Source organism: Phyllobates terribilis, unplaced genomic scaffold (genome assembly GCF_046119375.1).
Source record: "Phyllobates terribilis strain yellow unplaced genomic scaffold, ASM4611937v1 Scaffold_2__4_contigs__length_985480577, whole genome shotgun sequence".
In the NCBI taxonomy this organism is placed as follows: domain Eukaryota; kingdom Metazoa; phylum Chordata; class Amphibia; order Anura; family Dendrobatidae; genus Phyllobates; species Phyllobates terribilis.
The window spans coordinates 813,328,944-813,395,938 of NW_027362762.1; the positions used below are offsets into that span (position 1 = coordinate 813,328,944).

General features: G+C 44.5%; 3 protein-coding genes across 4 annotated transcripts in view; 1 reads left to right on the forward strand and 2 right to left on the reverse strand.

The window, feature by feature from the left end:
* The window catches only part of BUD23 (BUD23 rRNA methyltransferase and ribosome maturation factor), a 17,485-nt gene extending 16,376 nt beyond the window's left edge, over positions 1-1,109 (reverse strand). Inside the window, exon 1 of one of the 2 annotated variants that reach the window (XM_073670750.1) lies at positions 942-1,102. In XM_073670750.1, the coding sequence (XP_073526851.1) occupies positions 942-989 (48 nt within the window). In that variant the 5' untranslated portion in view covers positions 990-1,102. Of the gene's footprint in view, positions 1-941 lie in introns of both variants that reach the window. The other variant, XM_073670749.1, reaches the window with a different exon arrangement.
* Positions 1,110-1,337: 228 nt separating this feature from the next.
* On the forward strand, positions 1,338-6,486 carry DNAJC30 (DnaJ heat shock protein family (Hsp40) member C30). The gene has a single exon (XM_073667613.1). The coding sequence runs from the start codon at positions 1,377-1,379 to the stop codon at positions 2,238-2,240; it is 864 nt and encodes a 287-aa protein (XP_073523714.1). The 5' UTR covers positions 1,338-1,376; the 3' UTR covers positions 2,241-6,486.
* A 26,767-nt stretch (positions 6,487-33,253) lies between these two features.
* Positions 33,254-54,080, reverse strand: VPS37D (VPS37D subunit of ESCRT-I). Its single transcript, XM_073667614.1, has 4 exons — positions 53,671-54,080; positions 47,299-47,470; positions 37,595-37,677; positions 33,254-34,639 (listed from the first exon to the last, which is right to left on the reverse strand). The coding sequence occupies exons 1-4, from the start codon at positions 53,914-53,916 to the stop codon at positions 33,842-33,844; spliced, it is 1,299 nt and encodes a 432-aa protein (XP_073523715.1). The 5' UTR covers positions 53,917-54,080; the 3' UTR covers positions 33,254-33,841.
* Positions 54,081-66,995: the final 12,915 nt, after the last annotated feature.

Here is a 66,995-nt window from a genome sequence, read left to right on the forward strand (position 1 = left end):
AACACCTAGGAGATGGAAATGGGACCTTTCAATAGTTATTTTGAACCATAACAATCTGCCATTAGATCTTCAGCTAGAAATGTCAGTAATTGTTAAGGCCTTCAAGACTTCTGTAGGAAGTCCGAAACTTCCCGGGCTCCGCCATAGCCGAACGAGGAGTCATCGCTGAGGGCAGCCGGGGCACACTGAGGGCAGCCGGGGCACGCTGGGGGCAGCCGGGGCACGCTGAGGGCACGCTGGGGGGGGAGGGGCACGCTGAGGGCACGCTGGGGGGGGGAGGGGCACGCTGAGGGCACGCTGGGGGGGGAGGGGCACGCTGAGGGCACGCTGGGGGGGGAGGGGCACGCTGAGGGCACGCTGGGGGGGGAGGGGCACGCTGAGGGCACGCTGGGGGGGGAGGGGCACGCTGAGGGCACGCTGGGGGGAGGGGCACGCTGAGGGCACGCTGGGGGGGAGGGGCACGCTGAGGGCACGCTGGGGGGGAGGGGCACGCTGAGGGCACGCTGGGGGGGGCACGCTGAGGGCACGCTGGGGGGGGGAGGGGCACGCTGAGGGCAGCCGGGGCACGCTGAGGGCACGCTGGGGGGGGAGGGGCACGCTGAGGGCACGCTGGGGGGGGAGGGGCACGCTGAGGGCACGCTGGGGGGGGAGGGGCACGCTGAGGGCACGCTGAGGGCACGCTGGGGGGGGGAGGGGCACGCTGAGGGCAGCCAGGGGTTGTCCAGTAGAAAGAGCAGAGCAGCCCATAGGGGTGTGCTGAGGTCAGCCATACGTGCCATTTGTGATGCCATTGGGCGAGGGGTGGCATTAAAAAAATAAATAAATTAAAAAAAAACGTTCAAAAAGTTGAGTAATACATAGGCAAACAGCACACAGAATGACTGCAGCCACACTCTCTATCCTAAATAACCACAACATGGCAGCGCAGTACTTCCTCCTACCAGTTCTGCGGGTCCGGTCTGCTCCGGTCTCCTCACACTCTTAGCCATGCTCTCAGCCGCTCTAACACTCTCCGGTAGACGCTGGACTCTACACGTGAGAGCTGGCGCGCACAAACTACGTCATGCTGAGGCTTCCTGACCTCCTCTCACAAGAGGCCGATGTGAACCCTCAGCAGTCTCCTCAGATGGAGCCATTCTATTGCAGCAATGTGAGCTTGTCTTCAAGAAAATGGCAGCGACAACCTCCACCACTTGTTTTCCAGAACCTTCAAGCCTCGTTTTACGTTTCTTCCGACAATTAACACTATTGGCTATAAATTGTGATTGACAGAGTAGCTAGCCAATCATATTAGCTGCTACAGTTCTAGTACGGGCACGCCTTAGAAATGCGTCTTGTGATTGGTTGATACCGTACCGGCCGTCGCGCCGGTAAATATGGCGGAGGTCAGGCTGAGGTTGTTACGGAGTAGATCGCGGCCGCTTTTACTTGAAGAGAGGACTGTGTTTGGCAGGAAACATGGCGATTCGTTGGTCCTGTCTTGTGAGGCATCCAGTGAGTCCACTGCAGTTGCTGGAGCTAGCTATAGACTACGGTTATATACATTGTGGCCCTCAGGACCCCACAGGGGCTGGAGCAGAAGGCAACTGAATCCAAGCCAGGTGGTTCGTGTTTATTCTCAATGGACTGGATCAAGAACCTCCTATCACCAAGACAACAACCACAGAAATGGCCCAGACAGGGCTCAGGACTGGGGGTCTCCGCTGTATAAGAGCCGCACGGCCTACTATGACATACTGGACGTGACGAGAAACGCCACCCAGGCCCAGATCAAGACCGCCTACTACAAGCAGTCCTTCCGCTTCCACCCCGACCGCAATGCTGGAAACGAGGACGCCACCAGGCATTTTGGGCTGGTGACAGAGGCCTATTATATATTGGGCAGCGCCAGCCTGAGGAAGAAGTATGACCGTGGCATCCTGAGCCTGGAAGATGTCCGCTCCGCAAAGAAACCAAGCGGGAAAAGTGTCAGCCCTTCCCGAAAGGAGACTGGAGCTCCGAGAGCGGCGTCCTCGTCCTCTTCTACAACTCCCGCCAAGCCCATGTTTGATTTCGATGCTTTCTACCAGGCCCATTACGGGGAGCAGCTGGCCCGGGAGCAGCTCTGGAAGGCCAGGCGGGAGAACCTAGAGAAGAAGAAGCTGGAGGAGGCCAGGACCACCCGGATTAGTAAACTGGTCGATCTGTCAGCCATGGTGATATTATTGTCTACCACCATCGTACTCCTGACGCTGCGATGAGACCATCACTCCATAGTAATATGTACATCTTATGGAAATAATTTATCCCATCACTCAGGACCTTCCACACAACTCTTGACGTCCAATGAATGCGGGATTCTCCCATTCATTAAACTGGAGTGTGACTGCGCTTACATGGCCACCTTACTGCTGGTAACAGCGGACTGGGCGCTACCGGTATCAGCCAATCGGACGTTGGATATGTAATCCATGCACTATAAATGGCTGATATGTAGACCCACCTAAGAAAAAAGTTACATCTGTGTTTAACTCCACTTGATGATTGGTAGGTTTCTCTATACATTTATCCAGGATTCTACAAAAGGAAATGAGCAGAATACTTAACGTGTACTTTTATACCAACAACGTAATGCTCCTTCTAGGACTTGCTGCTGAATGTTGGGGTCGTTTACCTTTGGCTGCTGTAAACCACATGTCCTTATAAACTATTTGTCCTAGGATATGTTCTGTACAATTAGAGAGGTTGTCCACTACTTTATCAATGACCTCTCCTTAGTATCGGTCATCAGTGTCTGATCGGTGGGGGTGTGTTTTAGGTGCCGGAAGCCCTCAGTTACGCAGCTGCTCCATCTAGTGAAATTGGCCGCAGCTGGGTACTGGAATATCAGTAGAAGGAGTAGCTCTGTAACTGAGAACAGCTGATCGGCGGGATGCCGGGTGTCGGCCCCCAACCGATCAGATATTGATGACCTATCCTAAGGATAGTTCATCATTGTTAAAGTAGTGGACAACCTAAAGACTCCATATAGATTAGATGACATTTCTTGGGGTTTTTTTGTTTTTTTTTATGGGTCTAGACGACTACCTAATGTGTATAGGGGCCTCTCTACAATCCCCCAACAGATGAGGTTTGGACAGTTAGAATTTTAATGGTCTTTTTTTTTTTTTTTTTTTTTTTTTTTTTAGGGAAGGTGAGCTGTCTCCAGAGGTGTCTGGCAGTGACCTTCTCTATCCTAGGAAACGCATGAATGCTTGGTCGAGCTGAGTGTTTGTGTATAGAGTATTTGGAAGAGACAGCTAACCCCTCTGTCCCTCCACTACTCCGTCTCACACAGCTGCACAGTCAAAAGACTATGTTTGTGGTTAGAGGGGAGTATTCCAGTGCCAAGAGGGTCTTTCCTCCTGTGAGGACAAAAGATTGCCCATGTCAAAATCCACATGCCATCAGGATAGTAAGGACACCCTATATATATATATATATATATATATATATATATATATATATATATATATTAGATGGTTATCCTGTCCTGCTGAAATACATCTGGCCAACACTCCTCTGATGTGAATGGTCACCTTTACATCTGTACCAGCTACAGAGCATCGCAGGGGGGAAGACTTATAAGTAAAAATAGTAATGTATCCTACTTCAACCAGCTATTTTACCTTTGTGTGAGTGATGACTATGCCCCTCGTCGACCTAGGCTACTAAGCGTAACATGTAGGTGGTTATAGAGGAGCTCCATGTGAGGCATCTGCCAAAAGTAACAGCTGACTGCAATTGTTCTGAGATTGAGGCCCCACACGTCAGCGCTGTGTGCACAGAACCGGACAGGTTTATGTGCTGAGTATCGTTCTGTCTAAGGTGACATGTATGGAGATATTCAAGGGAAGAATAACTGCATACATATTACATATGTAGAGGCTCCATGCACTGGTATAGAAGCTTTATTATGGCTCCATGTGTTCTGTGCATGAGCCTAAATGTAGGGACCTACAGAAACTTTGTGTCTGTCGTGGTACTGCAATGTTTTCTGAAAGTGGAGAAAGTTGTAACCTGCAAATGTCATGCAGGTTAAGGAAACATTGAGATAATTTCATTGCAGCCAGAAATCTCTAACTTTATACTTTGTAGTATAATCTGTCCCAAACTCCATTAATCTCTGTGTGAAGAGAGTCGTCACAGAACTGTAGCTGCGCAGCCCTGCGGCCTTATGTCAGTGATTCCTATCTGGCCAAAGTACAGAGGTGGACACATATATATGGTGCTGTCACATTGTGTCGTGGCAATGAATGTTTACAAAGTCTATATAATCCTGACGTATGATACAAGCCAAATGACTTTGTCGCCACTTTTAATTTAATGCCAATTCTTATAAGGAACATGAATGTGTATCGGAGGTGCAAGACTGTGATGATGAGACCAGTGCCTTCCTTACTTCTCCTGAGCACAGGACCACCGCACTTTATAATATTTATTGTAATTGTCCAGATTGTGTATATAAAAGAGGTGATGGAGGACCGGAGTTGTTGTTTTCTTTGATTTTACATTGGGTGTCCTTATTTCACCTGCACTGGCTCACAGATTCATGTTACACAATGCAATGTCTCAGAATGGAGACAATCTGGCTGATCCAGCTTCTCTGATTCTCTCCAATGATAACAACTTGAAGCTACGTGTGTCCATTATTGTTGGTGCAAGGAAAATCTGATTCTGATCTGGTGCCACAGAGTACCTGATCCTCCACAGTTCATGTGTGCAAGTGTTCCCTTTTCTAGCAGCCTTCTTCCTAGGTTATAGACCTCTTGTCCGTTGCTTAAGATACAACTTTGTTACAGGGGATGATCAGTCCTGGACAACCACTTATTAATGAGCCCAATGAGGTGGAAGAAAAACCAATACCTCCTTGACCAGCGTCAACACCCTACACCAGTTCACTTGCATCAACATCTGGGGAGGGGGAAGGTGTTTCCTGTTGTCACTTGTGTTAAGCAGCTAATCAGCATTCTCAGATTGGCTGCAGCGATCAAACTTCATCCAAGTTGGAAGAAACTGATTGATCCACTCTTGTGAAATGTGAGCACTGCAGGCAGTCAGCAGCTGTTGAAATTAGTTTTTGGGATTTAAGTTTTGGTTTTACATATTTATTAACCTGCATCCATGTATACTGACTTCTCTCCACCATTCCTGTTCAGCCTATGGTTGTAGAAAGGCCCACCTAATGAGCATCCAGGGGCCTAAACTCTGCAAATTGTTTTCTATTGTCACATTTTTATGCCGCATTCACTTGAAAAAAATCAAGAAATTAAAAACTACGGAAGAATCTGATCATTAGGGTGATTTTGGCAACAAGCTCATGGATTTCTACGAATTACATTGAAGTTAATAGGATTGTCACAGAAATTTTTGCAATATGTGAATTCACCCCTAGATATTTCTGCTGATCAACGAGTCAGTCTGTAAGAAAACCGCTATACCATAGTCCTAAAGGGACTCTGTTGGCACAGAATGATTGTTCAAGGCACTCTGTGAATCACGGGAGGGACAAACGTTTAAATACACCTTCCCACCTGCTTGTTTTACATATATCTCTTCCCTTCTCTGGCACTATGAAACCAGAGCTGTCAATCAAAGAGTGGGGTGGAGATAGAGGGAAAACAAGCTGGTGGGAAGGTGTATTCAAATGATTGGCCCTGCCATGAAGAACAGTGAAGTTACTTTTCCGAACCAATACTACCCACTGACCAGCCAAGTGATGCTGACTAGCTAATTGTTACTGCGGAAATTTTCACGTGCTCCAAGCGCTGTGCTGCTCACTGCGTTCGCCGCTCTGCTCCTCTCAGTGTCAGGTCGCTGCACTGAGTTACCTCATGCAGCACTTCCAACTCTGCTGCATATTCCTGTTGTCCCCATGTGTTCGTAGGGAAGCGAGGCCAGATCCTGCAGTATCCTGCCTGGTTTGTCTTCCCAGCCTATCCTCTGCCAGTATGGGATATATTGGGCTGCTCCTCCTCCTGTTCCCTGCCTAAACTTAGGTTCCCTTTCTTGTCTGACTCGTGCACGTGTGTTTAGTCTAGTGTTTTGTCTCATCTCTCCTGTTATTGACCCAGCTGGTTTACTCATTCTGTCCGACTTCTCCACTCCTGACCTTGGCTTTGTTTTGTGAACCTGTGCTGCCTGCTCCGACCTTGGACCGCTCTGACTACGCTTCTGTCTTCGCCCCTCTGTGCTCCGCTTTCCTGCTTTGTCCTGTGGGTCAGCTCCTGCAGGTCTGGGGACTGTCCTGGAGTGGCACCTAGTGACTACCTGCGACCAAGCCTATCCTCACCACCAGAAGCTCTAGCGAAAACAAGGTAGTCACTTAGTTATGCCCAGCCCGTGGCGCAGAGGGTCCACACCCCCGCACTAATACAGTGAATTATTTGTAGGTGTTTGTTTTTTTTACTATGTATCTGACAACACACTGATACATGCAACAAATAAAAAAAATTATGTAAGCGTAAAGCATAACCTTTTTGCCTTTTTATTTAAAACAAGGATCTACGTTCTGAACGCCCTATTTATAAGCACCGAATTCTCTCAGAAAGTACACACAAATTTTATAATTGTCAGAAAAAGGTATACATGGGTCCAGTGTATTTCAGGAGCTGCATCAGAATTTCAAACCAATTTTCAGAAACGAAAAAACATTTTGTAGAATTTAAAGGCAAGTTTACATGAGAAGATTTTTATCTATGAAATATGCTGGTCTGCAATATAACAAGTCAATCGGCGCTCGTTTATGTCTGCTCCACATGGGCCAATGTACACTGAATGGGAATGAACAATCATTAATACAAGGAGACATGTGCTGCCGAGAACTAATAATCAGAGTGATCAGCCAATGAAAGAGTGTTTTCAATGAACGATGGTTCTTACGATTGTTTGGGCCATTTAAAGGGGTTGCTCCATAAACAATAGTTCTCTCCAACCCACATGATAGATGGTAAATGTGTGATTGCTCGCAGTCTTCCTGCTGAAAACACCACTAATCTTGAGAATGGGCATCCTGAAGACCCCTTTATAAATAGAGAGGTAATAAATGTGTGCGCCCTGTGTTCCATCCACTATCTGTAGAGTGGTGGTCGCACATGCTCACTACCACTTCATTCACACAGAAATCTAAGGGATTCCCGTTCTAGTGATGGGGTTGGGTTCCCAGCTGTTGAGCCCCAGCAATGATACTGTTATTGATATTTTTTTTGTGGATAGATAATATAGGTGGTTTACAGGCTCCTGTAAATCCAGTTCTGGTTATAGGCAGTGCAGAGGGCTGTTTTCTCTTTTCCCTACTTTAACCAAGATGAGATCCTGGCCTTTTGATCAAAAGCCGAATCAGATAGTGCCACAAGGGAAATGATAATATTTCCATAAGGAAAGTGTTCCCTCGCCCTTGTGCAGAGATCCAATCATCCTTTTGATCAAGGAAGATCTCCGCTATGTGCTGTAGAAGGAGCCTTAACTACACAGAAAATCGGAGCCTATTGCACCTTGTAACTTGTGGTCAGTCTACAGCTTCTGTCACAATACGACAGGATAATAGCTGTTTGCAGCAACCTTTCCAAAAGTGCACAGATCATTAACCACACTAATTAGTTAATGAGTGAAAAGCGTAACTGAAAACGGCGGGACAGCAATTAGAAGAAATGGGAGAGGGCCAGACTCTCCTGCTGAGAGGGGAAGCATTGCTCTACACCGAACAGAATGAAACAGAATTGGAAACCTAAGTGAGAAAGAAACAGGATTTATTTGTGTATATCAGAGAATAATAAAGAGTTGGATCAACCAAACTACTGCGCAGACATAGCGACACACAGCACAAGAGATCCACATACACTGGCTGACACTTGAGTGGTGCCACCACTACTGCCGCACATTCACAGATATCGCTGTGTACACACACCCAGGAAATCACTATATTGCCCCATATCACCAAGAGCAGCTAAACCACTCACACTTAGAAATCAAAGAAGATCAACATCATGGAGGTCTACCCACTCAACTAGTATACAAATAATTTTCGCGTATGTGTTGGGGCTATGGGCGCTAACCAGGTCCCTAGAACTAGGGGCACCCTAGTCTATCCCTGTCCCCCGGATTACTCCTGAAGGTGGAGACGCCGGGGTCACGTGCCCCGCTATGCTCCTATATCAACCCTGATCTGTTTCCTCCCCCACCCAGGGAAGCTGAAGTGCATAGGGATACACTAGACAAACAAATGAAGACGGACAGGGATAAATGAAAATACTAACCATACAAAATACACACACCAAACAACAGAGTGGAACACAGGGGAGTTATAGGAAGGAAAAACCAAATAGGAGAGAATGAGGATGTGCACACAGACAAAACACCAAGCTACAGTCTCCGGATTAAATCTCCAAACGCCAATAACAACTACAACTCCAGAACCAGGCAGTAAGCACTAACACTGGCAATCGCTAAGTTTCAGAGAAGAGCATATATAGCAGAGGGGAGTTGTCACAGAACGACAAGGAGATGTCCGGCAGGCGGCACAACACATGGATGCAATGGGAAGGTATAGGGGGAAGGAGAGCCCCAGCGGTAGGGAACGAAAGAAGGGACACCTTCTGACACCAACCTGTGTCTGTTCCTAAGCTCCCCTATCGTCCCTAGACGGGTCCTTCCCCCCTAAGCCCTCGCTAGCCGTGGACTTAACCTGGTAGTGAGTAGGCCAGCGAGACAATAGTCTTACTACAATAGGACAACACGAGCAAGGTAAGACAAACAATGGAAATATAACAACACAAAATACACTTAGCTTTCCAACAGGAAACTTCACCGCTGCAACTGCAACAAACACCACAGCTTCTCCAGAGACTGGCTCCTTCAAAGAGGTCAGCATAGAATGAACTATAACCGGCGGTCAACTGATGGATCATGTGGCTATTTAAAGGGAGATAGGAGTGGCACCAACCAACATCAGCTGACCATCCTCAAAAGGCTGCCAGCAAGAGACTAACATAAACCCTTGCAGGACAAAGAGGAAAAATTACAGCATACCCACAGCTGCCACAAATCCCCAAATTATTTGTGACAGGAGTGGCCAACACTGAACAGCTGAGACAATCCAAGTAGGAAAGCTCTAGGAGTAACAACTGAACAGATTAACCCTTGCACTGCTAGCAAAGAAAAAAACCTGCACTGATTAATAAGATGGTGAAGTACTTCTAACCAATGCAGGAGTTTGTGAAACCAGACGCTGTGGTCTTCTGGCCCCTCTCTGTCGCGGTATCTCTGTGACAATAATGTAACATCATGCTCCAATGGCAAAGTATTTGTATGCACTTCCATTTATGTCTCCCTATCACTGGATCTATCTGTAGTGTACACATGTGCTACCATGACACACATGATTCCTTCTTGTAATTATACACCGCACCAGACACATTGCTGCATACGCAAAAGTACATTCAGTGGCAACACTGCTCAGCCAAAGTTACAGATGGCTCTGACTGTTTTGCAAAATGTTTAGCTACATCATTCCTACTAAACCTTCTACCGTGTAACATGTAGAGGGGTCTTGTGGATGGTGTTGCTATAGAAAGAGCAGTGCAACAGGTGGGAGGGGGATTTTACAGTGTTCGGAAAGATGTTGGACACTTTGATGATCAGAATTGTGATAATCTCTATGGAGTTCTGAGAGTCTTTTCATCAAATAATATAAATGGCTCTTTTAAAGCAACACATCATGCAGAAATTGTATACTGTAATTCTTGCTAGGTGTTCTGCCTAGTGCCAGGTCAGAATTCACGGGACATCACATTGTGGATAGTCATGTAGCTCTTCTTCGCACTAGGCCCAGCTCAGGGCATAACACAGTGTATCAGTTCTACTTGGAGAGTTCATTTAACAAAATGACAAAGACCCCTTCATCTGGAAAGTTTACGAATTAATAACAGAAAGAGCAAGATTTAATGCCCCCATATCCAATAGATATAAATCGTCTGAACCCCCTAATTTCGTTGGTATCAGTGGTCCATCTGAGTAAGAGGGGCTTCCCGACAGATGATGTCTAGGAAAATAAGAATAAGGATAGATTCCAAAGACCTGATCATTTTGTCTCCCTGGAGTTAAGCAAAGACCAGAGGAGTCTGGTAACAGCTCTCCCTCAGAAAGCACAGGAGAGCTCAGTGGAGCCGAGCCTACTGGAGGAAGTTAGGGAAGATAGCTGTTGGTTATAAGATTGTTCGGCTGACAGCTATCTGATGTGTATGGCCAGATCTTCATCAAGACTTTGTATGTAAAGTTATACATCATCAAGAGAAACCAAAGCAATAAAATTGAGGCTTTGGTTACAGATGGCGAGACAGTAGAGGTGATGACCATGAAGTTCAGAGATCTGGAGTCGGTCTGGTACAATAGTGTGAAGTGTGTCCTTTTTATGGAAAAGCTTTTATTAGTCTGAATCCTCATCATTTCTTTTCCCTTTCATCTGACAATGACGGTCTGCGATTGGTTGGCTGAAACGACTGTTTGTTGTTAAATTTCATCTGACAAATGTTCATTATGGGTGAAACTGGCCATTTTCATCAAATCTAGTCCAATGTGTATGGCACCTTAAAGAAGCACTAAACTTTTTTTATTTATATTTTGTATTTTCTATACCCGTGTAAATGTGTATGTAGTATACTCCCCAATTGCTGTCTTCCCTGTTTTCCAGCACCGCACTAGTCCCCTTCTGGGTCACTTGACTTCTATTCCAACTCACCAGATCAGGTTATATAGAAAACATTTATAAATAATCAAATCTCCAGTATGACATAATTGTGCAATGAAGATAATGAATAGAGCCAAATAAAGGCTCAGTGGTTAACACTGTGGCTTTGGCGCATTGGGGTCCTGGGTGCAAATCTCACCAAGGACAATATCTGCAAGGAGTTTGTATGTTCTCCACATGTTGGCATGAGTTTCCTCCAGGTTCTCCAGTTTCCTCCAAAGATTTACCGATAGGGAATTTAGATTGTGAGCCCCAATGGGGACACGATGATAATGTCTGTAAAGCGCTGCAGAAAATGATGGTGCTATATATGCAAAGCATAATAATAATTAAAAAATAAAAGGAATAACAGATCTGTCAACAGCAGCATGTTGATAGTTTCCAAGTCGCAAAGCAGTTTGTTCACGTTCTCCTGCAAAATCAAACTGAAAAGAATTAAAAATAAGTGGTAAAGAACGTATTTTACAAAGTGCATGACTTTTCTTTAATGTTTGACTTATAGTCTGCTAATGAAAAGTGGAGCTTCACGTTAAAGCTGTTTGTCCCATCAGACCAACACATTCTGAAGTGTCAGATCCACTGGTGAACAGATGATGGACATGGGTCTGACTGCTGCAACCAGAGAAGCAGCTGAAGACGAGCATACATTTCCATCGCAGAAGGAATATTATATTACACAGAGGCCAATCAAATAAAGAAGTGACCATGGTGGGAACATATCTTTTCAGCAGCTCTCCACTCCAGTTAAGGGCTCTTTCACACGTAAGTGTCTCCGGTACAAGTGGTGACAGTTTCCATACATACCGGAGACACTGACACATGCAGACCCATTAAAATCTATGGGTCTGTGCACATGTCAGTGTGTTTCCACGGACCGTGTGTCCGTGTGCTCCACACGCTAATGTAGCACCCTGAGGATTCGGCTGCTACAGGGGTATTGCACCTCAACCCAGAGGTGTGATATTCCACTCCCGGGTAAGGATGGAGTGTGGAACTGAGCTCAGATAGACTGCATGCACTACATACATCCCATTTCAGAGGAGCAGGCCGACGGTACTCCCACTTAGAAATGTGCAGGTACAACCGAGCCTGTTCCTGGCTGGAGTGGGAGGGGGGTGGTACATCCCATGTAGTGTAGGGGCAGATAGGGGGAGCAGTCTGGGTAGTGCTAGGAGCTCATTGGGTGCTGGTCACCTGAGCTCACACATAGAGGGATATATAAGGAGGGCACCAACTTAGATCAGGGTCAGACGCTGAGAACAAGTCAGTTGGAGAGAGAAAAGGAAACAGCAGCCCTGGAGAGAGAGAGAGGAGAAAGAAAGAGAAAGACCCAGAGGGGGAAGACTGAAGGGACCCAAGAACCCAAATTAGAGCACCGGGTGAGGAGTCAGCACAAGGGTACCGGAACCCAAGCTGGTGGGGGCAAAAACATCCCTAGCCAGAGACCGGAGGCTGTGGGCAGCATCTGCCACGGCCACCCACTACATCCACCCTGAAGGCATACCACATGGAGGGTCAGGGAACCTAAGGCCAAGGGTTGCCCAGCAGAAGGCCCGAGGGAGCTGGACCTAGGTGGATCACTGGTGGGGACGGCTGAAGAAAGGACAGAGGGAGAGCTCAGGGCCACGCTCCGGACTTGTTTGGGGGTTGGCCGGATCCAGGACCTGGTGGACGCAGCACGGCTCGGGTGGTCACTAACAGCTGGAGTGACCGAAACATCCGCAGTAAGTAAACTCCCTTAACTGCACAACCTGAGTCTGTCTTCATTGCCGGCTGCACCGCACCACCACAACCCCCATCCTCTGCGCCTGTCCCCTCTGAGGCTATACCCCTCCCGTTGGGGGTTATCCCACCAAGCTGCACATCCACCATCAGCCTCAGCGGACCCTGCTGCAGCGGCGGCCACAGTGACCGCATTACAACGGGTGGCGTAGTCGACACAAAAGAACTCTTATAACATCAGTAAGGACTGCCACATAACACTTAGCTTGACGCCCTGGGCACGGGACCGGGTCACAGCCGCTCGGAGACTACAACCCCCCATCTGATCCGGTGCCGGGTATTCCCCTCAAAAAGGAATATGTCCCAGGGGGCGCGTCAACTTTGGCGTAGTCGGCAGGATAGAACTCTTATAACATCAGTAAGGACTGCCACATAACACTTAGCTTGACGCCCTGGGCACGGGACCGGGTCACAGCCGCTCGGAGACTACAACCCCCCATCTGATCCGGTGCCGGGTATTCCCCTCAAAAAGGAATATGTCCCAGGGGGCGCGTCACTAACATGTCCGTTTTTTTGCGGATGCACGGTCCACAAAACGTCCCGCACGTGTGACACGTACCAGCGCCTGAGTATCAGCGGTACAGTTAGCGCTGTTCCCAAGCGCTGGTGCTGAACGCTGCCCTCATCATGGATCCCTGCCGCTGCAGCAATCAGCATCAGCAGGGACAATGATGAGGGTAGTAGTGTCTGCTCCCGCAGTGTCCCCCCTCTGTAAAATTAAGAAAATAATAAAATCCATATACTTACCTCTCCTAGTTGTTGTCATGGGTGTGTCGCCACGAAGATCGTCGCGACTACACAGCCTGACTTCTCGCAGCTGAGTTTTTGGTGCTTTGTGTTTTTTGGTTGTGAGGGAGTTAATTCTCTCTCTCTGTGCTTGACGAGGCTCAGCCTCGCCCAGCTGCAGTTAATGCTGCAGTATCGGGATTCCTTCAAATACCTGCTGGTCTGTTAGGGAAGTTGTCGGTGAAAGCATTTCTTGCAGACCTTCAGAGTGGATCGCTGTTTGGTGGAGTTCGGAGTGAGGAGTATACGGTGTGGTTTGTTCCCTTCCTCCCTTTATCATTTATCTCCTAACCTGTTGTTGTTCCCTCTGTAATTGTGGTGTTAGTTTTTGTATGCAAGGTGGTTTTTGGTTTTCCCCTTGTACTGTCTCGTTTGTCTAGTACTGTGTTTTGGGCATTTTCTATCTATTGTTGTGATCGGGGTCCTTCTCAGGACTAGATTACTTAGGTTCAGGGATATTCAGGAGTTTAGGGTTACGCTGGCGGCCTGGACCTCTGTACCATTAACAGTACCTCCAGGTTGAGGGATTAGTCAGGGCCCCCGTCTAGGGTCAGCTCAGGCCCCTGACCCCCCTTGTACGCTGAGACAGCGTGACATTTTCACCGACCGACACAAAAAAAAAAAATTTCCAACCACCATGGATCCAGTAGCCAGTCTAGCTCGGCAGCTGCAGAGTTTGTCCATGGAGTTGGCGGACGTTAAGTCCAAGATTTTGTGTCCTCTGGAGCAAGCCGGACCAGAACCTAAAGTAGCTCTCCCTGACAGGTTCACTGGGGGGCGGGACAAGTTTTTTGTTTTCCGGGAGGCATGCAAGTTGTACTTTCAGCTGCGGCCTCGGTCATCGGGGAGTGAGGAGCAAAGGGTGGGAATTGTCATCTCGCTCCTACAAGGGGACCCACAATCTTGGGCGTTCTCCCTTCCCCCGGGCTCCCCGGCTCTCCAGTCAGTGGATAGGTTTTTCGCTGCCCTGGGACTCGTATATGATGACCCAGATCGGATCTCCCTTGCTGAATCTAAGTTACGTAGGATGCACCAGAGAGATCGTCCGGCGGAGAAATTCTGTTCGGAGTTCCGTAGGTGGGCCACGGACACCCAGTGGAATGACCCGGCTCTTAGAAGCCAGTTTTGTCAAGGGTTATCTGACAAATTAAAGGATGTGTTGGCACAGTATGACCCTCCCGCTTCACTGGAAGCCGCTATGGCCCTTGCTATTGGCACTGACAGACGGCTTCGGGAGAGGTGCGGGATAACTCCGCCCCCTGTGATGACTCCACCTCCTACAAGGTCCCCTCATATGGAGGTTCCCCTGGTCAGTCCAGAGGAGCCTATGCAGTTAGGAGGGCCATCTTTCCGGGGGAGGGGACCGGCGGTGCACCACAAGACTGGAAGGTGCTTCTTCTGCGGGAGAAAGGGACATTTTATTGGGGGGTGTCCATCCCGTCCTTTGCAGAGTAAAGAGTCGTCGGAAAACTACTGATCCCAGGTTGTGTGGTGGACGGCAATCTGGGAGTAGGTATTTCGTCCCTAGGTTCGTCTCAGTTTCTCGTACCGGCGGAGGTGGTGGTGGGTACGAGAACTGAGAGGATATCTGTTCTTCTAGATAGTGGGGCCGGGGCTAATCTTGTGGACGCTCGGTTTGCCCGGGTTCAAGGTATGCTATTGAATATGTTGGCTAAACCCATCCCCATATTTTCGATTGACGCCAGGACTCTCGGTCAGGGAAGTTTTTCGCAAGTGGTGCATAACGTAAATCTTCAAGTGGGGGCGATACATAAAGAACTGTTGTCTTGTTACGTGTTGGAGGGTCTTCCCACTCCTATTGTGTTGGGCCTTCCTTGGTTAACTAAGCATAATCCGGTTATTAATTGGCAATCCAGGGAGATAAGCCAATGGAGTGAATTCTGTAATAAAAACTGCATGAATACGGTCATCGGTGCTGTCACTCCTAGGGTCTTACCTCCATTTCTGGCGGACTTTGAGGATGTATTCTCGGAGAAAGGGTGTCAGGAACTACCTCCTCATCGCGTGTATGACTGTTCTGTAAAATTGCTCCCTGGGACCAAGTTACCTAAATCTAGGTTGTATAACCTATCTGGTCCGGAGAGGCAGGCCATGAAGGATTATATTTCTGAGAGTCTGGCTAAGGGGCATATTAGACCTTCATCTTCCCCGGTGGCCGCGGGGTTCTTCTTTGTGAAGAAGAAAGATGGAGGCCTACGCCCTTGCCTGGATTTCCGTGAACTTAATCGGATTACGGTCCGAGATCCGTATCCACTCCCACTTATCCCCGATCTCTTTAATCAGATCGTGGGCGCCAAATGGTTCTCTAAGTTGGATCTCAGGGGGGCGTACAATCTGATTAGGATAAAGGAGGGGGATGAGTGGAAGACAGCATTTAACACTCCGGAGGGGCATTATGAGAACCTTGTCATGCCATTCGGTCAGACTAATGCCCCAGCAGTTTTCCAACACTTTGTTAATGACATTTTTCGCCGCCTGGTGGGTCAGTTTGTGGTCATATATCTGGATGACATCTTAATTTACTCGCCTGATCTTTTGTCTCATCAGGAGCATGTTAGGCAGTTGTTACAGATCTTGCGGGATAATAAACTGTATGCCAAATGGGAGAAATGTGTGTTCGCCGTACAGGAACTCCAGTTTTTAGGTTTCCTGGTGTCAGCGTCCGGTTTTCGTATGGACCCAGGGAAAGTGCGGGCAGTTCTTGAGTGGGATCTGCCAGAGAATCTTAAGGCACTACAACGTTTCCTGGGGTTTGCTAATTATTACCAGAAATTCATTCGTAATTTCTCATCCATGGTTAAACCTCTCACAGACATGACAAAAAAGGGGACGGATTTTTCTAGGTGGTCTGACAAGGTTTGTCAAGCATTCTCCTCCTTGAAAAAATGTTTTGCCTCAGCACCCATACTCATTCAACCTGATGCGTCACAGCCGTTCATTGTAGAGGTAGACGCTTCTGAGGTAGGGGTGGGAGCAGTTTTGTCACAAGGTTCGTCCCCTGGTAAGTGGCGTCCGTGCGCTTTTTTCTCCAAAAAATTGTCGTCCGCTGAGAGGAATTACGATATCGGCAATAAGGAACTCTTGGCTATTAAGTTAGCTTTTGAGGAGTGGCGCCATTTTTTGGAGGGGGCAGTCCATCCGGTCACCGTCATCACTGATCACAAGAACCTGCTTTATCTGGAGTCCGCAAAACGTCTGAATCCCAGACAAGCCAGGTGGTCGTTGTTTTTTACCAGATTTAATTTTGTCGTTACATATCGTCCTGGGTCAAAAAATGTGAAGGCGGATGCCTTATCTCGTAGTTTCTCTGGGGCCGGGAATACGGATGATCCGGTTCCTATCCTTCAAGAGGGGGTGGTGGTGTCGGCAGTATGCTCTGAGCTTGAGGAGGAGGTATTGGAGGCTCAGGGGGACGCCCCTGTTGGACCTCCAGGGAGACTGTTTGTTCCAGATCAGCTACGACAAAAGGTGATCGAGGCACACCATAACTCAGCTTTGGCAGGACACCTAGGGAGTAAAGCAACTGTGGATCTCCTCTCGCGTCGGTTTTGGTGGCTAACTTACATAAGGAGGTGGTAACTTTTGTTGCGTCCTGTGGGGTTTGTGCGCACTCTAAGACCCCACATACCCGTCCGTCTGGGGCCCTCTTACCTTTGAAGATCCCGGAGCGTCCTTGGACTCATCTGTCTATGGACTTTATTACGGACCTCCCGCCGTCCTCGGGTAAAACGGTCATACTCGTTGTAGTAGACAGGTTCAGCAAGATGGCACATTTTATCGCTCTTCCTGCTCTTCCTAATGCTAAAACTCTTGCGCAGGTGTTCATTGGAGAGATTGTGAGGCTTCACGGGGTACCCTCCGATGTGGTGTCGGATCGGGGGTCTCAGTTTGTGTCCAAATTCTGGAAGGCTTTTTGTACTCGGCGGGGGATGCATTTATCGTTCTCATCGGCTTTTCATCCTCAGACCAATGGTCAGACGGAACGTCTGAACCAGAGTTTGGAGACATATCTCCGGTGTTTTGTGTCAGAGAACCAGGAGGACTGGGCTTCTTTCTTACCTCTGGCGGAGTTTGCTCTTAATAATAGGCGGAGCGAATCCACTGGTAAGTCCCCGTTTTTTGGGGCATATGGTTTTCACCCCCAGTTTTGTACTTTCAGTAGAGGGGGCTCTTCGGGGGTTCCTGAGTAGGAACGATTTTCGTCATCACTCGCTTCAGTATGGAGAGGGGTACTGAATAATCTGAGTACTATGGGGAACCGATACAAACGTATGGCTGATAGGAGGAGAGTGTCTGGTCCGGACCTAAGTGTGAACGATCAGGTATGGTTGTCTACCAAGAATATAAAACTCAAGGTTCCCTCCTGGAAACTGGGTCCCAGGTTCATCGGGCCGTACAGGATCAGTTCTATAATTAATCCGGTGGCATTCCGTCTTGACCTCCCCCCTACGTTTAAAATTCATAACGTGTTCCACAGATCTTTGCTTAAGAGGTATGTGGCGCCAATGATACCGTCACCTTTACCTCCTCCTCCAGTGGTGGTCAATGGAAATTTGGAGTTTCAGGTATCGAAAGTTATCGATTCACGTTTTAGTCGCCGGTCCCTTCAGTACCTGGTTCATTGGAAAGGGTATGGTCCTGAGGAGAGAATGTGGGTTCCTGCGTCAGATATTAACGCAGACCGGTTAATTTGGGCCTTCCACACGACTCACCCGGATAAACCTGGCCCTGAGGGTCCGGAGGCCCCTCGTAGAAGGGGGGGTACTGTCATGGGTGTGTCGCCACGAAGATCGTCGCGACTACACAGCCTGACTTCTCGCAGCTGAGTTTTTGGTGCTTTGTGTTTTTTGGTTGTGAGGGAGTTAATTCTCTCTCTCTGTGCTTGACGAGGCTCAGCCTCGCCCAGCTGCAGTTAATGCTGCAGTATTGGGATTCCTTCAAATACCTGCTGGTCTGTTAGGGAAGTTGTCGGTGAAAGCATTTCTTGCAGACCTTCAGAGTGGATCGTTGTTTGGTGCAGTTCGGAGCGAGGAGTATGCGGTGTGGTTTGTTCCCTTCCTCCCTTTATCATTTATCTCCTAACCTGTTGTTGTTCCCTCTGTAATTGTGGTGTTAGTTTTTGTATGCAAGGTGGTTTTTGGTTTTCCCCTTGTACTGTCTTGTTTGTCTAGTACTGTGTTTTGGGCATCTTCTATCCTGTTTCCCATTGTTGTGATCGGGGTCCTTCTCAGGACTAGATTACTTAGGTTCAGGGATATTCAGGAGTTTAGGGTTACGCTGGCGGCCTGGACCTCTGTACCATTAACAGTACCTCCAGGTTGAGGGATTAGTCGGGGCCCCCGTCTAGGGTCAGCTCAGGCCCCTGACCCCCCTTGTACGCTGAGACAGCGTGACAGTTGTCCCCCGCTGTAATCCATGCGACCACTGCTGCCGAGAAGCCGGGGAAAATGAGTGGCTCCGGACCTGAGCTCAGTGAGTGATAGGACACCGCTCCTGAGCTGCAGCTCCGGAGCCGCTCATTCTCCCCGGCTCCTTGGCAGCAGCGGTCTCATGGATTACAGCGTGGGACACCTAGGAGAGGTTTTTTTATTCTTATTTTTACAGGTGGACACTGCAGGAGCAGACTACCACTACCCTCATCATTGTCCCTGCTGGTGCTGATGGCAGCGCCGGCAGGGAACCATGACGAGGGCAGAGTTCAGCACCGGCGCTTGGGGACAGCGCTAACTGTAGCGCTGATTCCCAGGAGCTGGTCCGTGCGATCCTGATGCGGCACACGGTTCCACACGTGTGATACACGGGACACGGATATCTCCGGTACCGGAAATATCCGGGCGTATGAAACCGGCCTAAGTTCACAAAAGCATATAAAAATAATCCAAGTTTTATCCAGAAAACTTGGATGATTTTATTGTCCTTCTTATGCAATCCATTTTTATACAGCGTCAGTTATTAAAAAATTTACAAGACTAAATACAGTTTCCTATGTTAAAGAATTTTAATGTATCCGTAAAAATCAGATGCTGTACGGTGGCTCCATATGGAATCCGTTTTTTGGGGGATTTTGCACACCTATAGACTTGAATGGTAAAATCTTATCTCACACACGGAAAAAGCTATTGCATGTTGTGATTTTTTTCACACATAGATTAGGTCTATGAAATAAAAATAAGGTTCTTCTGCATTGTTCCTCACAGACTGTAAGCTTGCGAGCAGGGCCCTCACTCCTATCGATATGAGATATGCTTATTCTGTATTGTCTGTATAAGTCCCCCCTAAAATTTGTAAAGTGCTGCGGAATATGTTGGCGCTATAAAAATAAAAATTATTATTATTATTATTGTTCCACTGAATACCATTAATTTGAGTTGATTGCTGTCCGTTTTTCAGCGATTTGACCAAAATTATGCTTGTGTAAACGTACGCTAATGAAGAGGGTTAACAAGGGGAGTCTCACTATGGTATATAGAAAGGTTTGGCCAGGTAGGGTGACGATATCAATGAATGTGTTGCAAATAAACATAGCTTTGTATACTCTGATGTCAGTTTTAATACATAGACGATCCTGTACGTTCCTAAGTCCATTCATTTGGAATTTTGCACTAGAAAGAGCAAAGAATCCACTCTTATTCTGGTAAGAAAGACAGAAGAAGTTAAAAAGTTTTATGCAAGTGAAACAAAAAGGAACAAAATGGGGCTGATGGATGGAATGGGACACGGCCATTCAATTACTGTACTTTTTACAAAAATGCCTGAAAACAGCATGGTGCTTTTCACATGAGGGTCTAAAACTGGACTAAGAGGTTACAGGTCAAGGAGAATATCCCCTAAATATAACTATACAGTTATACGGTTAAGAAGAAACACACCGGCTCACATTTACCAAACAGTAAACTCCCGTTTCTGATGAAAACTGTGCCAAAAATTGATTTTCTGACTGTTAGTCCTAAATGTGGGCAAGTTAAGAGGCGTACTTTAATAATTTCCTCAGAAATCACTACAATTATCTTAGTAAGGCCTCATTGAGTATTTGGTGAGTTTTTTACATTAGTATTTGTAAGCCAAAACCAGGAGTGGATGATAAATGCAGAAGTGGTGACGTCTTTCTATTATACTTTTCCTCTGACTGTTCCACTCCTGGTTTTGGCTTACAAATACTGAGGTAAAAAATTGACCAAATACTGAATGTGTGACCATGGCCTTAGGCCTCATTCAGACATCGGTGATTTTTCACGCACACAAACAATGGTCCGAGCGTAAAAAAATACAAATGGTCTCCTATCCACTACAAAAACAATCACGCATAGCACACGGATTACACACTGATGTCATCTGTGTGCCGTCCGTGATTTTCACAGGCTCATAGACTTCTATGGGTGATTTTCATCTGTGACACTGCTAAAAAATGGACGTGTCTCTGATTTTTTTGTGGACACATGGTCCGCAAAAATAACACAGACATGTGAACAGCCACATAGAACACGTACCTATTATAATCTATCTGTGAAAACCACAGACGTCTGAACGAGGCCTAAAAGTGAAAACCTTAGGGCTCGTTCAGACGTCCATCCTTTACGTACAAGTGCTATTCGTGTTTTTCACGGACAGCACTTGTACCTGTGATAGTCTGTGGGGACATTCACATGTCCATGATTTTTCATGGACCAAAATGTCTGCAGTAAATCGCGTGTACAATACATGTCCGATTTTGATCAGAGGGTCAGATCGGACTGCACTCGTATGACATCTGAGTGCAGTACAATTTTCATGGACTGTCAGAATGAAAAAGGTGGAGAAACCTTCTTTTTTTCACTTGGACCACATTCTGATCAAAGTCTGTTAAAAAAGATTGGTCTATTTTTCTCATACATGGAAAAATTGGATGTGTGAATGAGCCTTTATACTTACAAAACCAGTTGATCTGTACAAAGTCATAGTCCAAGTTGTCATCAAGTGTAAAAATCCCTACCTGTTCCCTACTGGCCAATGGATAGATCATTCATCCTTTTGTTAACATCCTACACTGCTAATTAGCTCAGGCCTGACATGGTGGTGTTATGCATCACAGCATCCTGCCCTGTTACCTGTACTATTATGAGAAGAGGTCTTGGTGGCAGGCTTCTGGTAAATTGAGGAGAGGCATATGCTTAGTATTTCTTTAAATACATTTTTGTTATCATAGACATTTATGGGATATATGACAGGATATTCCATAAATGTCTGTTAGGTGGGTAATCTCCAGAACAGGGGCTCCCTGGGGCCCGTTTGGACATATGATGTGGCCACCAGTCACGGCAACATATTGGGGAACAAATGGAGAAGTGGTAGTGATTGTGTGCAAAGTTTCCCCACCTGATATTAACCCCTTCAACCCCGAGCCCATTTTCACCTTCCTGACCAATGTGTCCTAGTGATTCATAGACTATTGTTTTTCGTGACACATTGTACTTCATGTTAGTGGTAAATGTAGGTCGATATTTTTTGTGTTTATTTGTGAAAATATCGGAATTTTTACAATTTTAATTTTTACGCCCTTAAGCCAGATAGTTGTATCACACAAAATAGTTAATAACATTTGCCATGCCTACTTTACATCTGTGTAATTTCTTAAACAATTTTTTTTTGTTAGGAAGTTAGAAGGGTTAAAAGTTGACCAGTGATTTCTCATTTTTCCAACAAAATTTACAAAACCATTTTTTTTAGGGACCACATCACATTTGAAGTGACTTTGAGGGGTCTTTATGACAGAAAATTCCCAAAACTGACACCATTCTAAAAACTGCACCCCTCAAGCTATGTGCCCACGATGCAGAAATGAAGCAGAAAATTTCTGCATCATTTCTGCATCTCCCTGGCAGAAAAAACGCATGCGGATTGTACATGCGTTTTTCCTGCGTAATACATGCGGATTCACATACGTTTCCACATGCGTTTCCGCATGCGGATTGACAAGCGCTTTCCAGGCGATTTTAGCATCACCTGGAAAGTGCTTGACAACTAGGTCACACTATATAAATCCATGCAAACAGCATGAACTTATATAGTGTGAACGTAAGAATGTTTAAAAATAAAAAAATAAATCTATACTTACCCTCCGATGGTCCGGCGTGTGCTGCCGCGTTCGTTCCTGGCTCGTTCCTGGCTGCCGGGATATCGCGAGACACTGCGCTGAAGGGCCTGTGACGTCACCTCAGGTCCTTCAGTCCTGCACGCAAGCAGCGGGAAGGAGACCGGGGGCCGTCGGAAGGTGAATATAATCTTATTTTTTATTTTATTCTTGTTTTTACAGCTTTTTAGGGTACCTGGGTGTGGAGGAGAGTCTCCTCTCCTCTACACCCGGGTACCATCCGCACATTAGAACGCGGCAATTATGCAAGTACAGATGCAGTCTTGCGGAATTGGCGCGTTCTAATGCAAGTCAATGGCGGCGAAAACGCAGCGCTTCCGCAAAATTAATGGACATGCTGCGGATTTTTGAGCGCAGCATAAACGCTGCGGAAAAATCCGCAGCATGGGCATTGAAAGTGCGGAATTGCATAGGGGACCATGGCAGAAGGCTTACCATGCGTTTATCATGCGTTTACGCTGCGGAAATTTCCGCACCAAAACCACATGAAATACGCATCGTGGGCACACAGCCTCAAGGAGCGCAAAACCACATTCAAGAAGTTTATTAACCCTTCAGGTGCTTCACAGGAATTAAAACAATATGGAAAGAAAAAATAAAAATTTTACTTTTTCCTACAAAAATGTTACTTGAGCCCCAAATTTTTCATTTTCACAAGGGTAAAAGGAGAAAATTGACCCCAACATGTGCTGTGCAATTTCTCCTGAGTACACAGATACGCCACATGTAGTGGAAAACTACTGTTTTGGCACACGGCAGGGCTCAGAAGGAGCACCATTTCAATTTTGGAATGCTAAATTGGCTGCCATAGATAGTGGATTCCATGTCGTGTTTGCAGAGCCCCTGGTGTGCCTAAACAGTGGTGTGGTGAGCACCTTGAACCCAAAAGGTGCTTCACAGAATTTTATAACGCCGTGAAAATAAAAAAAAATAAAAAAATATTTTTTTTCCTACAAAAGTTGCTTTAGCCCCAATTTTTTTATTTTCACAAGGGTAACAGGAGAAAATGGACAGTACAATTTGTTGTGCTATTTCTCCTGAACAAGCCAATACCCCATATGTACTAGAAAACCAGTTTGGGTGCACGGCATGGCTAGGAAGGGAAGGAGTGCCATTTTGGCTGAAATAGACTGCGGACGCCATGTCACATTTGAAAAGCCCCTGACATGCCAAAACAGCAGAAACTCGCACAAGTGACCCCAGTTTGGAAACTACACCTCTTGAGGAACTCATCTAGGCAAGTAGTGAGTATTTTTAACCCTCAGGCGATTCACAGAATTGTATAACTTTGGGCTGAGTAAATGAAATATTACCATTTTTTACTAAAATGTTGCTTTGGCCAAGTTTGTGATTTTCAAAAGGGGCAACAGAAGAAAACGAATAGTACAATTTGTTATGCAATTTTTCCTGTGTACGCCAATACCCCATAAGTGGTTGAAAGCTACTTTTGAGACACAGTGCAAAGCTCAGAAGGAAAGGAGCGCCATATTATGGTGCAGATTTTGCTGTTATGGTGTCATGTCACATTGGCAGAACCACTGAGGTCCCAGAACAGCAGAACCCCCCTATAAGTGACTCCATTTTACAAACTACACCCCCCAATGAATTCATCTAGGGAAGCAGTGATCATATTGATGCTACATGTGCCTCACAGAATTTTATGCCATTGGGTGGTGAAGAAAAAATAATTACATTTTTACCACAAAAAAATTTTTAGCCCCAAATTTTACATTTTCACACAGGCAAATGGGGAAAAATGGCACCAACATTCGTGACACGACTTCTGCTGAATCTGGAAATACTCCATATGTGTCTGTACAGTACTGCTTAGTCACACAGCGAGACTTGGGAGGGAAGGAGCGCTATTTGACTCTTGGGAGAACAAATATTTGTAGAATGTGTGGAATAGTTTGCAAACTCTATATACAGAACCCCTAAGTGCTAGAAGAGCAGAATCCCCCCTCAAGCGACCCCATTTTGGAAATTACACCCCTCTGGGAATTTATCTAGTGATGATTTAGACTCAATGGGTGTTTTCCAGAAGCAAGCAGTAGGATGTTGCTTAGTGAAAATTGCAAATCTGCCATTGTAGTGCCCGTACATTGTAGTGACCAGTATGTTGTAGTGACCAGTACATTATGCCCAGCTCGTGTTTCTGGAGACATGCACCCGTAAATTAGACGGGCTCTCATCGCTACAGAAATGCAAAACAAATGGATGATAAATGTGGTTTAGGCACATTGGGGCTCAGAAGGGAGGAGGGCATTTGGTTTTGGGTGCACAGAATTTGCTATATTTTTTTTTTTTGGGGGGGAGGAGGTGAGCCATAGCGCTTTTCCAGAGCCTTTGTGCTACCAATAATGTGGAAGCCCCCTATATTTATACTGACAGACCTGAATGGGGACTTTTTTTGTGGATTGAGTTGAAGCTTTTTTTTTTGGATCACATTTATCCTGGACTCTACACTGAGCGCTGATATCGGGCTTTCCATCTAAATCTACGAATGACATGATTCAGATTAAACCCCCAAGGGATCCATTCACTATAATGAGGCAGCAGAGTTACTCTGGAATCCATCGGGTCTCTGTTCAGTGGTATCCTTCTTTTCAGAGGTGCACAAAACTATGGTCGACCACGCTTTTATGCACGCCTAAAAAGATGGACACCTCCGGATCACAGGACAGACGGCATCCACAGTGGCTCCATCTGCCTCATTAGGCCACGGCCCCACTATCAGTATTTGGTCAGCAGTTTTTCTCAGGAGTGGGAGCCAAAACCAGGAGTGGGTAATAAATGAAGAATTGGTGCACTTGTTTCTATTATACCTTTTCTCTGATTGTTCCTCACCTGGTTTTGTCTCCCACTCCTGCGAAAAAATACTGATAGTGGAGCCGTGGCCTTATAGGGAATCTTCTGCCGGGGGTTCCGTCTGTATCACGTATTTCAGAGATTTACACGGAAACCCCGGTGAAAGTGCTCAGCGCAGAGTGCAGGATAAACATGCACCGAACCTTACTGCGATCTCTAAGAGGTAAAATGAACAAATCAGCAGCAGGTGAAGAATTGCTTTTATTTATTTTTTACACCATTCCTCATGCGGTATCAGTGATTAGACGACTTTTTTCTTCAGGTCGGTGCGATTACAGCGATACCAGATTTATATAGTTTTTTTATGTTTGGCTGCTATCACACAGTAAAGACACTTTTTATATAAAAAAAAGTTTTAATATTGCCATATTTTGAGAGCTATAATTTTTCTACATTTTTGCTGCCAGAGTTATGTTAGGGCTTTTTTTTGCAGCATGAGTTGATGATTTTATTGGGTCACATAATATTTTTTGTTTACGTTCTATTCTGATTTTTGGGAAGCAGAATGAACAAAAACCAACAATTCAGGAATTGTTTTTTGTTGTTGTTTTTTTCAATGTCGTTTTGCGTGTGGTAAAAGTGATACGGCAGCTTTATTCTTCAGGTCAGTTCGATTACTGTGATGCAAAATTTATATAATTTTTTTATGTTTTGCGGCTTTTGCACAATAAAAACTATTTTATAGAAAAAATAATTGTGTTTGCATCACTATATTCTGAGAGCTATAACATTTTTATTTCTCCACTGACGGAGCTGTATGGCGACTTATTTTTTGCGGGACAAGATGACGTTTTTAGCGATACCATTTTTATTTACATTTGTCTTTTTGATTGAGTTTTATTCCACTATTTGTTTAGAGGTGTGATGAAAAAGCATAGTTTTTAGCCACCTTTTTTTTCGGTGTTCACTGAAGGCGATTAACTAGTGTGAAAGTTTTATAAATCATGTTCCGGATGCGGCCATACCAAATATGTGTAGGTTTTTTTTTCACATAAATATATGTATTTATTGGTTTAATATTTTTTTCAATTAATTTATTTTGTGTTTTTTTTTTTTTTAATAGTTTATAAAAAAAAATTACTTTTTTTTTTGTTTACTATTTTACTTAGTCCCTGTATGGGACTTCAACTTTTATCTCTCTGATCGCTGGTCTCATGCATTGCAATAAATATGTATTGCAATGCATGAGACCCTTTCAGTGATTACACTGTCAGATCACCTGTTAGACCCTGCTTCTGGCTGAGTCTAACAGGCTACCATAGCTAGCAGACACAGACCATTCTGACATGGATTTTCAAAGTAAGTTCACCAGCCTCTACAGGTTTTACCATTTATTTAATATTGTATGCAGTTTGTATTGTGAAATTGGGGAGACAGATCTGCTTTAGGTTGGGGGTCACACTAGCGATGATTCCCTCATGTGAGAGAATAAGCTCGATTATGTAAATCACACTTCCGCGTAAACCAGACTGCACTCAGAAGACTCCTGATGTTTTACTCATCCCAATAGACTTGAATGGGTGCGTGTGATCAGATCTGTGGAGCCACTCACAGTATGCTGCAATTCTGCACTACCCCATAGTATAATATTGAGCAGAGTGCTATCTGATAAAACATCAAATAGCACTCGTCCTATGTATAAGCTCATGTGAGCGAGCCCTTAAAGTCCATCACTTCTGTTACCAATTTATTAAAGAGAATCAATCAGGGTTTTGCTATGTAATCTGAGAGCAGCATGCTGTATGGACAGAGACCCTGATTCCAGCGATGTGTCACTTACTGGCCAGCTTTCTGTCATTTTGACAAAATCACAGTTTTGTCTACTGTAGATCTAGCAGTTCTCTGAACACTGAGCTCTGTATAACCCCGCACACCACTGATTGGCAGCTCTCTATGTACACTGTCCAATGAAAGAAAGCTGCTAATCAGTGGGGGTGAAGATGGAGTTACACAGTCCAGGACCAGGAGGACTACATGGCACAATACATATAATCCTCTAGTGATAATCTCTTGCTGATAAACAATGATTTTATAGAAACGGCAATAAGTAGCCCAGTAAGTGACACATCACTGGAATCAGGGTCTCTGACTCTACATCATGCTGCTCTCAGATTACATAGCACAAATCAGCAGTCAGATTCCCTTTAAACATTGCTTTTCAAAATTGTAAGTTTGTGAAAGTCACACTTATGTTATAAGACAAAATCTTTTTTTCTCGTAGATGCTAGACGTGATATTGAATTCTCTGTGGTTTTTAGATGAGTAAATTATCAAAAAGAAATTATAGTAGGTATTAGTCATGTACATGTATTAAACATCAAACTGTGGCCATGACTAGATCCTAGCTGTCAGACATGAATCTTCCCGTTTAGTCTTAGTACATCTAGTTAAGTCTAGTACCTGATGACTAGTAGAAGTTATAGTACCTTTTAAACATAAATGAATATGACTATTGTGTATGCTTTGAGTCTATTTTATCTACTGACGAGACCCACTCTACTACCAACACATATCTTGGCTCGTGGCTTCTAGAACCACAAGTCTGCACACAGTCTTACATGTCCTACTAAGGGTATGTGCACACCACTTCTGTCTATATCGAATCTGCCTGAAGTCTGCCCTAAAAAGTGCTCTAAATGTGCTAAAAAGAATTAACATATGACTTTCTGTGCATATATTCAGTCTTTTTGAGCTTCTATTTGACGCCTAAGGATTAGAAAGCTGCAAAAAGAAATGACCTGACCATTTTCAGGAGTCTTCCCTTTGGATGCCAATCACTAGTTTATATTTAAAGTAATAAAAAAAATAATTCATTTAAAAAAAGGCACCCGCGGCAATACAGACGTAAACACAACCAAAAAGACGCCAAAGTAAAAGCTTCAGAAAAAACACCGCCAGCATTTTCCTGAAGCTCCTTCTGCTTCAAAAACTCAGCGTGTACATGGTATCTAACATGCTGTGTGCACTTACCCTAAGTAGAGAGACGGGTTTTGTCAGAGTTCACGCTCATCTACTGGGACCGCACACATCTGAGAATGTTCTATATTGTCCCCATGAAGTAACAGGAGAAAAAATGATATATAATCTACATGGTTATAAACACATACAAATCCATGGGGAACTTTGTGTAGAGTAATCAAGAAAATACAAAGTCTGCACAAACAGAAGATGGTGGCACCAATTAAGAGGCCGACTAATCCTCTATTTAAAGCAACACAGCAATGAGAAGGCAGCAAGTGAGCCTTCCCTCTACATCACACATGTCAAACTCTAGCCCACACTCCAAATCTGGCGAGTATATTTGGCCCGCAAACCATGGGGTCATTTTTCTGTATGAAGGACTATGTGGGGCCATTATACTGTATGGAGGACTATGTGGGGCGATTATTCTGTATGTAGGACTATGTGGGGCCCATTATACTGTATGGAGCACTATTTGGGGCCATTATACTGTATGGAGGACTATGTGGGGCCCAATATTCAGTAAGGAGGACTATCTGAGGCCATTAAACTATATGGAGCACTATGTGGGGCGATTATTCTGTATGGATGACTATGTGGGGCGATTATTCTGTATGGAGGACTATGTGGGGCCATTATACTGTATGGAGGACTATGTGGGGCCCGTTATTCTGTATGGAGGACTATGTGGGGCCATTAAACTGTATGGAGGACTATGCGGGGCCATTATACTGCATGGAGGACTATGTGGGGCCATTATACTGCATGGAGCACTATGTGGGGCCATTATACTGTATGGAGGACTATGTGGGACCCATTATACTGTATGGAGAACTATGTGGGGCGATTATTCTGTATGGAGGACTATGTGGGGCCCATTATTCTTTATGGAGGACTATGTGGGGCCATTATACTGTATGGAGGACTATGTGTGGGCCGTTGATCTGTATGGAGGACTATGTGGGGCCATTAAACTGTATGGAGGACTTGTGGGGCCATTAAACTGTATGGAGGACTATGTGGGGCCATTATACTGCATGGAGGACTATGTGGGGCCATTATACTGCATGGAGCACTATGTGGGGCCATTATACTGCATGGAGCACTATGTGGGGCCATTATACTGGACGGAGGACTGTGTGGGGCCATTATACTGTATGGAGGACTATGTGGGGCCATTATACTGCATGGAGAACTATGTGGGGCCATTACCCTCTATGGAGGCCTATGTGGGGCCCATTATACTGTATGGAGGCCTATGTGGGGCCCATTATACTGTATGGAGGACTATGTGGGGCCCATTATAATGTATGGAGGACTATGTGGGGCCATTATACTGTATGGAGGACTATGTGGGGCCCATTATACTGTATGGAGGACTATGTGGGGCCCATTATACTGTATGGAGCACTATGTGGGGCCCATTATTCTGCATGGAGGACTATGTGGGGCCATTATACTGTATGTAGGACTATGTGGGACCATTATACTGTATGGAGAACTATGTGGGGCCATTATACTGTATGTAGGACTATGTGGGACCATTATACTGTATGTAGGACTATGTGGGACCATTATACTGTATGGAGAACTATGTGGGGCCATTATACTGTATGGAGAACTATGTGGGGCCATTATACTGTATGGAGCACTATGTGGGGCAATTATACTGTATGGAGCACTATGTGGGGCAATTATACTCTATGGAGCACTATGTGGGGCCCATTATACTGTATGGCGGAACTATGTAGGGCCATTATTCTGTATGGAGGACTATGTGGGGCCCATTATTCTGTATGGAGGACTATATGGTGCCCATTATACTGTATGGAGCACTATGTGGGGCCATTATACTGTATGGAGGACTATGTGAGGCCATTATTCTCTATGGAGCACTATGTGGGGCCATTATACTGTATTGTTATATTTGGTCATAAGGAAAAACGTCGTCCTCAATTGTAGACCTTTTTTTTAATAAATATCATTTTGGCCCATGACTTTGTCCAAGCTTTTAATTTTGCCCTCTGTGTATTTCAATTTCACATCTCTGCTCTACATGTACCTGATTGATGGAAAGTCCGCCTAATGTTGTATATTATGGACCAAAAGCAAAAAAAATCTCAAGTGGATAAATGTACAGATGTACTCACTGACAGTCACATTATTAAAGAAGACTGTGCCATGCCTCTGTTATACCTCCTCATAGTGATCAAAACAGACATGTCAGGAAACGTGGCAGCAGAGGGCCTCCTTAAAGGGCTTGTCCAGGACTTTCAATATCAGACTGGTGGAGATCCGACACCCAGCACCACTCAGCTGTTATCCAGTCCTGGAGAGGCAGGATACAAATAGTGTGCAGAGCCCCAACTCCACAGCGCTGTACAATGAATAGTGGTCGTTATTGGGTACTGCAGCTCTACTACTATTCACTTTCTGGGACCTAAGCTGGGATACCACAGAATGGTCACTACACAGTATACGGGACTGTGGTGTTCTGGCTCTGTACACTGTGTACATCCAGCCACTTTGGGGCCTAAACTAATATTGATAACCTATCTTAAAGATAAGAATCAAAATAATAGTCCTGGACAACCCCATTAACCATGTCTGGTAAAAGATGTCCTACACAAAATGCAATATATGATATGATCATAATAAAGTAAAGATAACAAACTATATAACTGAAAAGGAATATAAGTAAGAGTGAAAAATGCAGCATCTTATAGACAGAAGGGCTTTTCATTAAACGGAAATTTGTCACCAGATTTTTGCTACCCTATCTGAGAGCAGCATAATCTAGTGGCAGAGACCCTGATTCTAGTGATGTGTCACTTAATGGGCTGTTTGCTGTCATTTTGATAAAAACACAGTTTTATCTCCTGCAGATCTAGCAGAGCTCTGTATAACCCCACCCCCACCACTGATTGGCAGCTTTCCGCCTACGCACAGTGTACATAAAAAATTGGTAATCAGTAGTGAAGGCGGGTTATACAGAGCTCATGAGTATGGACTACCTGGCAGCAGGTTTACTAGTCCTCTAGTGATAAAATCACAGTTTTATCAGCAGGAGATTATCAAAACTACACTAAGCAGCCCAATAAGTGATATATCGCTGGAATCAGGGTCTCTGTCCCTACATTATGCTGTTCTCAGATTAGGTGGCAAAAACCTGGAGACAGACTCCCTATAAATAAAGGTTATTCGTTAGATAATGAAATGTTATACAATTTTCCAGTATCGTTTCTGAATCAATTCTTCATGGTTTTCGAGATCTCTGCTTGCTGTCATTTAATTTAATAGCCTTCACAAGACCAGAGCTGATGCTTCACACTGACTGTAGACTGAGATCTTTTACAGGAAAAAACATTACAAAATTGTATAAACTTTTCATTATATGAAACAAAATGTATTTTCCAGGACCAGAATACACAAGTTATAGCTAAATCCGAACAAATAAATGAATGGCATCAACAAGAAAGAACAGGAGAGGAAATAGCATTTAATATAAAAAGTTGCTAATAGTAATTAAAGATCTGTATGACCCCAGCATATTTCTGAATACTAAACAAATCTATCGAGAATTGCACTATTCAATGAACGTATCACTTACATTAGTTGATATGTTTTCAGTGCACAAAATGGAACCATTTATTGTGATTATGAACAGAAAAAAAAAATAATAGACGTTGCTAATCTTTGGTCCAATGGTATAATAATCCATCCGGTCCTTCTGCTAGTAAAATGGGAATTTTTGCAAAGTAATATCATTGTCGTCAATGCCCTTCTTCCCCGATTTCTTCCAGTGGTGTAAATGCATTATCTGCTTCTTGGAGATACCTGCACCGCTCAATCATTGGAAACGCTCAGGGCAGCGTGGGTCATCTCAGGCAAAAAGATTTGGGTGGTATTAGTTTCAAACCAATACTAAGGTTAACACCCGGCTATGTGAGTCAATGACTCCCCAAATAAATTAAATGAAGAATATGCAAACTCATGACCTACAAGAAGCATTTGGAAAGGGGAATTCTGTATAACTAAAGAACAGCTGGTATTCCACCACCATGTTCAATAGACACTGTTAGGGTAGACATAATGCATAAAAAATGTGCAACAAACCACAATATCACCAACAATTATAAACAGAAATAAATAAAAAATACAGTATTTTTTTTTTGCAACTATTATGCAATATAATTCCAGAAACCTGCTGTAAAAAGAATCACATTATAAAGCATTCTTACAGCATGATCTGGAGCTTACTACTGTTTTAGTATCTGTAGTGACCTCAGTTGGCCACCAGGTGGAGACTCAGTCATGTATAGACACAATTGTGCCGCGATTCTTGATTACATTCTCCGCAGGAAACCGTACAGAGAGAGGGCACTTGATAAGGATGCACCATAACTTTCAGTCTATTTGTTAATAACCGGAAAAATCCAATCTATAAATGTATTTTTCTGTGGCTCCCCCCCCCCCCCCAAGTTCTCTATATGTCAGGGCCACTTTTATATAAATAGCAATCGTAACCACTTGAATAAATGAGAACAAATGGAATATTTATCGACATACACACCCTGGACTGTACAACATACACACATGTATGCAGCACCTTCTCTTAATGCAGACGACACACAAAGCGGCAGATTTAGGAAACTGCCGAAAAGGAAAAGGTCTCTGTTGCCCAATCAGAGTGCAGCTTTCATTTTTCAAGGGCAGAATACAAAATGAAAGCTGTGCTGTGATTGGCTGCTGTGAGCAACAAAACAAGTTTGTTTTTTTTAAAAGCAGTTTCCTAACTCTCCCTCATTTGGTTTAATATTCCCATCTCCAAGATCCTGTCCCAATATGTAGTAGGTGTAATAATGATAATATTAGTAAATACCTCCAATTAGAAATGCAGTATAGTTTTTCTGATTCGCTATCTCTTTCCTCATGTGCAGGCTTTGCAAGACCTTAGGTATCCATGGTTACGACCACTGATATAGTGACGGTTAGTTAACTAGTTGCTTGTGGTCCTAACCGTGGATACCTAAGGTCCTACAATGCCTGCACATGAGGAAAGAGACAAAGTGAATCAGAAAAATTAAACTACATTTCTAATTGGAGGTATTTGATAATATTATTATTATTACACCTACTACATATTGGGATAGGATCTTGGAGATGGGAATACCCCTTTAACCCTTGCGCATCCATTCCTAGACCGAAGCCAGGCGCAGCATACACCGTGACTCTGCACACCCACGCTGCATTTATTAACGGATAGTAAACAACCGGAAGGGGAAGTACTGAGTACACATTGCATCCACGGGGCAGACGCTCGCTGACCTCATTTGTTTCTGTCACCCAAGAAGCTCACATGATCCAACCTCCACATACACGCTCCATTCAGACTGAAAATAGCCAAACATCCTGCTTCCACAAAGAAACAATGTTAGCAGAAAGACCCACAGTCATACGCAGACTCACAGACAACTACCCTGTCCCCCGTCCCATAAATTGCCCCGCTCCCTTGTCCACCTGCAGCTCCTCACTTATCGTTTCGGTGGGTGCTGCTGCTGCTGCTGCCGCTGGGCTCTGGACAACACCCTTAGGTGCCGAGTGCTCAGGAAGTAGATTCGAGCAATGAATTGCAGAGGAGCCCGTGGTGGCTGCTGTTGTTGACCGTTGTTGCACCCCAAAGGTGGGACACCACATCCTGGGGACTGGGCAGATGGACCCTGAAAAGGAGACAGCACCTCCGCGGGGATCAACAATGCAGGCGCCATCCCACATGGCAGAGGAGGCAGGCGGAATACAGCAGGGGGCATCTGTGAAGGAGCAGCAGGGGATGGGATTGGCTGAGCACTGGCCTGAGCGGTTTGATCTCTGGGATTGTGGGGTTTCTCCTTGGGGTTGGAAGGCAGTTTCCTTTCGGGGGGCATTTTGCTGGTTTGGATGGGCAGTTCTCGAGGTCGAGAAGGCTGTTTGCCCCCAGGCGCCACTTCACGAGGCTTCATTTGAGGATCCCGGTTTGGGGGCATTTTGGTGGGTTGAGGGACAGGCAAGGCCTGCTTAGGGAGCAGTTTTCTGGATTGTGGGGGAAGTTCCTGAAGCTTTGGGGCCAGGTTCTGGTCAGAGGGTAGTTTGGTGGGTTGTTGAGGGGGTAATTCCCGGTCGGGAGGCAGTTCTTGGTTTTGGGGGGTTGTGTCCTGTTCAAGAGTCTCTCCCAGAAGCTCAAGCAGCTTCTCATTCTGGATCCTGCGGATGTGACATTGAGCCCGAAGCAAGTGGTAAGAATCCAGGAAAACAAGGAGAGGGAGGGAGCCCTCCAGGAACAACTGAGAGAGGGCCTAGTGTTGGGGGAGTGAGATGTCACAGATGTAAAGACATACAACAACATGACCGTGAGATGAAACCAATTTGGCCAGCAAAGATCGAAGAGCAATGGTGTGAGAAACAATGGTATATACAAAGGGGGAGTCATAATGAATTTGTGGAAAAGGGACCAATACAGGGAAAAGGTTAAAAAAAAAAGAGAGAGAAAAAGATTGCGTTAGATGTAGATGTTCAACAAGCCAAGGACCAGTTCAGATTTTATTTGATTGAAAACTACCACGTTTCATAAGAATAACCTTTATTGTCAGTTCTCACAAATCATAAAAAGTTGTACAACACTGTAAAATGTTACATTTACATAAATGGACAAAATAGTGCAGAACTTAGTTATTGAAACGCCTAAAACTAATACGAGTTATGTCTCGTGCAGGGCGTGGGGGTTGTAGCACAAGTGTCTCATTGCTATTCATCTGATCTCTATGTCAGCCCCTCAGGCTGTGCACTAAACTTTGCCTGGAGTGGGTTTCTTTATAGAGATTTACCCACTATTGACATTTACCACTTGCCCACAGAACAGGTACTACATTTCTGACCGCTGGGACCCCCACTGATTGCTAGAATGGAGGTCAGGCATGCACCTTTCTACTCTGTTTAATGTCTATGGGGCTGACAGAACAGCCGAGCCCTGTATTTGGCTGTTTTCCATAGACATCATAGAGAATGCTTGACCACCACTACTTTCAAAATTAGTTTGGGACCCTTATTATAGCAGTCGGTGAATACAGACCCCAATGATCAGATATTTATAGCCGATTCTGTGATTAGGTGATAGATTGTAAATGGTGTTAGATATAGAAGCCAATATACTGTTTGATGGAATGCTCCAACAATGAAGGTGCTGTCATGGTTTCTGCTAACAAAGCCCAATATACAATGCTTATATTATCTTCCTGCATGACTGATCCTTTGTCTTCTGCAGGACGTGTCCGTTCGCTGTTGTATATGGGCCATCCTTCTGCCCGCCATCATCCCGGGAAATTTGCACAAATGGTTTACTCTACAACCCCTGGCAAAAATTATGGATCCCCGGGCTCGGAGGATGTTCATTCAGTTGTTTAATGTTGTTGAAAAAAAGCAGATCACAGACATGGCACAAAACTAAAGTCATTTCAAATGGCAACTTTAGGGCTTTTTAGAAACACTGAAAGAAATCAAGATTAAAAATGTGGTACTCAGTAAGGTTTTTCCAGACCAAGCAGAGGGAAAAATTATGGAATCACTCAATTCTGAGGAAAAAATTATGGAATCACCATGGAAATTTTCATTTCCAAAACTAACACCTGCATCAAAGTAGATCTGCTCGTTAGTCTGCATCTAAAAAGGAGTGATCACACCTTGGAGAGCTGTTGCACCAAGTGGACTGACATGAATCATGGCTGCAACACGAGAGATGTCAATTAAAACAAAGGAGAGAACACAAAAGAACACTCCAATACATCACTAGTATTTTGTTGCACCACCTCTGGCTTTAATAATAGCTTGCAGTCTCTGAGGCATGTACTTAATGAGTGACAAACAGTACTCATCAATCTGGCTCCAACTTTCTGTGATTGCTGTTGCCAGATCAGCTTTGCAGGTTGGAGCCTTGTCATGGACCATTTTCTTCAACTTCCACCAAAGATTTTCAATTGGATTGAGATCCGGACTATTTGCAGGCCATGACATTGACATTATGTGTCTTCTTTCAAGGAATGTTTTCACAGTTTTTGCTCTATGGCAGGATGCATTATCATCTTGAAAAATGATGTCATCATCCCCAAACATCCTTTCAATTGATGGGATAAGAAAACTGTCCAAAATATCAATGTAAACTTGGGCATTTATTGAAGATGTAATGACAGCCATCTCCCCAGTGCCTTTACCTGACATGCTGACCCATATCATCAATGACTGTGGAAATTTGCATGTTCTCTTCATGCAGTCATATTTATAAATCTCATTGGATCGTCACCAAACAAAAGTTCCAGCATCATCACCTTGCCCAATGCAGATTTGCGATTCATCACTGAATATGACTTTCATCCAGTCATCCACAGTCCACGATGGCTTTTCCTTAACCCATTGTAACCTTGTTTTTTTCTGTTTCGGTGTTAATGACGGCTTATGTTTAGCTTTTCTGTATGTAAATCCCATTTCCTTTAGGCGGTTTCTTACAGTTCAGTCACAGACATTGACTCCAGTTTACTCCCACTCGTTCCTCATTTATTTTGTTGTGCATTTCCTGTTTTGGAGACATATTGCTTTAAGTTTACGGTCTTGACGCTTTGATGTCTTCCTTGGTCTACCAGTATGTTTGCCTTTAAGAACCTTCCCATGTTGTTTGTATTTGGTCCAGATTTTAGACACAGCTGACTGTGAACAACCAACATCTTTTGCAACATAGCATGATGATTTACCTTCTTTTAAGAGTTTGATAATCCTCTCTGTTTCAATTGACATCTCTCGTGTTGGAGCCATGATTCATGTCAGTCCACTTGGTGCAACAGCTCTCCAAGGTGTGATCACTCCTTTTTAGATGCAGACTAACGAGCAGATCTAATTTGATGCAGGTGTTAGTTTAGGAAATGAAAATTTCCATGGCGATTCCATAATTTTTTCCTCAGAATTGAGTGATTCCATAATTTTTTCCCTCTGCTTGGGCTGAAAAAAATTACCCTTACTGAGTACCACATTTTTAATCTTGATTTCTTTTAGTGTTTCTTAAAGCCCTAAAGTTGCCATTTGAAATGACTTTAGTTTTGTGCCATGTCTGTGATCTGCTTTTTTTCAACAACATTAAATTCCATAATTTTTGCCAGGGGTTGTAGTACCTCTGACCAGTCTTCACTAACATTACTTATATTCTGTGACTGCTCATTGCTTCTGGCCCATTTGTGCTTGACAAGTAGGAATCATTAACACACACTGACCTCACATTCTGCCTCGGTGCTCTGCAGCTCCTCCTGCAGGTGACTGAGTGCAACATGTGGATTACATTCCTGCAAGAGACACTCTACAAAAGACAAAGACAGAATAAGCGGCACTGTTACAACCTCCACATCAATCATTACAACAACACTTTTATCATGTGACAAACTGAAAATGTAACTAATCAGAAAATGGAACTAGAAGGAAATTTCAGTTTTTTAATTGCATCTTATTTACAATCAAAACTGAAAGGATAAAATAAAATGGCACATAGGAAAAACACTATTTTCACAGCAGTTTGATGCCTTGTATCAGTCACTACTAAGTCTTTGCCTTCCCTTTAGGTTCGCTTGGCTGATAACCATAAATGAGTGTTTGTTAGGGCTCGCTCACACCACCGGGTCCGAGTGCAGTCCGATAAAACATCGGATCGCACTTATTCTATAAGGTCGCATGCATGTTTGATTTTTTTTTTTTTTAGATTTGTCAGATTGGTCCAAGGATAAAATCAAAGCATGTCAGAGTTTAATCGGATATTCAGATGGCACTGAGCCATGCAAGTCAATGAGTCAGTGGAAATCATCGAACTGCACTCACATGACATCGGAGTGCAGTCCGATTTCTACGGACTGATAGAATGGACTTGACGAGATTTTTTGGCAATCTTCTACTCATCTGAGAGAATCGGATCAGAGTTTGATCAGAGTGTGATTTGCATTATCAACCCGATTCTCTTGGATGAGAAAATATACGTTCGTCTGCACCTGCCCTGAAAATGTTCGTTATCGGTTTGTGTAAAGCTTCGTTCACACTTTGTAGCCACAAAGTTGTGTTTGGCCAGTTTTTTTTAAATTGCAGCAAGTCAGTGCGGCAAAATAATGCATCGCACACACGACGTAAATGCAGCCCAAACATGGCAGCAGTTACCCAACAAACGATCAAAGCGCTCATTCGCTGTGTGATTAGAACGCCCATTCTGTCATTATAATCTTTCTTTTTATCATAATCTTGTGTGCACCGGTAATAATGATCAGTCTCTGTGTACAGAATTCAAGTCGGCCAGGCCAAAAAGACCATTAAAGGGGCTGTGTCAACTCCTTTTTTTTCCAAGAACGCACAACCCCTTTGCCTTCCAACTTTCTGCTTCACAGGGGGCAGTGCTTTTCTTGAAGATTGACAGTTCAGACCAGCAGCATGGTTGTGCCATTGGTCTGAACGGCGTGTTTGACCAAGATGCTAGCAGAGGCGGCGTTACCTCTGCAGAATGGGAGTAGCACAGAGGGACTGAAGCATCAGAGCGGCACAAGCATGCTGCCTTCTAGCAGGGCAAGCTGCTCACCTGAGGCCACAGGGTGGTCGGTAACTAGCCAACAAGCTGTACAAAAAAGTAAATTGCAAAGTTGTGTGTTCATACAAGTACTTTGCAATTTTAACCACATAACAACTTGAGACAACCCATTTAACAGGACTGCTGATTGGATTATACATAGCTGATTGGCGGTCATCTAAATGGCACATGAGAAATAAGGAATGATAATGGTCTACAGGTGATTTTTGTAGATTAGTCTTGGTCTCACAAACACATTTTTTGTTATATTAATGCACAGATTACATTTAATAGTGTTTTTCTATTCCGACAAATAAGAGAATGTACCCAAGTCTGTCCCCTCCTTGTCACAGCTGATATACAGACAGAGAGGGTTAGCTAATGAAATGGGCAAGTAGCCGGCCCACTCACAACCAGCTCTGGATAACAACCTGCTGAGATCGAAGCTTGTAAGGCTATGTGCCCACAATGCGGAAATGCTCCGGATTTTTCCTGAGCGTTTCTGCATCTCCCTGGCAGAAAAAACGCATGCGGATTGTACATGCGGATTGTACATGCGGATTGTCCATGCGGATTGTACATGTGTTTTTCCTGCCAGAGACTTGCGGAAGTGAAGCGTTCTTCACATGCATTTCTGCATGCGGGTTATCAAGCGATTTCCAAGCGATTTTAGCATCACTTGGAAAAGTGCTTGACAACTTGGTCACACTATATAAATCCATGCAACCGGCATGGATTTACATAGTGTGACCGTAAATGAATGGTAAAAAATAAAAAATAAATATTATACTTACCTTCTGATGGCCCCGGGTGTCCTTATCCGATCCGTTCTGGCTTGCCGGCAGCTTGCGATGGTCTAAAAGGACCTGTCATGACATCATTTAGTCATGTGACGGGTCACGCGACCGCTGACATCGGCGATGGTCCTTTTAGACCATCGCGAGCTGCCGACAAGCCAGGACGGATCGAATAAGGACACCGGGGGCCATCAGAAGGTAAGTATAATGTATATTTTTTATTTTATTCTTTTTTTTAAAAGGTACTATGGTACCCGGGTCTGGAGGAGAGTCTCCTCTTCCCCAAACCCGGGTACCATCCGCACAATGAACCAAATGATATCCGCATGATATGTCCGCATGTGCATATGTAGTGAAGTGATGCGGATGTCATGCGGTCCAATGCAAGTCAATGGCGGCAAAAACGCTGCGATTCCACAAAATAATTGGTAGTGCTGCGGATTTTTCCGCAATGATAATCCGCAGCAGAAATTTCCGCAGCATCTGCACAGCACATGCGGATTATCATTGGGGAACATGGCAGACCTTCTACCAAGCGTTTTTTAAACGTTTCTGCAGCGGAATTGCCGCTGCGGAAACGCTTAAAAAACGCATAGTGGGCACACAGCCGTTAGGTCGGGACACCATTCAGATGTAAAGTATATGTGTAAGGTCCAGAATTTACTAATGTAAGCTCTTTTTTTTTCCGGACAACCCTTTTAAAAGCACCACTCCAGGATTTTTTTATTGCAACGCTGGAGTGGTGCTACTAACTAAGTTCCCTGCCCCTAGCATTATACTTACCAGCCGCCATCCTCATCTTTTAGAGGCGCCGCTCCGATTGGTCTCCAGCAGTTTGTGACCTGCCGGCTGGCCTAAGTATTTGCTGAAGCGATCCAGAAGTCACAACTCAATGTAAGTCTATGGGAGGCAGAACGAGGCTCTCATCCCAGTGAGTCAGAAGTTGTGGTCAGAAGATGTCGTGACAGGACCAAAGCAGTGCCAGGAAGAGGTGAAGACAGAGGCTGGTAAGATTAATACTAGGGTCAGGGAACTTAGATTAGTAGCAGCACTCCGGCGCTGAAAAAAAAACAAACAAACACTGGAGTGGTGCTTTAAAGAGGGGACCACATCTGACCTATCTCTTTCTGTTTCCCATGAAACAACATTTCTAGAGCATTTTTTAGTGTTTTTTTACCACATTGTGCCATTTCTCTATTTTTACTCCTAAAAATGTATAAAGCATTGACTACTGGACGTAACCTGCCACCTCATCAATAGGTGCTCAATTGTAATAAACATACAGATCTTCATTTATAGAGCATCAACATATCTTGCAGCATATTACAATTTGGGAAATTTCATGACAAATAACTAAAACTTAAGAACATAAACACCCAATCACAAAATAGCATAAAGACTGGCACTCACGTTGATTTAATTCAATTCTGTGCTTTATTCCATAGATCATACAGTACAATCAAGAAGTGACGCGTTTCGGCTCGTTTGAAAAAAGCTTCAGGATAGAAGTTGAAACGCGTCACCTCTTGATTGATTGTACTGTACGTTGTATGGAGTAAAGCCCAGAATTGAATTAAATCAACATGAGTGCCAGTCTTTATGCTATTTTGTGATTGGGACACCATCCCATGACACGAGCACCACCATCACCCTGAGTGCCGACTGGAATCACATGTCAAAATTTAAAAACAACAAAGACTCAAACTAAAGAAAAAAAAGACAAAAGGACATGGTGCTAATTTTATCCAGGGGATCTATACACCAGGCCTATGCACATGCTCTTATGTTGACATTTTCAATCAGCACTCCAATAGAAGACCAGCCACCACTGATAGACTATAGAAGCGGCTGGTAACGAGCAGTAAACAATAAAAAAAATCAAAAAGCCTAATTTTTTGAGAATGCAGATTTTTTTTAAGAAGAGATAAATTGCAAAGTTGCTTGTTCTTACACGCAATTTGAAATTTTACCCTTTAAATAAGTTGACACAACTAGGGATGAGCGGACCCCTGAATTTTCAGGTTTGCAGAGTTTGACCGAACTTTAGTCCAAAGTTTGGTTCGGGTACCAGATGTCTATCGAACTTGAACCGGAACACCATGGAAATCAATGGGGACCTGAACTTTGGTGTTGTGAAAGGGCTGTAAAATGGTCTTAGCAAGGGCTATGGGGTTGACAAAGGACTTCCATCCGAACTCTAAAACGGACTTCCGGGAGAAGTCTGTGTTCGGAATTCAGCACCGGACATTAGGAGTGAGAGAGTGAGAGAGCAGAGAAAGCCTCTTACAGATACCTCTGGCAGCGACTTATCTGCCAGGAAAACAAAAGGATCGGGGCATCTAAATTTATACTGACCAATTCATATCTCCAAGATGATGACGGGGGAGAGTCAGTGAGGCCCCAATATACATCAGAATCTGCAGGTTTGCCAGGCTTGAGTGTAACGCATATTGGAGCCTTAATTGTCTGGATAAAACAAACCCCTAAATCACCCAATGTTACTGTATAATTGATTATTGGGGTGTTTGGGGCAATGGGTTATGCAAGTAAACACATTTTAAAGAATGGCAATTAATTTCCATTTGGATAAATCTACTGTTTGAGATGTACGGGAAGATTTGTCAAAACTGGTGCAAAGGAGAAGTGGACTATTTTGTGGACTAGCTATTGACCAATCAGATTCCTTCTCACATTTCCCAGCGACATGTCAATGCTAAAAATCTGATTGGCTGACATAAGCACAATAAAACCATTTTAGTCTCCATAGACATAATGATCAATAGTCATTGATATTTATGATGAGATCACTAAATATTATTCTTATACCTATAGGCAACCAACCTCTCTTAGAAAAAAAATCCTATCCTCACGATTATATGATCGCTGTGGGTTTGGCTCCTGAAGCTCCAGTTGTAACCATCAAAGAAAGTTTTATTAAGCCATAAATTTAGTATATAGTATTATATAGCACTTACATAGTGAGTCCAAATCACGAAGAGTGAGAAGTTCTTCTACACTAGCACGACATATAGACTGGGGTTGTCTTGCACACTAGATTATTTTAAAGGGGAGCTGGGAGAGGACACAGACATTGTGGAATCCACACATAACATGTAATCTTATCATCTTGTGACTTTGGCCATAGGCGATGGTGCTGGGTGTGCCAGAGTGTTAGATTAAGTTCGAGCAAATTAATACATTATTTGACTCTCTGCTTGACTACAGCATGCCAAAACAGCCAGAGACAGCAGGAGAAGTGTGAGGAATGTCAGTAAGGAGAAGCTGTGCAAAGAGCAATTTATCTAACTTGAGACTGTATATGAGTCTCTAGATGGTGCTTTGTAGGTGGAGTGGACGAGCACTGAGGATGGAGTGTGTGAGCTGTGGACAGGTAGATCCCTGCCTTTTGGGAAATATAATGTAGAGGCTCAGAAGAATAGCTGGCAGGAAGTTCAGGATGTAAATAAACCACAAGAATGGCTGCAGCGGGCTGAAGAGGAGCTAAAAAATGAAAAGAAACGTAATAGGGGAGTGAACTCATATACCACCCACTACAAAACCCTGTATATGCATCACAAGTACCTTAGCAGTTCAATAAGATATAGTCACATTTAGTCTCCAACAGAACTACAGTACAGAAATATGTAAAGCTTCACTTATAAAAATTGCAAAAGAAAATAAACCTCTGATTAGAAAAGGATTAGAAGGGGAGGTTCTTTGTATAACTAAGTTACAATGGCTGTAAGATATACAGTCATGGCTGAAAGTGTTGGCACCCTTGAAGTTTTCCCAGAAAATGAAGTATTTCTCCCAGAAAATTATTGCAATTACAAATGTTTTGTTATACACATGTTTATTTCGTTTGTGTGTATTGGAACAACATAAAAATAAAAAACGAGAAATAAAAGCAAATTGGACATAATTTCACACCAAATCCCAAAAATGGGCCAGACCAAATTGTTGCTACTTAATATTTGGTTGCACATCCTTTGGAATAAATAACTGCAATCAATCGCTTCCTACAACCATCAACAAGCTTCTTACATCTCTCAGCTGGAATTTTGGACCACTCTTCTTTTGCAAACTGCTCCAGGTCTCTCATATGTGAAGGCGCCTTCTCCCAACAGCAATTTTAAGATCTCTCCACAGGTATTCAATGGGATTTAGATCTGGACTCATCGCTGGCCACTTCAGAACTTTCCAGCGCTTTGTTTCGATCCATTTCTGGGTACTTCTTGAAGTAGGTTTGGGGTCATTGTCCAGCTGGAAGACCCATGGCCTAGGACGCAAACCAAGCTTTCTGTCACTGGGCACTACATTGCGACCCAAAATCTGTTGGTAATCTTCAGATTTCATGATGCCTTGCACACAGTCAAGACACCCAGTGCCAGGGGCAGAAAACAACACCAAAACATCTTTGAACCTCCAACATATTTGACTGTAGGTACTGTGATCTTTTCTTTGTAGGCCTCATTCCATTTTCGGTAAACAATACAATGATGTGCTTTACCAAAAAGTTCTGTCTTGGTCTCATCTGTCCAAAAGAGGCTTTCCCAGAAGGATTTTGGCTTACTCACATACATTTTGGCAAACTGCAGTCTAGCTTTTTCATGTCTCTGTGTCAGCAGTGGGGTCCTCCTGAGTCTCTTGCCATAGTGTTTCATTCCATTCAAATGTTTACGGATAGTTTGTGCTGACACTGATGCACCCTGAGTCTGCAAGACAGCTTGATTTTCTCTGGAACTTGATTGGGGCTGCTTATCCACCATCCAGACTATCCTGTGCTGCAACCTTTCATCAATTTTTCTCTTCCATCCACGTCCAGAAAGATTAGCTATAGTGCCATTGGTTGTAAATTTCTTGATTATGTTGTGCACCGTGGACAAAGGAGCATCATGATCTCTGGAGATGGACTTGTAACCTTAAGATTGTTTATATTTTTCAACAATTTTGGTTCTCAAATCCTTAAAGACAGTTCTCTTCTCCTCTTTCTGTTCTCCATCCTTAGTGTGGCACACACAGACACATAATGCAAAGATTGAGTCAACCTCTCCACTTTTTATCTGGTTTTAGGTGTGATTTTCATATTGCCCAAACCTGTTACTTGCCACAAGTGAGTTTGAACAAGAATCACATGCTTGAAACAAAGTTGTTTACCCACAATTTTAGAAAGGTGCCAACAATTTTGCCCCTCCTATTTTTGGGGTTTTGTGTGAAATTATGTCAAATTTGCCTTTTTTCCTCTGTTTATTTTGTGTTGCTCCAATACACATAAAGGAAATAAACATGTGTATAACAAAACAGGTGTAATTGCAGTAATTTTCTGGGAGAAATGCTTTATTTTCTGGAACAATTTCAAGGGTGCCAACACTTTCGGCCATGACAGTATATAAGCGTGAATGTATATATGAATAAAGGGAGTGTAGTAAAAATTACTCATGGGGTCTGAGTTCCGATTTAACATAAAATAATACTATCTCTTTGCTGCCAAAGAATCTATAATCAAGTTATTTTAGCAATGTTTATACAATTTCAAATGTAAAATATTGTGGTACTTGTAATTCTTTTTATTATATTAGTCTTTTTTAATTTTCATCTTGTTATTAAAGCACCACTCCAGCATTTTTTTATTACACCGCTGGAGTGGTGCTTTATAGTGTGTCATGGAGCGAGCCGGAAGTCATACTCAATACAAGTCTATGAGATACTCGTTCTGGCTCTCATAGACTTGTATTGAGAGCTTGTGAGCGCAGCTTCTGACTTTTGACTGTCAGAAGCTATGCTCACAAGATTTCACTGCTGGACCGGAGTGGTGAGGAAAACAGGGGTATATGACCAGGGAGTTTACACTTAAAGCACCACTCCAGCGCTGACAAAAAAACGCTGGACTGGTGCTTTTAATGTTAAAACAAAACCTTAAAAAAGAGGGAGGTCGGGGGACTCATTAAAAAAACGACTAGAGTGTTTTCGATTATTTTTTTTTGTGCCTAGGTAAAAACGTATTGATCGGTGAGGTGGGAGTTTCACTGCTGGGACCCACAACGAAACGGTGAATTTTATCCTCAACAAGGAGCTTTTATCCCAGTTAGAATGAAGCAGTGCACGAAACCACTGCTCCATTCATTCTCTACGGCGCTCCTGTAAAAAGCTCCCTCAACAAGTTATCACCTAACATGTGAATAGGTGCTAACTTTTTTTTTCACTGGAGAGCCTCTTGAAATAATAAGCTCCCAGTTTAGTACAACATAAATACACTTGTCATCCAAGCGACAAACTAAAGGGCCAATTCATCATTGATTTTACGACTTTTTTCTCGAGTAAAAATGGTTCTCCTTGGTGTCAGTTCAGCATTATGGGCATAGTTTACTCACCCAGGTGTTTAATCCTAATATCATTTGCAACTTTTTGAAACGTAACAAAATTTTTGTACTCTAGTACCCTAGTGGAGTACAAAATATGTCCAACATTTTTTTTTTCTCGCTCAGTTACAGAATAGCATGCAACATTTTAAAGCTCACTGAAAGGATTGTCAAAAATTTTATTCTAAAAAGATACAAAAGAGCCCAAAAGAATAAGCATTTTTTTTTATCTTAGCCAATTCATCAAACGTTGCATGCCCCTTTTTCATGAAATTGGCACATAATCCACCAGTGTAAAAAGAAAGACAAGACAAAAAAAAATATTTAACGAAAAGACAAATGATGAGTCGAAGTCTAAGGGTATATTCACATGGGATGGATGTTTTCCACAAGACTTCCCCGAGAAAGCAGAGGAAAATCCGCTACAAATTCACATTTCGGATTGGATTTGTCTTCAAATTTCTGGCAAAGTAAAATGAAAACACAATACTCACTTCCCATTGTGCTTCTACGATTCCTCTGGCTCGTGCCGTGCTGGTTTCAGTATAACCCAGCCTCCTGTGAAGACCTCTCGTCCTATGGGACCACAGCAGCCTGTGACTGCCAGCAGTGGTCACTTTGTACGAGATTTCAGCACAGGAAGCTAGGCTGTACCGGGAACCAAGTAACAGGATCCAGTCTATTATTTAAAATTAATTCTAAAAGTAGAGTAAGTTGAGAGTCTGGCAGCGTCAGACGATGGGCTTTGTGAATTTTAGCCTTGGCCTTTTACATGAGAGTCATCGGAAATGTCGGACAACCACATGACCGTGTTTACTTCTATGGTCTTCTCTGGTGGGCAAGAGTCACATAAAAACTGCAGTCAGCTACAACTGTATATGCAAAAAAAAAGCCTGATGAAGGTTGCTCAATCCTCTCCTAGCAATCAGTCAGTAAAAAACATAAAGGGCCCTTAAATTGGACAGAATGGAAAAGATAAGACCATCCCTACCTGGGACTACTGTAGTAGGTAGCAAAAGTATAGAACACAACCAAACAAAAATTAAGAACATATTTTCAATATTCAGGTAATCAGCAGAAATGAAAAAAAAAATAGATTTTTCTTTTTTCTTGGATTCATTAAAATATTAGAAGAAATGAACAGCATCACTATCTCATGAAGGAAATCATTCTAATTGGCAGATCAGTCTGGCACAAGGACACACTGATAGAACCGCACTCACGGATTTTTCGGAGTTTCCCACGACAAGATGCACACGTCTCGCGCAACAGCTGGTACTTGATTGCCAGGTTGGCTTTTCCCGTCTCCAGACGTGGGCGAAGGGACAAGTTTTTCTGAGCAAGCTCAAAGTTTGAGGCCAAAGAGGTTCTTCTTTCCTCCTGGAGAGACTGCGCCTACGGGAGAAATACAGAGATATGGTAACAGACACAGAGCGCGGTGGCACAAAACTGAAATGAGATGAAATAAGCTTCATTATATGGCAAACTAAGTAATGTTTACAGTATGGCGACTTTTGGTGCCACCCAACCTTAGTTTCAATATTTGGTAACTGAAACTATTTTAAGAACTGTGACCATGAAGACATTTCTGTGATTTTTTTTTGTTTTCACCACCACTGGTAACCTTTGAGCACTTGCCTTAAGAAGTGCACATTAAAGTTAGTCAAACCAGCAGTGGGAAAGACTGACGTGTATACGAGCCTTCTGGTTATCCCCCTGTCCCATTAAAAAGACAAGTACACTTGGCCTAACTGAAAACGCATGTGAATGAGGGAGGGCTGTTCCGGAAAAATAGCTGAATGGGCATTTGGCTGAGCAATATTGAAAGTGTATGGGCACCTTTGGGGTGTATTTGGTCACTAACATAGGGATCTGAAAATAAAATATGGTGACAATCAAGATGCAAACAGGAATGATTTATAAAAAAGCCTTTTTCTGTATTACTGACTAAATAGATCATCTGAAAGAGAAAAATTCAATTTATGATCCCATATATGTTTTACCAACATTTTTCTTGAGTTGAGTGTTAAAAGAGATAAGTCCCCCATATACTTCAGACTAATGTCAGCTGAACATGCAGATATCGACGGATTCGGCAGATGGTCAACGTGTGTGGGGTGGGAACCGCCGGGTGACTAATGGTCGGGAGAGATGTCAATCGCGCATGTCCAATTTTGGACTGTCTAATCCACTGTTCTCCTGGAGATAAGACGCTGACCGACGTGTCAGTTGGCGGCCTTCTCACAGAAAACACAGAAGTGCTTGGCCGATCGAGCGCTCCTGTGTATGAGAAAGCATCGCTCGGCCGACAACTATCTAATATGTATGACCCTGGTTTATTCCCAACAATGAAAGTGTCCACAGGATAGGTGATAATTTTCTGATCACTGGGGCCTACCACTTGGACCCCCTGAAGATGCCAAGATATGTTGTCTGAAATGCCGCATTGTAATAGATCAGTGGCCATAATCCATCTATGACACTGCCGGAGATAGTCAAGTACAGTCTCAGGCTGTCCCACAGACAATGACTGCACATATTAAAGCCTTGTTCTCTGACTCGGTGGAAGTTCCAGAGATCAACAAACAGAAATGTGACTGAAACAGTCCAGCGGCCAGGTCAGTGATCTGTGGCCACTACACATGGGCCCTGAGATCTGCCTCCTACACCCGGCATCCACAGCTGAGTGGAAAGGTGATGACTTGCTCAGATGGGAATAATCCTTTATGTTTTTGATCTTTCATGAAACCCTTATCAATATAAAAGCCTGTTATATGTACATCAGAGGCATAACTACGTAATAACTGTCAGCAGATGTGCCCTGGTTGCCGTAGGGCTGAGGGGAAGAAACAGACCACACTGCCTTGGCCAGGCCATTTAGATACAGGACTAGGTAGTACTTGCCAACCCTCCTAGAAGTTCTGGAAGGTACATGTGGCTTACGGCAAAAGAGAAGACCTACCGGATGTCACACAAGTCTCCAACAAGACAGCACTCCTCCGACTTTTTCACGACCCCTGGCATCCAAATAGACATCCAGGGCCAAGATCGGGAGAGCACATTGAGCTCAACATTGACATAACAATTATTACTGTTCTCAGATTCAATGATTATGTCTGTGGGTCTGGTACAATCAGCTCTGGTCAATAGATAACCTGCTTGAAATGGTCATCAATTATTATGAATAAAAACCACTTTAATAGCATTTAATAAGCTCTGGGATGAGATATTACATGTACAGCAGTTTACATGTATAATATTTGTAACAGGTGGCAACAATTTCCTATATTCCCATGATTTCATTTCACTCTATTAACACTCCTTTAAAGACCATTGTCCAGAGAGAAAATCAGAGTGCTAAGCTAATTGATAGCAATGTACCCTCACGTGTCTGCTTCCCTTATTACACATTTAAAGCAAACATTATACAAGCACCATAAACATTTGTATGAAATCCTACTTTAGCTTACTCCTTTGTATACATTTTTGACAATTACTATGATAATTCTGTTTTTTAGGCACATCTGGAAACATCTCAAGTGCCATGTAGTCAATGCGTCAAGAAGTTTGCAGCTGTCACTCATGTGATTGGGTTGCTTTCCACTGATGTCCTTACAAGTTCTCATTGCAGACCACCAAAAAAAATTATGTTAGCCTTTAGAATCACGTGGCCCACTTTACAGCCTGCAATATTTTGTCCATACTCATCCCTTGGAGATCCAAACTGGGGCTAGATTTATAAATGCCAAGTTTTCCCCCTTCATTAAGGAGTCTCTGGTCTGCGATGCCATTTACATGTAGGGATTAGAGATCTTGTGAATCGATTTGCAGGATCTGGTCCATCGGCCACGTCAGTAATATGTGATCGCTGGACGGTAGCCCTGAGAACCACGTCCTACCTCCTGGCACCTGCAGCTCTTCTTTCGATTTGACGGCCAGGTCGGCGAATTTAAAGAAGAGTGGCGGATGTTGTCAGGTTGGAGGTGGTTCTCAGGGCTCCTGATGTGGCCAATGTCCCGGGTGATGCACAATAATTCGCACCAACTCTCGTAAGGCTATTTTAAAAGGAAGGGAAAAAAATCATAGTAAAGTAAAATTCAATTTCCACATTTAGGCTGGGGTTACACAGCACCTTTGGCTACCACACAGGTCACATAGTCAAAAATCGCAGTATGTCAATGTTATATCGAAGCATAATGCAAGTGAATGCGGGTCACAATGTGACCCAAAAGGTATTGTGATCATAGCAAGCGAGTCACAAAAAGTTGGATATTTTGTGACTTGCTTATTGCGGTAACTTGTGGGTCCAATGTGACCCCATTTACATGCATTATGCTGCGATGTAGTAATGGCATAGAGCGATCGTTAACAGTGAGTAACAATAAAAGTCACTGTGTAGCGACATCCTTACACATAATTGTAATGATATTGTAGTCCTGAAGCGGTATATTCACACATGGCAGATTCACTAAAGATTTTTCCAACTGTAAAATCCATTTCATAGATCAGCATGCAAATACATTTCTGCAAGACCCATTCACATGAACTTAGAAAGTTCTGCAACCAAGCAGACATGTGTGAACATACCCTTACCAGTAGGACGTAGAGATTATATCAGGATCTGTTTACATCTGTGTTAAAAGCTCTGTGACAGATTGTGGCGAAAGTATGGGACAAAACAGCGCAGCACTTATTTGCCCTGTGAGAGAAACCCCGACCGACTCCATTGCTGGGTGCTGCTGGGGTCTGGCATGTAAAGAGGATTTTATTGTTTTTCTCCTATAATAGAGCTCAACAGCAGAATTAAATAACGTTGATGTGAACAGAGCCAAAGAATTACAAAATTGTGTTTTGCCACTTGGCATCTTAAGGAAACTTTAGGGTTCCTAATAAGCAGTAGAAGGGTCAGCTCAACCTCAATATCGTGTCTAGACAGACTTGTAGTTTTTTTGTACATATATTTTTTATTAAAAAATTATTCTGACAAAACTGCTTTATGCTGAAGTGCCTCAGTCATGATCACATTCTTTATAGGATCTGTTGTTTTTTGATTGAGGTCAGAAGGACAAAACTAATGTAAATGTGATACGAAACTTCCAATCAGTTTACATCATTTGCAGATTTATATATATATATATATATATATATATATATATATATATATATATGGATTTATATGCTCTTTTCCTGCTACCAAATAGGTCAAGTGTGATCTCAAGGTCCAGGAAATATTCCCTAAAGAAGTAAATCTCATCCCAAGGTCCAGGAAACATTCCCTTAAGTGAATCTCACCCCAAGGTCCAGGAAACATTCCCTAAAGAAGTAAATCTCACCCCAAGGTCCAGGAAACATTCCCTAAAGAAGTAAATCTCATCCCAAGATCCAGGAAACATTCCCTAAAGAAGTAAATTCCTGAAAGAAGTACATCTGACCTCAAGATCCAGGAAACATTCCCTAAAGAAGTAAATCTCCTCCCAAGGTCCAGGACACATTTCCTAAAGAAGTAAATCTCACCACAAGGTCCAGGAAACATTCCCTAAAGAAGTAAATCACATCCCAAGGTCCAGGAAACATTCCCTAAAGAAGTAAATCTCACCACATGGTCCACGAAACATTCCCTTAAGTAAATATTATCTCAAAGTCCAGGAAACATTCCCTTAAGTAAATATCACCCCAAGGTCCAGGACACATTCCCTTAAGTAAATCTCATCCCTAGGTCCATTGCATCCCAAGGTCCATGAAACATTCGCTAAAGAAGTAAATCTCATCCCAAGATCCAGGAAACATTCCCTAAAGAAGTACACTCCTGAAAGAAGTAAATCTGACCTCAAGATCCAGGAAACATTCCCTAAAGAAGTAAATCTCATCCCAAGGTCCAGGACACATTTCCTAAAGACGTAAATCTCACCCCAAGGTCCAGGAAACATTCCCTAAAGAAGTAAATCTCATCCCAATGTCCAGGAAACATTCCCTAAAGAAGTAAATCTCACTCCAAGGTCCAGGACACATTTCCTAAAGACGTAAATCTCACCCCAAGGTCCAGGAAACATTCCCTAAAGAAGTAAATCTCATCCCAATGTCCAGGAAACATTCCCTAAAGAAGTAAATCTCATCCCAAGGTTCAGGAAACATTCCCTAAAGAAGTAAATCTCATCCCAATGTCCAGGAAACATTCCCTTAAGTAAATCTCACCCCAAGGTCCAAGACACATTGCCTTAAGTAAATCTCAGCCCAAGGTCCAGGAAACATTCCCTAAAGAAGTAAATCTCATCCCAATGTCCAGGAAACATTCCCTTAAGTAAATCTCACCCCAAGGTCCAGGACAGATTCCCTTAAGTAAATCTCATCCCAAGGTCTAGGAAACATTCCCTTGAATAAATCTCATCCCGGTGGAAGAAGTTTAGACCCCTGACAAGCAATCCCGTACTGGGACGTTACCTGGTAAAGAGACAGAGATGGAAAATATGTCTTGGAGGATATTTTGAGCTGTTCCTATTTCTGTAAGTACCATTCACATTGCTGCACCTAGTGCCAGTGTTTATCAGCATAACACAGAGTAATATTATAGGAACACGTGGAGGACGGACTGGTGCCAAATTCTCATTGTTTAGAACCACAGACAAATCCCACTGATCTTATGGTCACTTGTCGTCAATGATTATTGTGATGTCTATGGCCGGCAGACAGAAATAACACAAGGCACCATGCTGGAATACACACAAGCGATAGAGATAAAGCTACAGACATAAAAGCCACAAGGGAAGTGTGAGATGTGTGTAACCCACCAAACACGGGGAAGAGAGGGAACACGGAGGACAACAATGAGGAGAGAGAAGGGAACAAAGGAAAGATGTAAGGGGAGGGAGACGGAAAGAATAGACAAAAAACAAATCAGTCTGAGAGCTTAGCCCCCCGATACAAAGCATGTCCCCATCGCAGGCCTGTAGCCCCCGCACAGCCGTGTAGAGGACGTGATCCAACACATATATGTGCACCCAGGCCTCAGCACAAAGAACGCTACAGGTTCATAGCTACAGGCAGAGGAGCAATATGTGGGTGGTACAGGCCTAGTCTGTGCCCATACAGATAAACATGGGCAGATAAGCCTGGCACTGCCAGCACAGGGGGTGACAAGGTGTGGAGAGCCCCTCATCTTCAGGATGGCAGGGATACAGGCCCTGGCAATAATAGGACATGCATGGCACATCCTCCATCTGTCTACACCCAGTCTATTTACAAACAAGTCAATGGCCGGGCACAGCTGTGGGCACAATGTCCGCTGCCCATCCGCTGCCTGCTCCTCAGAACAATGAAAATGCAGTGATTGCAGGTAATAATTCCTGCATGGAAAACACAGGGGCCTAGAGCCAGCAGCAGCAGCAGCACCCAGCTCTGCCATCACCCCAGCCGTGCTGCCCCCGTCCCCATGGCGGTGCCCGCTCTCTGCACCCATGATGCAGGGCTCCGGCGGGGGCCGGGCGGCTGTGCAGGGTGAGGGGCTGGGGAGGCTCAACAGGCAGGGTCTGCAGCTGCCCCGGCAGGCTCAGCTGATGTATGCACATAGCAGCACAGCTGTCTGCACAGCAGCCCACTACCTGCTCGCTCAGGCGGACGATGCGCTGCAGTTTGCCCTCGTCCTGCAGAAGCTGCCGGAGCTGCTCGGTGCTCAGCACCCCGAATCGGTCCGATGGGCTGGAGCCGCCGCCGCCGGCCTCCGGGGAAGGATCAGTACGGGCGGTGGGCTTCGAGCTGCCTGGCTCTGAGGACGGGTGGGGGCGGGTGACCCCCGGCTTGGCGTTATCGTGCTCCGGGGACGGGTGGGAGCGGCTCCCCGGGTTCATGCTGCCGGGCTCCGGGTCCACTCTCAATCCCGCGGTCCCCGCAGTCTGCAGCGGGGGGCGCAATACCCGGAGTGGCCACCAGAGGGCGCTCGGAGTCTTCTGTATGTGTCCAGCTCGCAGTGTAATAGCTGCCGCCTGGAGCTGTGTCTGCCTATACACAGAGCTAAATATACCCCAGCCCTGCACAGAAATAAATATATATATACTGTAGGCACCTTCCTGTGTGTCACATGTGCGCAGCAGTGCCCGCTCATAGGAACTCGCCACATAGCAACTAGCCGGCCTGGGAACTCAGGAGAGCGGAGCAGAATGAGGGATTCCCCTCTCCAGCATCCATTGTGCAGACATGTCAGCACTGTGCAGGTCACTTGTAGGATGCAGGGCCGAGCAGCGCCCACATGCCGGGATGCACAATGGACGTGATGAGTAATATTACCATTATTTGGATGGATTGTAAAAACAAACGTTAAAATCTTGGAAAATTGCAAAGCTGCAATATGTAATGTTAGGATTTATGTCCCCCAAATGAAAAATCCAGCGAAACCGACATAAATACCTGTAAAGAGTATATCCCCCAATAACAAGAAATCTGGAATATAGAAATGAAATCCAACAATAAAATCTGGAAGTTATGCCCTATCCATGGTATAGGAGACCGCTTTCTGACCGCTTGGACCCCCGAGATGCGGGTCAAAGCCCCGGTGAATGGAGTGGTGGTGGATCATGTGCACCGCCGCTCCATTCATTCTTATGGGAATGGCACAGACCAGCAGAGCGCTGCTCTCCGCTATCTGGCGGTTCCATTAAAGGGATTGTGCGGTCTATGTGACTGCAGACTTGTGAGTCCTCACAGCGCGCACTGCTCACTGTGAGGACTGTCCGGTGTCAGCGCATACTCCAGCTAGAATCTGACTACACTGTTTCCGGCACTCTCAATGTAAGTATACTGTGCAAGGCCGGAAACAGCCTAGTCAGATTCTGGCCTGGAGTATTCGCTGACAGCAGTGCGCGATGTGAGTTGTCACAAGTCTGCAGTCACATATAGAGGCTGTAGACTTGTCATTTTAGACCGGACAACCTTTTTAAGAATGAACGGCATGGAGGTGCCAATGGGTGACCACTATTCCATTCACACGGATCTGTGACCTGGTTCTCAGGGTCCCATTGGTCGGAGCCACCAGCAATCAGGAAGTCCCTTATCCCCTACTATTATTATTATTCCCAAAATCATAATGTGGTCTCAGTATTCCATACATACAGAAATAATCATGTCTGCCAATATAACCCATTTTTAAAGCACCACTCCAGCATTTTTTTTTTTATTTCAGCACTGGAGTGGTACAACTAACGCAAGATCCTTGCACATAATATTATACTCACCACCCAAAGTCTTCAGCTCTTTCCGGTGCCCCTCCGGTCTTGCGGCACCATCTTGTAACCTCAATTTCTGACTGATCAAAAGTCAGAGGTAACAGTCACAAGCTCTCAATGTAAGTCTATGTGTGCCAGAACGAGGGTTTCATAGACTTGCATTGAAAAGTGACCTCCGGCTCCAACAAACACACGAGCGATCCAGCAGGTCGCAAGCTATTGGAGACCAACAGGAGCTGCGCCAACAACAGATGGAGACGGCGGCTGGTAAGTATAATACTAGGCGCAGGGAAATTGCATTGATAGCACCACTACAGCGCTGCAATAAAAAACCCTCTTCATAACCCCGTCGTGTTATAACACAGCTCAGCTCTGCTATGCTTACCTCTGTTATGTATGTAGGGGAGCGTATGATTATGCTCCGAAGATCCCCATGAATCACCAATGAAATATGGAGTTTTAAATAGCAATGACCATTGGTGAAATAGTGTGTCACAGTCAGTACTTTCAAAACTATCAATTGTAATCTCATCCAAATAAATAAAAAGTTACTATGATGAGATCAATCTTTATCAGGAAGTGCACAGGAGAACAGAAGAAGGGGCCTGCAGCATTTAAGAGAAGCGGTGTGCGGCTGGGAAATGTAGTTTTAGCAGATTTAGCAGAACCAGCCATTTATCTTTGTGAAGGTAAAGAGGCATAGAAGGAGGGAAAAAAAAGACATAACCTAATGTTTGCCATGTACTGTATATTAACAGTAATTATGCAGACACTATGCTTTGTAAAAATGATTGCCATTGTTGGAATAACATTTTAAGATCATTATTAGGTTATGTTCACACAGCATTTTTTGCAGCACTTTTTTTATGGAAAATACAGAGTGTTGGCAGCAAAACGGCTACATACATTCTGGGTGTTTTTTCATGCATTCAATTGAATGGTTAAAAAACGCTGCAAAAATAATTGACTTGTTCCAGATTTGAAAAAAAAAACTCATTGATGATTTAAAAACACAAGGAAAGCTAAAAGCAGCATGGGGATGACATTTTGGGAATTAAATTAATTTTGCTGGTGCTAGGTTTTTAAGCAAGAAAAACTCACAGTAAAAAAAAAAACCCTCTAAAAATGCAGCAGGTGAACAAGCCCTAAAAGCACATATCCCACCCATATAAAACATAATCATCTGAAATATAAAAATAAAATATTAGGTTAAATCCAGGCGAATAACAGATCTACAATATGTTACATTAAAAGATATCTCCCACTCCAAATAGGAAAAAGTATGTGGACTCTAAATATGACATTTAAAGGGGATGTCAAGTGAAAACACGTTATCACCTATCTAGAGGATAACTTAGTGATCAATAGGGGTCCAACCACTGGGACCTCCACTGATTGGCAGATTTTATACCTGATGCAGCATTTTTATCCCCATTAGAATAGAGCGTCTGTACGCATACCCAACCGCTGCTCCATTCATTCTCTATGGGGCTGGCAGTCACAATGGGAATGATTGGAGCAGCGGTCAATCATGCATACAACCGCTCCTTTCTAGCAATGATAAAAGTGACCTGTTCCTGCCGATTGGTGTTGGCCCCAACTGATCCACAAGTTATCACCTATACTATGTTTAAGTGATAACTTGTTTTCGCTAGATTACCCCTTTAGACCACGTTCACGTGTTCAGTATTTGGTCAGTATTTTACATCAGTATTTGTAAGCCAAAAACAGGAGAGGAACAATCAGAGGAAAAGTATAATAGAAACACGTCACCATTTCTGTAACTTCTGTATTTATCACCCACTCCTGGTTTTGGCTTACAAATACTGAAGTAAAACACTGACCAAATACTGAACGTGTGCACGTGGCCGTAGGCTGTGTGCTCATGATGAGTTTTTAATAGTGCGTATTTTTAGATGCAGCGTCTTACAGGTCCAGCAAAGTGGATGGGATTTATAGAAATCTCATGCCCGCTGTGACATACCATCCATACAAAACATGACATACCAACAAGAGACAAAAACACAGCATCAAAAACACATGTAATAAAAATGCACTTTCCTGTCACAGGGGTGGTTTCATTTAAAAACCAAATAAACTGTTCTTTACTCACCCTCCCCGGGTCCAGTGCTGAGTTTCAACCGCTGCTTCTGGTGTTTGCTGCCGTCTGCAGTACTGATGTCACATCGATAACGCTGCCTACAATCAGTGAGCTCAGCAGCTCTAAGCGGCTGGTGCCACTAACTCTGCTTAGACGTCTCATAAGGATCGGCCAGATGAGACAGACATAATAGGACCTCTATTGTAGCTCCATACACCTCTTTTTTCATATAGAACAAAGCAGATTTTCACTTCCATTCCATATAAATTTATATAAAAAAATTGTGCCACGCTCCAATGGATGCTGTTCTACGTGAGTATTGTGGTAAGATTATTGCTTCAAGTAGATGTCAGCACATGAAATTCATGCAACTCCATACTAAGGCGCCATACAACCTCTGTGCAGTGAGCCTTAGGCCACGACCCCACTATCAGTATTTGTTCAGTATTCGTTCAGTATTTTTTCTCAGGAGTGGGAGCCAAAACCAGGAGTGGGTGATAAATGCAGAATTGGTGACTTGTTTCTATTATACCTGTTCTCTGATTGTTCCTCGCCTGGTTTTGGCTCCCACTCCTGAGAAAAAATACTTACCGAGTACTGACCAAATACGGATAGTGGGGCCGTGGCCTAACAATAACAATCGCGAATGGAGCGGAGTTCCACTTGCGATTGTTAACCTGTTAAATGCCACTGTCAATCTCTGACATCAGCATTTAACACGCACTATCATCGGGGCATGTCATTCCATGCGCTCATTCGTAATGTGATCGCGGGTCGCTGATGGATTGGTTTGACAGCAGGGGGTCTTCTGAACACCTCTGTGCTTGTCATTACAGAGCTCCTTTGAAACCCAGCCAGTGTCTCAAACGAGACTGTGGTTTTCACTATATGCAGGAATACTGTGGTATCGCTGTATATAGCACAATAAAGATGATGAAGATATAAAAAAAATACACATGTGTTATCGCCGCATTCACAACCTCCAATCTATCAAAATCTAAAAATCATTAACTTGATTGGTAAACACCGTGAACGAAAAAAATTGAAGAACGCCAAAATTACATTTTTTTTGCTCACTGCAATGCCACAAAAAATGCTGTAACAAGTGATCAAAACATCACATCTAAAAATGTCATCTGACCTCACAAATAATAAGCCATCACACAACTCCATCAACCGAAAAATGAAAACGTTACAGGACTCGGAAAATGGCCACGCAACCCCCCAAATTTTTTTTTTGCAAATTTCTAATTTTTTTTTACAACCAAAATAATAAAATTTAACTGGACTTGTTTGGTATTGCTGTAATCGTACTGATGATTAGAATTATATTGCAAGGTCATTTTTTACCACAAAATGTAAACTGTAAAAACAATGTTAGAATTGCATTTTCTTTCACTATTTCTCCCCAATTTGAATTTTTTTCCTGTTTTCCAGTAGACTGTGTGGTAAAATGAATGGTGTCATTTAAAAGTACAACTCGTCCCACAAAAAAAACAAGCCCTCATATGTCAATGTGGACAGAAAAATAAAAGAGATATGGCTCTGGGAAGAAAGGGAGGAAAAAACGGAAATTGACCCCGTCATAAAGTCGTTAAAAACAACTGAATTTGAAAAACTTATAAATGGACAAGTTTTAGGTGTTTTCCTAAGGCTACGTTCCCATGATGAGCTTTTGGTGAGCTTTTGATGTTGCAGATTTTCTGCAACATTTATGCACCTATTGATTATGTTATTTATTTATTTTACTCACTTATATGGGCTACTAGATAAATTATGTTACTTCTGTTATTTAGTGCGTTTTTTCACAAGTTTTCAACACATTTTTGACTGCAGTTTTTGCCTCTTGTTGGTATGTCATGTTCTAAATAAAGCTGCTTTGTTTTTGATACTTCCTGGTTTTTAATTTTGACAAAACTTTATTCATACAGTCATGTGTGGCTCACATAAGTTTAGAGCTCGTTTCTGCAGAGGAAACACACTAAAAATCCATGTGCAGTTTTTACCTGCAGATTTTGTCAGATCTAATGAAAGTCTATGGAGAAAATCCGCATATAAAATTAACATGTTATGGATTTGAAACACACAGTGCTGGTCAGTTTACGCAGCGTAAAAAAACTCAGTGGGCATGAGATTTCTATAAATCCCATCCAACTTTGCTAGAACTGTAAGACACTGTGATTTTTGCGCAGGGAAAATATGCAGCTTCAAAACCTCATTGTGGAAACTTAAGAGGCAAATGCTCTATAAAAAGGACCTCTCAGATCTCCTAACACAGGGTTCCCCAACTTCAGTCCTCAAGGTCCACCAACAGGTCATGTTTTCAGGATTTCCTTAGTATTGCACAGGTGATGGAATTATTGCCTGTGCAGGTGATGCAATTATCACCTGTGTAATACTAAGGAAATCCTGAAAACATGACCTGTTGGTGGGCCTTGAGGACTGGAGTTGGGGAACCCTGTCCTAACAAGCCTGTGTTAGTATAAATTTTCCCATGAAATAGTTTTGGATCAAATGAGTGTTCACTGAAGCAATGCCTACCTGTCAGCATTGATTGGACATTATGAAGGGAAACACCTGCAATGGGTAACACCCAGTTGTCAATTTATTCATACATTTTCTGAAGGAATATCAAATATGCAAATTGTCTCTTCAAAGAGGAAGAGGACTAGAACTCTAGTGACACCTATTGGAAGTAGCAATCCTAAAAGTCAATATCGACTCTTTAACGAGCCTTGTCATATGACTTAGGATAAAATCCTAACCAGGAATCTCAATTTGCAGACACTGTGTTTCGGGGTACTGCCCCTCATCAGTGCAAAGTATGAGATCTGGTCTGGCTGGGTGAGAGGCGTCTGACGGGGATACAAGGGGTAACCTTTAGTGATGAGCGAGCACTAAAATGCTCGGTACCTCGTTGCTCGAGTCGAGCAAATTGGAGTACTCGGGTGCTCGACCCTAGCAACGAGCCCAATGTAAGTCTATGGGAAACAAGCATGTTTCAGGCGGCTCCCCCCCGGCGGTCTGCAGAGGGCCTAAAAATTGCCCAAATCGATGGGAACAGTGCTCAAATGACATAGGAACAGCATGGGGAAGACCCCTGGAAGCATTTCTGACTCCCAGGTCACTGCTGTCAACAACGTTGTCAGAGTATTATGCCACTTTTACGGACTCACAATAAAACATACAAAAACGAAAGCAAAATGGATTTTCCTGGGAAATATGTTAAGGAACATCCTTTCCAGGGTAATGACTTATATATAATGCAAAAAAATATATACAAAAACAAAAATGCTCCTCCACACCTTGGGCTATGTTCACACGTAGCGTTTTTGATACGTTTTTGCACTTTTGCATTGCTTTCAACCAAGACAAACGCATTCACCGGGAAATGTAATTTTAACATTTTACAACCTTATCTGGCCATGTGGTGTGTGACACATCATCAGACACATGCATACAGTTCTGAAAAGACATGGGAACAGCATGGGGAAGACCTCTGGAAACATTTCTGACTCCCAGGTCACTGCCTAAAAGTGTGCCCATTATAAGTGATCCTTGGCGCATGTGAAGATGCCTCCCGCCATGCACCTGTCGTTGCAGACTTGTAACAATCACCGTCCACGTCCTTGTCCCACTGCAGCGTCCAGTTGTCCCTACCCCATTCCTTGGAATGCAAGCGTAAGTATGCAGCCAGCCACCCACCCTAACATAGGCTGCAATACTATGCTGCCAAATTTTTAACAGCTGCTTGCACTTGAAATGTGGCCTCCTAGGCTCGTGCAGACTGAAGCTGTCCACAATCTTATGGCGGCGGCGACCGGGTATCCACACTCGGTCCCCAGCCGCCACTATTTTTCCCGGTATCGTCTCCGACTTCCACAAGCATGGGTCCCACAACATTGCCCGTGCCCTCCCCAGGAAGGACCGCCTAACCACAAACACGTTGACAGGTGAATGTGGCCAGGGACGGGACTGAGCCAGTCCACAGCTTTTTTTGCTGAGTTGTATTGAACCACAGCCATATTCTTTAGCTTGGTGAAAGGACTTGGGAAACCATATCTTCCCAGTTGTCATTTCTCCCAGGAAGTCCTCTAAAGCTGCTTTCACTTGAAATGTGGCCTTTTAGGCTCGTGGAGGCGGAAGCTTTTCATAACCTCATGCCTGCAGCGACCGGGTGTCCATACTTTGTCCCCAGCCACCACTATTTCTCCCGGTATCGTCTCCGCTTTCCACAAGCACTGGTCCCACAACATTACCCGTGCCCTCCCCAGTGCACTTACTGGGTAGGACCGCCTAACCACAAACACGTGGACAGGTGAATGTGGCCAGGTGAATGTGGCCAGGGACGGTACAGAGCCAGTCCACAGCTTTTTTTGCTGAGTTGTATTTAGCTCGGTGAAAGGACTGGCATAGAGGGAAACCGTATCTACTCTAGGTGTCATTTCTCCCAGGAAGTGCTCTAATGCAGCTTGTTGCAGAAGCAATGGCAGCCCGTCCAATATCAATTCACAATTGTCAGTGGTGCTTTGACACACACACCTTTCTTTGCGCATTTAATTTCATGACTACAGAGTTGGGCAATGACCTAACCTGCAATGCGGTTTGAGAAATTAACACGCGTAAGCATGGCCGATCCACATTAAAAAAGCAGCCATAGAGTGTTCGGGAACCTTCCCACATACTTTGCTTAGCCAGGACTGCTTCTCGGCAGGGTTGGACGGTCCCACCAGAGAATCCTGTGTTGTGCCCTGGCTTCTACCTCAGGAGAGTTCATGATAGCGCTAACTTTGCAGCTGCTATGGGGCTGTTGAGCGGGTGAGAAAGGTGAGCCCTCAGTAACAAATCCTCTGGTGGGCACAATGTTTTTCAATCTGAAACAGCGTCTCAGTGGGAGTTGTATTTCACCACAGCCATATTCTTTAGCTCGGTGAAAGGATTGGCATAGAGGTAAACCGTATGTACTCCGGCTGTCATTTCTTCGTCACCAGGTTCGCCAATTGTCACACACGACCATGCCTGGCTGTATGTTCAACGGTGAGAGCCACAGATCAGGCTGCTGTGTTACAGCTTTCAAAAACTCTGCAGCGCTGGGCGGTTTATCACCTAAGCATTAAGCATGTTATCTTCAGCACAGCCTGTTGCCGCTTGGCCAAGGCAGTGCTGCAGTGCTGTCAGCTTGTGACTGATGTGGTCATTTCGGAAATGGAGGAGGAGGTGCAGGAGCTGAACAATGTGATTACATTGATATTAAATTGGTGACGCTGTTTTTTATACTAAAGAAAGATCCTATTGTTTTGGGGTTTTTTACGTTATTTTTTAAGACAAATGCATTCACCAGGAAATGTAATTTTAACATTTTACAACCTTATCTGGCAATGTGGTATGTGACACATCATCAGACACATTATTTTATTATTATTATTAATTTATATAGCGCCATTGATTCCATGGCGCTGTACATAAGGGTTACATACCAAATACAGATATAATTTACAGTAAACAAACTAACAATGATAGAACGGCACAGAGGGAAGAGGGCCCTACCCTTGCGGGCTTACATTCTACAGGAATGGGGGAGGAGACAGTAGGTTGAGGGGTTGCAGTAGCTCCGGTGTTGGAGGTGGCAGAAAGCAAGGTTATGGCAGGCTGTAAGCTTGTTTGAAGAGATGGGTTTTCAGGTTCCGTCTGAAGGATCCAGGTGTGGTGGATAATCGGACGTGTTGAGGCACAGAATTCCAGAGGATGGGGGGATATTCGAGAGAAATCTTAATAGGCGATTGCATGAGAAACAAATAAGTGTGAAGGAGAGAAGGAGGTCTTGGGAGCACCGGAGGTTACGTGAGGGAATATATCGGGAGATTAGTTCAGAGATGTACGGAGAAGAGAGGTTATGGATGGCTGTATAGGTCAGTGTTAGTAGTTTTAACTGGATATGCTGGGGAAATAGAAGCCAGTGAAGGGATTTGCAAAGGGGGGTAGCAGAGGAGTAGCGAGGCGAGAGATGAACAAGTCGTGCTGCAGAGCTGAGGATGAACTGGAGGTATGCGAGAGTGTTAGCAGGTAGGCCACAGAGGAGGATATTGCTGTAGTCGAGGCGGGAGATGATGAGGGCATGCACAAGCAGTTTAGTAGATTGAGGGTTGAGGAAAGGACGGATTCTGGAAATATTTTTGCGCTGGAGGCGAAAAGAGGTGGCGAGAGCTTGGATGTGGGGTTTGAAGGACAGGGCAGAGTCAAGGGTTACTCCGAAGAAGCGGATTGTCGGTACAGCGGAAAGAGTGATGTCATTTATTGTGATAGAAAAATCAGGTGGGAAACATATGCGAGATGGGGGAAAGATAATGAGTTCAGTTTTGTCCACAATGAGCTTGAGGTAGCGGGAGGAGAAGAAGGAGGATATGGCTGCTAGACATGCTGGGATTCTGGACAGTCGAGAGGTGACATCTGAGCCAGAGAGGTAGATCTGGGTGTCATCAGCGTACAGATGGTACTGGAAGCCATGGGATTTTATGAGCTGTCCCAGTCCAAGGGTATAGATTGAGAAGAGTAGGGGTCCTAGGACAGAGCCTTGAGTTGTTTTATTTATGATAGAGGGACTCTGAAAGTCATAAAGCCTATTTTTATAGGGCCATCAGACGGCCCTTACTATTTGTGATGAACCTGTAGCCGCCATCTTGGTAATGATAAATCATATCCAGGGATGGCCACACTTCAGCAGCCCCCACCCTTGGGACCTTCTGTTAAAACGTCAACTAGATAGTTTCCCCCCATCCAGGCTCCTGTAAGATAAGAAGCCTACTTAACACTGGAATGCTAGGAGCTTCAAAGACTTCGAGAGGAAACACAGCCAGCAGGGGGGGGTGCTTCGTCCATCTGTAACTGACCATTTGTCCCATAGGACTAGTTTCTTTGTCGGTCACAAGCATGGAGGCATAAGATATAGAAACATGAAAAGTACACGCATGTTGCGTGGGATGGGCCAATAAAAAAATATCACGGCGTCCCGGAGCCATTGCGCACACAAGCCTCCGCGGTAGACGTTTGTACGTGCTCTGGAAGCCAAGATATAGCGCTGAGCCATTCCTGAGGACCGTATGGTATCATAATTGATATCAAAAGGTCGGTTACGGCGGCCCGAATCCGTGGGAACCCCTGTGGGTATCCTGAGACCATCCCAGAAGAAGTTATTGGGTTCCTTAGAATTTGGGCTTCTGATCGAAGTTAGACCTGAGGGTGGAGACTGAGCCAGCTGACCTCACCAGCAGTGGGCGGGACGGGGCAGGTAAGATAGCAGGACAGACAAGAGACAAGTCAGTCTTGACCCAAGAGTGGTGTGCTGAACATCTGAGCACCAGCTGAGGCCACCAAGGGGAGGAGCAGTTTGACCATGCGGTGGTAGGCCTCAGCCTGTAACAAAGAACCGTGCCTGCGATCGCAGAATCCTCTCCCTGCGTCACAAGAAAATCAAGAAACCGGTAACTGATATGCTGTGGTGATTCTGTGTGTTGTATTCCATTGTTGTATAGTTTAGCCTGACCTTATACCTGTGTATATTTAGTTGTATATCGTGTATCTAGTGTATTATTATAATCAATTACCTCAAGTAATTGTGGGCCTGCCTTTTATTCTGCATAACGAACGCACGTCCGTGTGAGCTCGGCTCAAGCCAAAAACGCTACCCAGGGTTGGTTCCTGACCCGATATAGGCCCATTCACGGACTGGGCGTATATCTAAAATAGGGACTGGTGGCAGCATACCAACTGGGGATTGGGGAAGGCTGGTAGTGACGGTCGGAGGTTCAGATATATATATTCCTGGCGCGGCCAAGGAAGATATATATACCGCCCTCACTACAGAGGGCCCCGATACCCAGTAGGTTACAGGACAGTCTCTCTGGCGACCGCTTATCCTAGGTGCAGTTCCTTGACTGACCTGAGGCTAAGAGGGCGCTAGCGAGTTGTGCTGTGTAGTGACGTTACGGTTTAGTGACGTTGAAGGGATAACACACTACCGTGTTCCCTGCGCTGGTTGCAGCTACCTGGCACTACTTTCTCTAGGTGCAGTACCTTGACTGACCTGAGAGGTAAGGGGGCGCCAGAGAGCTGCACCCACCGGCCGGCTTTCATCACATTGGTGGCAGAGCGGTGGGATTGCAGAATAATAGTGTTGTGGGACCCCTACTCCCAGGCACTAAAGACTGCCAGTGGTAACTTCCACTGCTGGAGTCTTAAGGTCAGCCCAACGTTAGACGGTCAGGCTAAAAGTATAACAAGGTGTGTGCAAACTCAGGGTTGCAGCGGTGTCGGTTACCAAGATGGCAGACGGCACCAGGAGCAAGACCCTGCAGGAGGCTAATGCTACGGTCCGTGTGGCAGGAGGGGAGGACATTGTTACTCATGGCGAGGAGGAGTCCAGCCCGGGCACCTCAGGGAGCCAGTCCCCAGTATACGGTCCCGCAGTGGGCTGCCCACCACCTACCCAGCCCAGCCTGTCCAGATCACAAGCCCTTTTACAAGCGGCTATGGCAAGTCTCCAGTCTCATGGCGATGCCGTCTACAAAACCCTCCTGGCAGCATCAGAGAAGGCAGCGGAGGAGGAGCGCGAAGCTGCGGAGCGCCGGGAGGCTGCGGAGCGTGAAGCTGCAGAGCGCCGGGAGGCTGCGGAGCGTGCAGAGCGAGCTGCGGAGCGCCAGCACCAACTGGACCTGGCCCAGCGGGGGCTTCCGCTAGAGCAACCAACCCATCAGGAGACCAAGTCGTCCAAAGTCCGAGCTGAGGACTTCCCTCTACTGGAGAAGGATGGGGACCTGGACTCCTTTCTGGTGGCATTTGAACGGACCTGTCTTCAGCACCATCTGGCCCGGGATCAGTGGGCCAGATACCTGACCCCCCGTTTGAGGGGTAAGTCCCTGGATGCCTTGGGGGACTTACCTGCCGGGGAGGTACAGAACTACGACTGCATCAAGCGGGCCCTGATCCGGCAGTACAACCTCACTCCCGAGTCGTACCGCCAGAAGTTCCGGAGCCTGCTGCGTGGCCCCAAGGACACCTGGACCGATCATATGCGGGCGCTGTTGAGAGCCGCAGAGCACTGGACCTCGGGTCTAGCGCTTACTACCCGCCAGGAGGTCCAGGAACTGTTCGTCACGGAGCAGTTCTTGTGGAACTGCCCAGAGGACCTCCGACAGTTCCTCCGTGACCGAAAACCAACAGGGGCTTCTGCTACAGCCGCCCTGGCAGACGAGTATGCCAATAACAGGGCGCCTGAGCTGAAGAAGTCTGCCAGCAGCACCTGGAGAGGGGGTAAGCCCAGTCATGCCCCTGTTTCCCCGGCCCCTAGAACACAAGGGGTGTATCCCCCTGTTGCCCTCTCCAGGCAAGGACCAGACGTAAGACGTTGTCATCTATGCAACAAACCAGGACACTTTAGGGCTGAGTGTCCCCAGCGCCAAAAGACCCCATCCCAGTCCCAGAGAGCGCCCAATGTTTTGTGTGTGGGAGGGGGTGGTGGTAGGTCCCTGGACAACATCCAACCCGTCACCATAGGCCGTTCTGCGGTCATGGGACTGCGGGACACGGGCGCTGAACGAACACTGGTACGGCC

Bases quoted from the DNA above. Each gene is read 5' to 3' on its own strand.
- DNAJC30 (XM_073667613.1), top strand. From the start codon at position 1,377: ATGGCGGAGGTCAGGCTGAGGTTGTTACGGAGTAGATCGCGGCCGCTT.
- VPS37D (XM_073667614.1), bottom strand. From the start codon at position 53,916: ATGAACCCGGGGAGCCGCTCCCACCCGTCCCCGGAGCACGATAACGCC. The intron at 47,471-53,670 runs GTAGTGGGCTGC...TTTCTCCCGTAG, and splicing joins TCGTCCGCCTGAGCGAGCAG to GCGCAGTCTCTCCAGGAGGA. The intron at 34,640-37,594 runs GTCAGTGTGTGT...CCCCAACACTAG, and splicing joins GCACCGAGGCAGAATGTGAG to GCCCTCTCTCAGTTGTTCCT.